Source organism: Clinocottus analis, unplaced genomic scaffold (genome assembly GCF_023055335.1).
Source record: "Clinocottus analis isolate CAN_PGR_092001 unplaced genomic scaffold, fCliAna1.0.p SCAF_18, whole genome shotgun sequence".
Classification (NCBI taxonomy): domain Eukaryota; kingdom Metazoa; phylum Chordata; class Actinopteri; order Perciformes; family Cottidae; genus Clinocottus; species Clinocottus analis.
In genome coordinates, this window is record NW_027175909.1 from 3,557,543 (window position 1) to 3,628,867 (window position 71,325).

The window sequence follows — 71,325 nt, forward strand, 5'->3', positions numbered from 1 at the left end:
TCAATTTGTTGTGTGTGGCATTCTCTTCCTCAACTCCAATGTTTCCAAAGTCCTGCTTTAAGTCTGACATTAATAAATGTCCTTTCCCACCGCACGATGCATAAATAACACCCCGTTCCAGTCTAGCTCACTGCTGTCTGTCAGCTTGCCCAAGCACTCCCAAATACTTCAGAGCTTTGCAACTGTCTGCTCACAAAAAACTAAAAAAAAAAATACCTGGACACTCAACAACCAAAGATAGCACAACCAGAATTATAGAGGCGATGACACTGAAAATAACTGAAACGTTTCAGTGAAGTTTTCACACTGACAAAACGTAAAATATGCCTCTTTGTTATTCTAACATGAGTGAGTAGTTCTGGCTCGGCTTGGGTGCACAAAAAGCACGCTTTGTCCGACTTAATACAACTTGGATCGCCAGTACAAGAAAATCAGAGGGTCCGCTTCACAAGGAAAGCATGTTCTCTGACAGATGTATCCCTCACCTTCACGTCCACTGGATACTGAACTGGCACCGCCTCACTTTCAAGTAGTATGTGCCTAAGCAGTAGCCATTTGTGTATTCTTGGAAAGCCATATTTAGAGAGACAACAGAGGATAGGAGGGTTAGAAGAGTATTGGGTGTTCCAAGTTGCAATTATTCCCCACTGTAATTTCAAGGAGCAATTGCAGCAACTTCTAATGGCACTTGGTTTGGACTCTTGATTGCTTTCAGTAGACGTGGACAGACAGCACACGTTTCAACTGGCTGATTAGTGTCCCAAATGTTTAAAAAAAAAAACTGAAAACAGTAATTGGGTCATTTTAAACAACCTGCACATTTTCTTCTCAGTCACATTTTCCACCAAAGCTGGCAAACTATTGAACAAATATGTCTGTGGCTTTACAAGTAGTCCGCGCGCTACGGTATGTAACTCCAACTTGCTTTACACGCCGAAATTAAGTCCAAGTCTGAAGTGAAAACATCATCTTAAATGAGGGGCAGATTATGGGCGCAGAGAGGTTTTAGAAAATAATTTAGATTGTAATAGCGTAAGGTGTTGACATTGAGCTAATGCTGATTTCTCGTAATGGCCACCTTTCATAGCCAGATCCTTTAATACACATTGAATGATGGAGTACCCCAGGGCAAAAACAGGGTGTTGCCTGCTGGATCCATGATGTATAATGAATGTCTGCTTTTCAATTTTACACTCAATGTCTCAAAAAAGACACACAAGTCTTCCAATTGAGGCCGGTGATCTTCTGCTACCTCCTTACTCCAACATCGTATTTATTCAAAAGCAGAAACATTTGATTTGTTGCGTTAGTGGTGTACTTTCTGTAAAAGGGATCGGAGTGAAATTGGAAGTTTAAGGAGAAAACAAATGTTATGAGTGCAGGGAAATAAAACTTTAACTACAACCGCCCCTCTGGCAGGACAGACCAACCCCTGACACAAATGAACTCCAGTAGTTGTGATATAAAACAATACAAGACTGAGTGGCATCTCTGCTACATAAAACATGTCCAAAGATTAGATGCAAGAACAGAGCTCCATGTTCCCAAAAACACACTGACGTAGAGCTTTTACATGAAATCGTCTTGGATGGAGGAGTTAGGGTTAAAGAGGGTAACATAGCTAATAAAAATCAGTTTATGAATATATATTGGAAATGTGGGCCTTTATTAAAGGGATACTCCACTGATAACACTATTACAATGATTGGAAAACCGCAGTGACAGATTAGAAGAACAAAATCACTTTTTGGTCCGGTCACACCAGCATTTTAAATGGTGAAATTTCGCAGTAAAATCAGTGCATTTCAGTTGAATCAGCAGATTCGTTTTCAGGGGCAACATGAAAAACGCTCAAACAAAATCTTTTGTGCCGTGTTGAACTTTGACACAAATGTTCGCACGGTTGAACAAAAGCAACCCAACTTGATGTGCTGACCTTTAAGAGCATTAGAGTCCATAATCTGCTGTTATGTAACCTCCTGCTGCCAATCAAAGAGGACAGAGGAATGGGCGACGAGTCAGAAGTCGATGGCGCGAACCAAGCTAACAAGCTCGCTGAGTCATGGTTTGCCAGCTGCTAGCTAGCTCAGTGAGCTTGTTTCTCTCCCGTTGGTGACTCTTTATTGATTGAAACGATTGAAACGGCTCTGCAAGGAGACAGTAGAAAGAAGCAGAGGAAGCTGTCGTGAGTGACTAGCGCTGGAAAGTTCCAGGCTTACTGGCATGTGAGCTGTTAGCTTGCCAGTAGTGTGAGGGTGAGGCCTTCATAACCACATCTGTAATGCAGACGCCTGGATGAACGCCGCTGTGACCGGCGTTAAAGTCCTCTTGTTTGGGTCACACGCTAAAAACACTGGGCTCTTCCCTTTCTCTGTCGCCGTTCCATGAGATCTTTCCCATTGCCTGGTAAACAGCACATATTTCATCCTGCACACCCCCCGCTTCATAGTCTTCTCAAGCAAAGGCTGAGATAACCCTGATGACATCACTGTTACAGCATCAAGGTTACATTCTCAGACTTCCTTAAGAGCCACAGACGACATCATAGAAGTGTTTTCGCAGGCTGAATTGTAGGTCCTGTTTGCGTCGCGTGAAGTGATTTTGATGTGTAAAACGTATGGGGGGGGCCCTTAAACCCAGAATCAGACTGTAAATGTCTTGTGTCAACGGGCTACCATGGCGATCTCACCATTTCCTTCTGTGACAGTTATAAGACAGAGTCTACTTTTCAACTGTTACAAGTGCAAATTATACTTTGAGCTCCTGTATCGCTTGATTCAGTACCTGCACTCGCTCTCAGCTGCAACTCCGACCTCAACATATTGGTGGTTTTGTGCCAGGCTTAAAAAAAAAACATGATGGGTCAAACACGAGTGACAAATATCAAAGAACATTAAAAAAAAACAGATGTCGGTGAAGTTCCGTGAAACTCCAGCTTGAGATGAAATGGGGGAACGCCTGCAGAGCTCCGACCACCGAGCCCCACGCAGCGCAGCACACCGTGACTAATGCTGTCGCGCTTCCTACCTGTTGGATCGTTTTGCACGCCCACAACGGCCAACAGGCCGGAGTCTCGATACAGAGAGCCCAAGCAGGGGCTGCTGGGAAAGTGGAACACATGAGATGCCGGTGACACGTTTATATTTCCTCCGTCCCTAGAGCCTCGTTCTCCCCACACAGGTTTAGATAACAGTGACAAGGTCACGGGAGGTAACAGAGGTTCACTTGAGGCCAGACAAAGAAAAAAAACGTACATTGTGTATGACCTGAGCAAATAAACTCTCCCCGACCTTAATTAAAGCGATTGCATGACTGGGCTGTTCATAACATGTTTGCACAAGCCGTTAGTAAAAGTGAACTCCCCCCTGTTAAATGAAAATAAGCACAAATAAACAATAATTACATGGATCCCTAACCCTTCATATGGCCCTTGCTGCTTAGTCACGTCCTTCGAATCACTACCTTGGATAAACCCCAAGGCAGCGCTCAGCTGAGGACCTCAGAGGCTGTGACTCATGAGCCCATAATGTGACATCCTTTATAATGGAAGTCAATGAGAGGGTGCATCAGGAGTAACCAGCAGTGGCATGGCCATATACAGTAAGCATATTCTTTTTTTCTTCTTTTTCTTTCTCTCTCTCTCCCTCTTTTCATTCTGAATGTTACTAAAAACAGCTCGGATTGTGTTCGGTTTGGATCTCATGGAATAATTATTATGCGGGCAAAAGCACCGATGTTGACTTCCGCTTCAGGCAGCTCGAAGAAGAAGATGTTCTGCAAAAAAACAAGAAGCTGGGCAGCTGTATGGAACAGTTACTTGTGAGGCGTTACGAAAAACAGACTCCATGCACAGAGCAGGAACTGTGCATGGAGTCTTTCCTCTGCGGCAGAGGCACAAGTCCTGCAAATGTGGCAAGATGATTTGAATTTGCTCCGGTTTTGTTTCACGTGTTTGTTACATTTCTTAGACAACAGATTAAATAGTTGAGCACGAGGGATTACCTGGATTACAAAGTGGTGCTAATTTTGTACCATAACACGCTGCACCAGCTCCAGCAGGTTCTGCATGATTGCAAAGTAACACAAATTAATTCAACCAAGAACCACTGGACTCGACCTTGAGTCACAATGCAGGTGCATCGTTGATGGCTTGAAACTGATCTACTCACACTTTTGCATGTGTTATAAACTGTTAATGAACCTGCTAGTTAGCCCACTATAACTATTAACTCGTTCAACCCTGATTGGAGCTTCCTCATCAGAGTTCCAGGTCCGGAAACAGCACCTGGTAGTCCCTGCAGCCAGTGTGCCAGATGTCATCTGGATACATTTGTTTTTTAAAGAAAAAGCAACATTATCAGACTCCACCATGGAGTCAGGGATTTCGACAGCCCACTTTTCTTTCTCTTTTTTTGCAGCGTGATGCCTCCCTCCCTCCCTCTCTCTTTCCCTCCGCTGGCCCCAGGCCCCGGAACCGGCGTAGCTCATCCACAGTATGTTCGCAGGCTCGGGCCGTGTGCTAGGAAACACGAGCAGGGTGGGATATTCAGAGTCCCGGGCGGCGCGGCGCAGGCCGCTGGATAAAGCGGAGGAGGAGACGGCGGTCCGTGTGGTTTGAGCTCAGGATCTCAGGACGGGAACATGTGAGCAGGGAATGGGCGACTGGAAACAGGATTATTGTTCTACACGGCACAGAGACGCAGGAGGGGCCCGGCACAGGTAACTCACCGAGATACACTGACACAGGGATGGAGGATTTTTTTTGTTTTTTGATTTTTGAAGGAATGGACCGATAGGCTCAGCGTTGAAATGGTACTCAGGTTAGTGAGGTTTGGAATCACGGATGTAGAGGAGGATACAGGCAGTTTATCCAACTTTGAATGGACAGAACTGAGTTTAAACTGCTCTTTATTCTGATACAAATCTCCACGATTTTTAGTGTTATCATAAGATAGACTATACATTATGAAGCCATGATGTTTTTTTGTGGGTGCCATCACTACATGGTCCTCTCGGCTACACATTTGGCACCGTGGTGCTGATGGCAGCGCATCACGGCGCGTCTCGTTCCCCGTGACAAATTCAATATTCAGCCTCCCCCATGCAGAGCGACTCCAAATTGAAAGTGCAGGGTAAATACAAAATGTCACACTTGTGGAGCGTGCGTGTCTGGCATTGAATAAAGGGAGCGCACCAACCAAAATAAACCAATTTAGGTTTGTTTTTTTTTCTTGGTCGGGACGTGCGACCGCAGCGCAGGAGAGGCAGAAACACGCAAGATGCTTGAACACACACAATAACAAAAAAGAAATGCAAGACAAACAAACTGAAATGCAGTTTTTACAGCCTAAACCACCGAGACTGAAGCCTAGTAAATTATATGTTCATCCTCGTTGTTTGTTGAAAAACACAAGTGAAACTGTGTGAAATATAATTCCGTCACATCTTCTATGAAAAGTCCAGTTTGAAGCTGAGAAGCAGAATAAGTAGTCTCGTGATGAGGGTTTTATTGCAGGTTGTATTGCCATTGCGCTCCAGTAAAACTACTTGTATTCACCAGTAATAGTGGTACTGGACCTGCTGTCCGCGCGCATGCTCTTTACACATTGCATTTGTTTATTTGCTGCATTAGTCTGCACGCAAATCCCTAGATATGGAGTTGGAGTTGCAGATGTTTACAAAGAGCGACCTTATAATGACGCATCACAACAGCGCAGTTACGCACGGTCCACCTCCGCTCAGACAGTCTGCAGGCTGCTCCATTCAGTGCACACGGGGAAGAGAAACACACCTCACACACAGTGGAGGGGTCGAATTATGTTATATATCTATCATTTATCCATACTCAGACTCTTTTTGTAAAATATCCACACTTGTTCCACAGGAGAGACGCCGGGAAGCTGTGACAGATCAGAGGGAGACCCTTTTATTTTTTGATTTTTGATTTTTTTTTCTCACCTTTTTTCATTTTTTAATCGGCGAGGAGTATCTGGCCAAAGATGAACACCATCGTGTTTAACAAGCTGAGCAGCCAGGTCCTGTTTGAGGAGAAGGCGAAAGAGGTGGAGATGAGCAGCAGAAATTATCTAGAAGTCATCGACGGGCAACATCCAGACCTCCTCTCCAGCAACCAGACCATCAGAGACAGAGACAACCAGGCCATCAGACACCGGAGGAGCGGGTACGTGGACTCCTGTTTAACGCCTGTGCGGCTTTTATTAACACGTGGCTTCACTGGAGTCCGGGGTTACCGGGAAGAACAGCTCTGTTTCACGGTTACTTCACTCAGCACAAGTTAGCACCCCGAGAGAGTCGGATAACAACGAGGGCTTTGTGATCGGAGCTCCGCGGTTATCTCTGCACCTTGTGCGCAAAATGAAGACAACATAAGAAATGTCAAGCTCACATAGGACTTGAGTGAAATTATTACAGAATTATATCAGTCATGTGCACGAGTTATAATACACAATTCTATTTCAAATGGATAAAATAGTTTCTGCAGATGTGTGTGAAATGCGCATTTACGCACGCAAAGCTGGAATTTACGCGCGGATAAAACACCCACAAGGAAGGTCTTTTATAGGTCTAAACTTGACTACTCACGGTTCACATGTCAAGGCTGAAACGCGAATTTGGTTACCCAGTCTGACTGTTTTTTCATGTGGTTTCAAGGCGGCAGGGTCTGAAATGAATATTCACCGTTTCTAAATCTGGTCCTCATTTAGGTGTTGATGTTCACAGTTAATCTTTAAAATTAATAAGTGGGTCAGTCGTGTTCGGTAGCGTGTCCTATAGCAGGTCTCCATCTGTTACTAATAAATAAATTCGCCCTTCAACTCTCTGTGTGGCCTAGTCAATCACATCAGGGTGTGTTTTGAAAAATTCATTTGATTTGAGTTTTCCCCTCATGTGACTGGGAGCAGGTGTAAGAAAACACAGTGCCTTTCTGTAATTTGTTATGTATTATTTGCATGTTTATTTGATAGCAGAGAGAGTGAGAGAGAGATATCATATAGCTGTGACCTTCAGAAGCCTCCTCAAGGAGTGACCTTCAGCAATAAAGAATATTGTGAGTCGGTGGACTCGTGTGACTGTGCGGTGTCGCCTCAAGGGAGGCATCAGTGCTAATGAAGAACGTTAAGAGATTAAAGCGAGATGTGTGTCTGTGCGTGTGTGTACACGCACGTGTGTGTGTGTGTGTGTGTGTGTGTGTGTGCACGTGTGTGTGTGTTCAAACAAAGTTCAGAACAGAGTAAAATGTCCTTTCGGATGTTCATACCAATCTAGATTACAAGCAAAATATTTGTAGAACATGAACCTCAGGCAGACTTGAGGTTAGACTGAAATATGTTACATCTGCAGTCGGTGGAGCTTTTTGGTGAGATAAAGGGAGAAGCGGAGCACGGCACCATACTGACATCTACAGGTTCATAAAACCTGGAGCTAAGGTGAGACCAGTCCTCCACAGACACGAGAGGAAAAAGCTTCAGGCTGCTGCAGACGGACTTGAATAAAACCTTTTTAATATTCCTTTAGGAACTCATAGAGTTTGTGTTCCCCAATAAGACGTTTATAGTGAGTTCAAGATATTTGGGGTTGTTTTATTGTATAATAATCACGAGTAGTCCTGGAGCTGAGAGGCACTGAGCTTCTCATTTGTGATTTTAGAATATCTCTATTTCTATTCTCCTCTTTTTTCTTGCTGTGATGTTTCTTCTTCTTCATATCATCCCTTGTACATGTGTCAGAGGCCTTTTCTGTGAAGGGAAACCACAAGTATAATTTCACTTTCTCGTCCGTCCCGTGCGAGGTGGCTTGGCTGTGACCCGGCTGCGTTGTGCTTGATCCGCTTCTCCCGGGTGTGAAATGTTAATCTGGCAAAAATGCGCCTGAGCAAAGTGTTTTTTTGTTTGTTCCATTGCAACGCGCCGGTGGTTTGTGGGACACGCAATGAAAACTAAAGAGCGAGTGGCCGTGTATATCTCTCTCTCGCTCTCATGCTATGTCTCGCTCTCTCTCTTTTAATCCGGCCTCTCTCGGTTTAATTGCAGTGTTCGGGGTGAGAAAATTGCACACTCTATTGAGTGTTCACTTTATGTGTCATGACTAACCATTCAGACGACATGCCGGTCCACTCAGGGCTCGCTCGCAGCTGCACAACATCGTCTGCTTGGCTTTCATAAACAACATAATCCTGTTGCTCTTCCACGGCTTTAAAAACAGATTCGACTTCAATTTGTGAAAATGAGGAATTGAAATGGAGACGGTCTAGCGACATCTCATCCTGATATAATGAATAACATGACGTTACTGATAAATGCAGGATGGGTACATTTCAAACAAATAACAACGACTTAATCCTGCATTTGTCGGCAGATTTGACTTTTTTTTTTAGTTGTAATTTGTAAAAAGGATACGTGTGCTGGACGGAAAGGAAGAAGTACAACAACAAAAAATCCCCAGGAATGTGTCTCATAATCCAGACCCACATGTGCTGTAGGTGTAATGAATACAACCCGGCTGACGTTGTCCCTCCCGTTGCTCCACAGGGGTCGACCCAGCGGCGGTAAAGTGCGACACAAGCGCCAGGCCCTGCAGGACATGGCGCGGCCGCTCAAGCAGTGGCTCTACAAGCACCGGGACAACCCGTACCCCACCAAGACCGAGAAGATCCTGCTGGCCCTCGGCTCGCAAATGACCCTGGTCCAGGTCAGTCTACGTTCTGGTCTTCATCTCTTGCTGGTCCGCGGATGAGCGCAGAGAAAAGGCGAGAGCTTCTCTCGGCGCTCGCGGCTGATCAGCGAGGGGGGAAAGTGAAGTTTGATTTCTGTGGTTGGGTTTTTGTGTAAAAAGTGGATTTGTACTTACATTTGTAATCACGAGGCTGTGAGGAGAAAGTGTTTTTACATCTTGAGCTGTTTATGTTCCACTGGTGGTCGATGTTCTTTTGACTTTCTTTCAAATTGGCAAATCCATTCGTTCCTTTATTGTTTCACTCAAATGTGACAAAATGACTGTAAATGGAACGTGGCGTTGCGTACCGCACGTCAGTCGCTCTCAACCTCTTTGACTTATGAGCCCTTTGATTTGATTTTCCTACGTTGTACATTTTAGAGGCATGAACAGGTGAAGTTTTTCAGAATTTGACCAAAATATCGATACAAATAAATGAAATATCAGCAGCAGACATGTATTATATATATTTTTTACTCCTTTCCATTTGTCTCTTAATCCTCATATTCATCCTCAGACCGCGGGTTGGGAACCACGAGTGTAGTTATGAATACAGGTGGCTTATATGCGGTTGCCCTACTGATAACACCAGTACAGAGGACAACACGAAGCTGACCACTGAGAGGAAAACCCAGCGGTGGCTATAAGTGTGTTTTGTGTCTAGCGCTCCCAGCTGTGTGTGTACAGTATCATCTGGCTGACAAGGTCACCGATACGGCCCGCGCAAACTCTGCGGCGGCTTTTTCGGGCCGCCGGCCACGATGCCTAATCTGGTTCTCATTTTGGGAGCCTGATGGAGCTGTTTGTTTTGGTGAGGGCGAGCAGAGTGCAGAGGAATGCTTTGTATTGGATGCTGTGCTTCGAACGCACACACACCGACACGACCTCACACACACACACACACACACACACACGGACATAAGCTGACACCCAAATACCAGCAGCAGTGTCAAAGGTCAGGGCATGAGGGTGGTGACAGGCAGGTAAATAATTCCCAGCACATTTTTCCAGCGTGAGGGTTCTTCTTCTTCTTCTTCTTCTTCTCTGGTACATTTGGGAGTTTCTTTTTGTTTTCGCTTCGATTTCCTTTCAATTCACTTTGTTACGCTTTGACGATCGGTCGACTCGTTGCAAAGTTGACTGACAGATAATTGCGTGCCAAAAGATGTCCTGATAGATGGACGTGTGAGTTATTTATCCAGTGAAATGTCTGAACATTCTGTTTCTCATGTGAGAAGATGCTAAGAATGATTTATCTTTTGCTTTCGGACAGAGCAAGCAGAAATGTGCCGGGTGTTTTTCCACTATAGAGGTTTGAGCATTTTCTGAATTATTCGCAAAATCAATCAAGAAACGATTCAATATGAAAATAATTGTTAGTCTCGGCCCAATGTGGCCTTCTTTTCTTTGCCTCTGAACTACACAGTTCTTCCACTGTTCGGTCCAAAGCAGCAGCCGCCGCCGCCAGTAATGTAGAACGCATCACTTCCTGTGCGTTTTCCCCTGGAAACACCCACCTGGCACCAGGTGGTCGAAGCGACTAAATCTGTCATGTTTGAGCAAAACAGACCATTCTTTCCCCTCCATCCCAACGCCGTAAATTGTCTCTTCAAAGTTTGTGCTGATGCGCCGGTGCCATCTCTCCGTCACCGTCCAAATCCCTCGGCGTGCCTGCATGCCGTCTCCCTCTCCGGTACACACAGTGCAGACAGGACGCGGCTGAGAGAGTTTGGCTGCCACGTCCTCCCCACCTTTTTTTTTTCTCTAAATCTCTCTGGGTGTCATCTGAGCAGGCGTGCCATCCTCTCTCTCTCTCCTCTCACCCCATTGAAAGCCATCCTTCCTCCAGTTCCTCGTTAGAGCGGGCCGTCCTCCCCGTCTCGCCTCGCCCTCCGGCCGAGCCGCCTGTACTCCGTGCCGCCTTCCCCCCGGAGTGCCACAGCGCCGGGCTCGAGACAAAAGGGATGTGGGATGGTCTTAGTTAACGAGAAACACGATACTGGAAGAGGGGATCAGAAAAATGAGTACTCTAGCATAAGGCCCCCTTCATAAGCTGCTTGAAGTCTATTGAGCATGAAAAGTTATTCTAGTATAACATCTAATAGTCTCCCTTCCCAGTGAAAGGAAGAGCGCCAGCTCAAGTGTCTCTTTCATTGCATCTTGAAGACACTGTTGGAAAAAAAGAAAGCGTATTATCGGAGGAAGGCTGTGCGAGTCCAGAATAAGCACGAGGTGTGTGTGTGTGTGTGTGTGTGTGTGTGTGTGGGGTGTACATGTCGGTCGGAACATTAGTTAATGAAACGTTGCGTTCGCTGGCCGCTCGGCGCTTGCTGGGTGTTGAATGTTTCTCCGTGGCGTTGAGACAGAAAAGATGCATGCTGGGGTGTCTCTCCGGAGCGTCTGGGATGTTTCTCAGAGCGGTTCCAGGGAGCCGCTCTGCAACCCGACCCCGCTTCTGTCTTTTGCCTCGGCCTCGCGTTGGGTTTCCCCCCGAGGGAGACCGATGGCAGGCGGAGAGAGCGAGACGTTTACTTTGGACGTGGAGGTGTGTGGAGTCCAAACAATAACACCTGTTTCTATTTGCTTCCATTTCCTCTCTCTCTCTCTCTCTCTCTCTCTCTCTCTCTCTCTCTCTCTCTCTCTCTCTCTCTCAGGTCTCCAACTGGTTCGCCAATGCCAGGAGGCGACTGAAGAACACGGTGCGGCAGCCCGACCTGAGCTGGGCGCTCAGGATCAAGCTCTACAACAAGTACGTCCAGGGCAACGCGGAGAGGCTGAGCGTCAGCAGCGAGGACAGCTGCTCAGACGGTACGTCCCGACTGCACCTCCCAGTTTCTTTACCAGTCAAAAGAGAGAGAATTGACCCGAGTGGTCCTCTGTGTAACTAAAAACATTTGTTTTTGGGATGTAGGAGTCAAGGCGGGTGACGAATAAAACATGCTCTTGATTCGGTGTTATTTGGGCCAGAGACGAATACTTTAGGCCAGACTTTTTGAGTTTTTTAAATAACTTGCGTCCCGTATCTTTTGATTTAACATACGTGCTGGTTTCTACCCTCTCCATCTGCCGTACGCAGCTGCTCCGCCCCTCAATCTGATTCAGGATCCCTTCAGACTCGGGTCGTGAGTCGGTCTGGCGTGAACTTCACGCTCTCTGTCCAGCGTGACCGGGATATTCTCCTCGCGTCATCCTCCCCGTGCCCCCCTGGGAAACAACACATCTAGCATAACCCCGTGAAACGCAGCCAGAGGCCCCGGGGCCCCGTCTCCTTGAAGCGGGCCGATGCCACGCGGGAGCCGTGTTCTGGATGCGTATAAAAATGGCGAGCGTGTGATCCGGCCGGGAGCCGGCAGGCCGCGACACGCTGTCATTAGGACACCCCGCCGAGCCAACCTCTGACTCCCGGCCTGCAATTGGAAATGAGCAGCTCTCTGTCAGCCGTGTATTTACAGCGGGAGGCCTTTTTTTCTCTCTCCTCACTGACGGCACTGCAAACACGGTCAGGGAATAAAAAAAAAACACACGAGAAATAAAAACATACATACTCACGCAGCGAGGGAAGAGCGCTGTGGTGTCAGCGATCTCTAATTACAGTTTCTGGCCGAGCGTGCGGCCCAAAGAGGAATGTGTGCATTGTGTCCGCCACAGGCCACCGTACCACCAGAGGCTCTGTACATCTCCCCGACTCTTCTCCCTTTCACGTTATGGTTATGAAGCGGTCCGCAGCCTGCTCCCACTCCTGACCCGAGCACCGAAAAGCCCTCTATTATGTATTCAAGCTCACGCTTTTGTCCAGACGGCTGTTAATGGGGCCCAGACCTGACCCCACTGACTCGGCATGCATTCCTCTCACTGTCCAGAAATGGTGCAGCTTGTTTTAGAGTTACACTAGCCGAAGAGACAAAACGATGTTCCTCCCCCTCAGCGTGCGATACGCGGCGTCGTGTAGGTGCTGAAAAGGACGTTTTCTTCAAAAAGAATAGGCGGCGGAGCTCGATGACGGGACGCGATGGCGGGATTCTAACGGTTGGGTTTGTTAGCGCTCGCGTTAGCGCTGAGCTCTGCCTCCGACCCCGCGGGGGGAAGGAGAGCGGTACGCTGCCTCCATGTGTTTCTGATATGTGGGAGCTCTAATTTTAATTTGGCCCAGACTGAATCAAAAATCCAACCTGCCCAAATTACCAAATTACAGTCTTGGCAGGGTCAGTATCTCGAGTGAACTTCTCCTTGATTTCCCCTCCTCCCCCTCACCCCGCCAGAGGATATCTGTTTTTTCACTACGGTGTTTTATTCCCCGTTTTCTTTCATCAGGTAGGGACCTTTGCTTTCATTCAATCTCTCCGGCTGCCGAGCGCCCTGGAAATTATTTATTTCTGCCGGGGAATAGAGGGGCAATGTGGTCTTGATGCAGAGGAAATAGGCTACCATCCGTTATGGTTTGGTAATGCGTCTTAAGTCTCGCTGGGCTTTCTGCTCTTGAGGCGATGCCAGCGGGAGGGCAGGAGCGCCAGGTTGAAATCCCCCTGCCCTGGTCTTTAGATTCAAGATTAGCTGAAAAATAACCAGACTGTGAGTCAGTGGGGAGGAACATGCAGAAGGTAGTTGGATTTATTTAAACTGGAGGAGCATTTTGCTGAAGAATATGCGTGTGATTGCCATCTGCACATGATGATGGCTTGGAGGCTTTTTTGGGACGATGTCATATCGTCTTCTGAAAACGGATGGACCTGTGTTGGCTGTGGGTCATCTAAAGCATTTAAAAAGATGTATTGAGAGTATATGGAGGTGCTGGTTGGAAACACAACGGGGCTCAACGGGCGCCCTTTAGATTGAATGCATTACATAACCAACACACTGCACATGCTTCATAAGGAGCCTATGGACAGTTAATGTGTGCAACAATGAACATTAAAAACAAGAAATGGTGCCGCATACAGGTGCTGAGAAACCAACACGTTGGATGTTTCTAGAGACTGAGCCACTCGTCTACAATTCTTTTTTGTGGTTTTACGAAAAGATCCAATTGAAGTGTGTTTTCAAGATCCTGTGTTCCAGGATTAGCTTGTTTATAAAAACAGGAAACGAGATACAATTATGTACACATTGCTGTAAGAACGGCGCACATGTGTGAGATGTGAAGTGTTTCCGCACCGCATCTAAATGTTTTCCTACTTTCCCCTCTTTGGTGGTGCAGACGGGGACAACCCTCAGAGGACACAGAGCGGCCCCGAGGAGCTCAACAAGCCCATGTACCAGAGCGTGATCAAGAAGGAGGGCTCCTCCATGGTGGGCATGGGCATGGCCATGGGCATGAGTATGGGCATGGGCATGGGCATGAGCATGGGCATGGGAGCGGGGCTGCGCTCGGCCGCCTCGCTCGCCGAGGACTACGTGTCTCCGCCCAAGTACAAGAGCAGCCTGCTGCACCGCTACCTGAACGACTCGCTGCGCCACGTCATGGTGGCCAACGCCGTCATGGACGCCCGCAAGAGGAACCACTCCGGCTCCTTCAGCTCCAACGAGTACGACGACGAGCTGCTGTCGCCGTCCTCCTCCGAGGCGGAGGCCAACTTTGTTTATCGGGCTGGTAAGGAGCCACATTTCTTACATTCTTTCCCTTCAAGAGTCTCACACACACACAGACGCAGACATACGACATCCTTCACTTTTGCTCTTTTTTCGTCCCTCTTCCATCTGCACATGTTGTTTTAATTCCTGCAGCATTCCCAACTATCTGCCTCGCTCTACATTACGCGCCTCTCCTCCAGCTCCCTACCTTTCATACGGTGTTGCCAAACGTGATCCTGAGGACTCCTGAAATGGAGATGCAGTGAAGGAAGGAAGAAGACAAAAAGAAATCCCCGTTCTATTAGATTTAAAACACTAACACGCGTTCGCATACCTACAGCAGAGGAGCTCACGCACTATCACTTCAACACTGGCGCTCTCTCACCCACTCCCGCCGAGCAGAGGAGGAATTCCCCCCAGACGGCTCCTCTGACCGGGCTTCACGCGGGCCAGACACAACAAGGCCATGTGGAACACGCTCACTTTCAGACTACTGTTTGGCACGCCTTTGATCCTGCTCTGAGGTCCCGCAGAGAGAGAGAGAGCACGGGGCAGGGCGAGCGAGCTGTGTGTTTGTGCTTCGGCCGGCTCTGCGTGTGTGCGTGTGTGTGTGTGTGTGTGTGTGTGTGTGTGTGATCCGGGGAATTGAAAACAGAGGAAAGGCTCGCGACGAAGCGACCGTTAAGAAGAGAGCGCTGACAAAAGGAAACCGTCGGTCCTGCGAAGGGAGGGGAGTCTCTATCTCGCTCTCGTCGGGGAAAAAAGTCGTTTTTCATTCATTTTGTTTTCAGCGGAACATTCCAGAGCGAGATTAAGAGATGAAGTGTTCGGCTTTATTGTCCCTTGTTGCCGTTTCTGTTTCTGGGTTTTGACACTTTTGAAATAATCCGTTTAGGGATTATTACTGGCAGCTGATTTTATTTCGGGCATCTTTGTTGTACTGCAGTTCACTCAACCCCGTGAACTTGGAAAAAAATGTAGAAGAAATGTAGAGTGGACGTGGAACTCATAGTCTAACATTCATTTAGTGTAAACATGTTTTATTAATAAAATAATAAATAAAAACATGCTGTAGAATGAGTGTTCACCCACAAAAAGCATCATTAGTGTGTTGCTGGACTTCCCAGCATGCATTTTTCAAGAGAAGAACAAAAAAACATGTCTTTGTTTTAAGCTGCAGGAAAACGTGTGTTCTTTCAAGTCGAACCATCTTAAAATGTTCTTTACGAGATGTTCACGGCGCCTCAGCGAGCTGCGAACAATCGAGCTCGGATCTGTCCAAGTTCTTCTTCAGCTGAGGACACTCGGCCTTTGTTCAGACGCACTTCACTACCAACAGTAATGTTTTCACTTTCTGATGAGCGAGGGCAGCACCGAGAGGAGGAGGAGGAGGAGGAGGAGGAGGAGGAGGAGGAGGCGGGGGCTTGTTTTTGAAGTTGAAGGTGATGTGACGGAGGACTGGGCCTTTGTGCGGGGAAGAGACGATTTTATTGTGTTCTTTTCAAAGCTCCTCTCCTGGACAAATGTGTTTTATATTATCTGAGCGTGTGTGTGTGTGTGTGAGTGTGAGTGAGTGAGTGTGTGTGTGTGTGTGTGTGTGTGTGTGTGTGTGTGTGTGTGTTTGGATCAAAAACGCATGAGCGGCTGTGCCGGGTACAATCCTCCAGATCGAAGAACTTGAAACCCTCTGACCTAAACCAGCGTCAGGCCCTTTCACATCGAAGCACCTGCTGGGACTCACAGACGGAGAAAGGAAGAAAGAGATGGATCGACCAAGCGAGACTTGTAACTCCCTCTTTACCAGATTTTAATAAGAGAAATCTCCAAAAAGGGATTAATTCGCCCGACTGGCCTGCTGTTTTTAATAGAGAGTAACTATTTTATCTCTACGGTTAATATCATTTCTTGGCGCTGACGTCTCCCTCTTGGATTTCCCGCTCTGGCACTTTTACAGTAGTGATACTCTGTTACATGCAAGGGAGGCTTTGGAGTCCACACATGGAAAGTTCTCCGCGGCGGTGTTGACTCATGGGATCGGAACACCTGCCGGGCCCCGCCGGTCCGCTCGCCCGCTCGCACAAACGAAACAAAAGGAAAAGTCGAGAAAATGAAATTTTAATTCCACGTCTGATCTCGCCGACGCAGACGGAGCAAATGAAAGAGGGAGGCGGAGAGGAATCATTTAAAGCTCGGGTTTGCATCATTTCCTCTGGAGCTTTCTCTCTTTTTCTTCCTCCTGTGGCTGCACATTCCAGATATTTTTGTAGTGAACGCATTCCTCTTTTTTTTTACAAATAGTTTAAATGTGTTTATAGAAACAAGAGAAAAACGCTTCCCCGGGGAGCAAATTTCACATAAATATGTTCTGTGAAAACTGAGAAGAAGAAGAAGAAGAAAAAAGAAGAAAAAAGTCAGATTGAAGCATCGTAAATGTTCCTCTCACTTCTGAGCGTGTCAGTAGGGGAAGAAAAGAATTTCAAAAGAGCACATACGGTGTCTCTTGGCACATTCTTTTGACGAACCCCGGCCTGTAAAGCGGTCGGGATTGGCCAAGGTGAGAGTGGCGTGCCTGGCAACCATCATCCCATTGGCTAGAAGTTCATTAATGGGCCAGTTGGCTGCGGCGGCCCACGGCCTGAGCCCACAGTGTTATCTGTGACTACAGAGGGCAGTCAGACGTGGCAGGAGATGGAGAGTGTAGATTTACCCCAGTGGAAAACTACACTTCTGCTGGCTTGAAAGGACTCTCTCTCTCACACACACACACACACACACACACACATCCAGTACAAACACCACACATGCACACACACACCTCCAGTCCAAAGCCTGTGGGGAATTTCATTGAACACAAGGAGCAGTAGAATTCCATCACACATGCCAGGGGTTTCATGCCAAATTACCCTTTAATGGGATATTAAATGGCAGGAATCTGGCTCGGTGTTTTCCTTCGCGCTCCGTTCCAGATTTCGGCCCCCTTGTCCGATATCATATCGATCATTGCGCTGCGATTAACCCTAGCCCGACGTGCCCGCGGACAGAAACTGGCGGGACTCGGCCCGCAATTGTCCACGGGGTGGACGTTGGTGCGTTTCCTGAGGTTGTCTCCTCCGTGCACTGCGGTCGCAGCGCCGCACGGTTCTTTCTGCTGATGCGGAAACGCATCGAGAGCTCAAAGCGAGTCGAGGGCCCCACCGGAGAGTTCCCAACATCTCGGGCCGTCGACCAGCGTGCAAGTCGTAGATTCCCGGTGATGCAACGCGGCAAAGTCTCCGCATTGAAGTGACACATTCAGAAACCACCCAGCGTTCAGCACGTGGCTTTTCTTACAGCTCTGGTGTGGTCCAGGCGACTGGAAGAAAAAGTTATCGTAATGTGGAAAAAAAGGAAAGAAGAACGTTTGTGTTTCTCGTCTCGAGGTAGAAAGGTAGACGGGTGGGATGGTTGTTCCAGATAAGAGATTTCTATCACCACTGTTGACGAACTAGATCTACTTAAGTGGTGTTCCTTCACCGTGAATGTCTCTCTCGTTTCCTCTATGAAGAGAAACCCAACGGGGATGATTTATCCAGCGGCACGGTGGCGGTTTGTGTCTGATTTAAGACGCTCGCTGCCTGACGAGCGAACGGCGGGCTGATTTACTGTCGGCCACGGAGCGAGGGCCACGCTCGGCGACAATGAGCCACGCCCCGGCAGTGATGGATGACGACTCTCCTCGTCTCAGGAATCCAGAGATGTGGATGGACTGGCTACAGTTTGCTCTTTCCACAGCTTCATAGGAAAGGAGAAAGGGAAGACAGAGGGAGGAGGGAGAGGGGGTGAGGGATGTTGTTCCAAGACTGCAGCTCTCGCCAAGACTCACTGGGTTCAGGTTGGGCTTGAGGAATCAGTGTGGAAGAGATGAGAGGAGGGAGAGGGAGAAGGAGAAGGAGAGGGAGAAGGAGAGGGAGAAGGAGAGAGAGAGGGAGGCACTTGTTCCATCCAGATTGAGACTTGAGCTTCTCCAGCAGTGGCCTGTCGGGAGAAGAAAGACAGCGTGGTGGCAGTGACTAAGAGACACAGAGACTGTGGTCGGAAGAAGTGAGCGTGTGTGTGTGTGTGTGTGTGTGTGTGTGTGTGTGTGTGTGTGTTGTGCTGAGATAGGGAGAGGACTTGGACTCGTGGATTGGGTTAGAATAACACTTTTAACCGTGGCAGGGGATACAGTTCTTGTGCATAATTTTCATATTTCATTCATATTTTTGCACTTAGCCACAGAAGTGTCTGGCCGTGCAACTGTTTTTTTGTTTGAAAAATCTGTGTCGGAAACTTCTGTCAGCGCGATGGAGACGATAAGAATTGTGCTCCTCGGAGAATTTCAAAACGTCATTTTGAAATGCGTGAGCCTGTAGCGCTGCATCGTCCTCACTGCCAACTCCTGACGTCTAAATCCTGACGCTTGTGGCTCAATTGTCTTAAAAACAAACACATCATAAAGTCAGCAGTTGTATAATATGTCAATATATGTTGATGAATATTAAACCGTGACTGAAAAATGAGTATCTAATGGTTGTACGTTGTACACCTTCCGTTTGTCGTGAATTGGCGTCAATTAAGTTTTCCGCGAGCAAAACCTGACAGAAGTTTCCGATGCAGATCCTTGCAACACGGCCGTCGTGCCGTGTTGCACTCAGCTCCCTCAGTCGCCTCGAGTATTGCATCAGATAACTCTTCCTTGCAGGCCAGAGCCAACGGGGACGTTCGGTTTTCAAATCTTTCATTAGAACATTTCCACGCTGTGAGCAGTTGAAACTCCATCCACCTCAATAGTATTTGTCGGGGGGAGAAATGTCAGAGCCACGCATTCAGACTATATGAATGACTTCATATGGCCCAGCAGTGTTTAGAAGAACGTGCTGCATCTGTTATATTGCAGATAAGCCTCCGTGGGTTGTGCAAAGGGTAAAGACGAAGTGCACGAAAAGGTAAACCGCCTTGACAAGTGGAGCATGAGTGTGCATGCGTGTTGGTGTGCGAGCACTGTCGGCTCCGCTCCCTCGGGACAGAGCGCTAGCGGGACCTTTTAAATCTAATTTGCAATCATTAAAAATGAAGGATCACATTGACCGGCATACGCGTGCTCACCGGCGCTGGGGCACTCTTGCGTACGCGTCTAAAATAAGAGCCTCGTGTCACATGACGTTCCCTTTAAGTCGCTCCTGCGCTCCGTCTCGACGCGATGCCGAGTCCTGGGACTCGAGGCTGGGAAGCGTCCCGCAGGGCGTGGCCGGTCCGACGGTGGGAACGAGCAGGGAGTTGGCAGGGCCGAGGTATAATCCTGGCATTGAGCTGCGGTGCAGCTTCATGCGAACGGAAAGGTGGACGAAGACACTGAGAGAGGGAGAAAAAGAACGGTGGTGAAGATGGGCTATCGGCTCCCGACCGCTAACCACAGGCTAGGACAACAGAGGGGACGGCGGACTGAGAGCGCGTTCACGGCCGTCCTCCCCGCGGGGAAGTGTTAACAGACAAACATCAGAGCAGACGCTGTTTATACGCAACTCCCCAACATAGAACTGGAAGAGAATAACGAGCCCTCTCGACCTGATCGTTTTTAAATCATCAGCACGCCACGGCTTTGAGGGACACACACACACACACACAGACACACACACACACACACACACACACATCGAGTCATCGGATTCAGAAAACACAGCTGCATGCCCAGTCAGGGAAAGCGAGCCGCACTGCCCCGGCCTGTATAAAACACAAAAAGTTTCCACTTTTAAAAGGCCAGCCGTGTCTAGAACAATAGGCTGCCATTGTGTTCCCACGGGACAGAGGAGAGCGGAGGGAGGTTTAATGAGAGAGCAGAGGTGTGACATAGTGAGGACATGGGACGCACGCACACACACACACACACACACACACACAGAAATCCCCCATGAGTGTGAGAGGGCAATTCAATCCCACCGCTGTGAAGAATTGCAACATAATGATGCAGTGAGTGCAGAGCAAACATATCATTTGGCCTCCAGCTCCTGGGTGAAAAAAAAGAAAAAGAGGGATATTTTTGGGCACATGAAAACACTTAAAAATCGGAATAATGTTTACTCGCGGTTTCTGCTTTTTCCCTCCCTCCCCCCCCCACCTCCTAATGTGTGTCTTTTTGCTCGCCGCGAGCACCAAACATCCCTCCCAGAAGATGCTACTGGCGACACCCCCCTGACGCTGCCGGGCCGCCTTTGAGCAGCCGGCCCGCGCGTTGTTGTCTCTTTCGTACCTGCTGCCAGCACGAGCGGGGTCACCGGGCGCGCTCATCTGTTCGTCGTCAGTGCCCGCCTCCCGTTGTCACGCAGCCGCTATGTGGAGTGCGAGCCCCTCTGATCCTCACACGCCATCGCCGTCTCCATCCCCATCTGCCACGTTCGTCCTTTTCTTTGCGAGCGTCTGATCCTCACGATGAGCCCGTATCTTCCTTCTCAAGTTTGTCTTTCTGGTATTTGTCCGCGACACCCCGGCAGTCTGCGAACACACACACACACCAAAGGAGGAGACACACACACAGACACTCCTGACAACGTATTTACTTCTTCGTCGAGACGCTCTCCTCATTTCGTCTGATTTAACGGGGGCCCTGATTACACTCTGTTTACTGGCACTCGTAAACACAATGACAGCCTGGCAGCGCCGAAACATCTGAAACACCGTCATTATTCCTCCATCGAGCAACAAGACACAAAGTGTAATCCTCACTGCTGGATCCTGGTTATCAGCCCCCGACCGCAGCCCCACACACACACACACACACACACACACACACACACACACACACACACACACACACACTTGTGTCATCTGCCGGGCGGACGTGGAAAAAGCGGATGGGAGAGTCCTTTTCTTGGGCAGCGGCTCGGTATCTGTCTGGCTCTGTCGCCGCGTGTATGTTCTGTTTAATGGTGTAAGAGCTAATTATTCAATATTTCTTAAGTGATGCAAGTGTTGTCGGGCAAAAGGAGAAGGCATTAAATTCCCGCCGCGTATGATGTCTTTGGCGCCCGGAGTGGAATTGACAGTTTGGTTCTTCTGGAGCCTCAGACTCAGACTTCTTCACCGCCCGTACAGAGAGAGAGAGAGAGAGAGAGAGAGAGAGAGAGAGAGAGAGAGAGAGAGAGAGAGAGAGAGAGAGAGACAGAGAGAGAGAGAGAGAGAGAGAGAGAGAGAGAGAGAGAGAGAGAGACGGCTGGGAGGGGTAATATAAAAGTCGGGGTTGGCAGAGCGAGAGGCGGGGGAGTGCCAAGGCATCTCTAACTTCATTTGCAGACTCTCCTTGACGTTACAAAAAAGCACAGATCATTAAAGATATATATATATATATATATATATATATATATATATATATATATATATATATATATATATATATATATATATATATAAAGCTCTTGAAGCCCCTAAAGCAGTAAGCGATCTCTCCGTGTCGCAAGACTCAAGACTCTGGTGTCAAATCAAAGATACCGTCGGGTAATGGCCGCCCCGAAGCGTTCCTCATTTCCTTTTTTTTTTTGGGCTGGAACCACAACACCGGTCACGTGACTTGTTCCGCCCGGCGAGCCTGGTGACGCAGGCGTCGCCGGAGGCGAAAGCGGCCGCTGCGTCTGCCGACCTGCTCTGTGGGCGGACGGGTCGGCGGCGAGCGGCTCGTCGAGTCGGCAACAAGACTCTGGTTCTCATCAGGTGCTTCAGAGGAAAAGGGCTTAGCTCATTTCCGTACTGAGACAATTGAGTTTGGATGTGTGTGTGTGTGTGTGTGTGTGTGTGTGTGTGTGTGTGTGTGTCCAACTCTTTCTGTGGAATCTTTCTCTCACTGAGGTCAGAGTAAATGTCTTTTCACCTCCTGTCCAGCAACGTACATCATTTTATTCCACTTTCTAATCTAGTCTTCTTTCACAGAAGCGTTTATGAGTTCAATCTGAATGCTGTTACATAATTTGCTTTACACATCAGTTATTTCAGCTTTTTTTCTGTCGAGAAGCACGTGAGAGCTGCCAGTTAAAGGGACTCTCTGCTGCTTTTTTTTTTTTGAGATGCTTCATCTGTGAAGTCATCTCAAAACTGCAGCCGCGGTGGATTTTATCAATGACATCGTAGATTGTAGTACACACCATTTCTATTTCTTGTGATGACTCATTAGAAAGTGTGGAACTCATTATTATCATCACTTGAGTGACTATGTTGTGTGCTGTGTTATGACTGGATTATAACTGATCTATGAGGCACAACAGAAGGAGTTATAAAGCTTTACAAACGCTTTACTTTAGGCGAAAGGTTTCAAACTTTTCTCTTTGCACATCTTTCTTTAGAAATTGAGGAAATGCATGAGCTTCTTTGCTTTCTGGCTGACAGACAGATGAGAAGATGGCTCTCAGTCTCCTATCAGAAAGCAAACACACCGTCCTTCCTCTCACCTGCTTCATTCTTAAACACCTCATTCTGCTGTGTTACAGTCATGGGAACACTGTAAACCCACTGAAGACGTATTTTTGGGATTGTTGGCGACCGGAGACTTGACGCTCATTCTCAGTCGCTCTGAAGCAGACCACCAGCTAAACGCCTGAGACGTAAATGTCATATAAAATGTGTGTGTGTGTTTATTTGTCTGCCTAATTCAGCCCAGCCCTTGGTTTGTGCAGCAGGGCCGGCCTTGTTTATTGTTGTGTGTTGCTAACAACAGCACCAGATGGTAATGATGATAGTCGACCGCTCTCCTCGGTCGGCTGTCCGCAGAACAGGTGTAACCTCATTCGCCGTCTAATTTGTCCGCCTCCGCTCGGTTTCTCTAATTTTCACCCGGGCTTTGTTAAAACTCGTCTTGTTTCTTATTTTTATTTTCTTGTTGTTGTTGTTGTTGAATTCTGCGCTCTCATGGCGCTCCCTCCATTACCCCGCGGTGATGTTAAGTGAGCTGGTATTTTTGGACTTCCAGCGAGGCGCCAGAAGCCATCAAACTTCTTAGCTTTCTTTCCCCTTTGGCGGTCCGTGAAACCCCACAGGCCAGCGGAGCCCAAAGGCAACAGCGAGGTGGCCCGCGTGCTCGGTAGCAAGGCAGTAAAGCAAAAATACAAGGAAAAAAAGGAAGATAAAATAATAGAAGGTCCTTCGTGATTTACTGCCGATTTACTGAGTCTTTGGCGCGGCTCTTGTTTTGAAAAATCGCAGTTTTGAATGTTTTAGGCACAGGGCTTTGGAAACAGAGTTTTCGTGTGCAGTGGTGCATCTCCAGATCCCGGGGTCCTGGGTTCCCAAGGCCGAGTCCAATGTGAGTGTGGGAGGAGGAGGGGGGGGGCTCAGAAAACACTGTTTTCATCATCTTGGGCATGCCTCGCACACTCTGGAAACACTTAAAAGACGGCAGCCCACACTGACTTTGCAACACAGCAAGAAGACACTTTCTCTGCATGTTGTGCGTCTGCGATGTGGCTAAAGCTCGAGCTAATACGTTTGGGGAGGGGGGGACAACAATTGAAAACAGTGTAATTGGCCTGTAATTATGCAGAGCTGTGATCATGGAGAATGGAGAGCACATTTCTCCTCAGCACCGATCTGCTCCAGAGCCCTGGCAGCCAGCGAGGGACTCGAATGCAGAGAGGGTGTCTTAATGTCTGCAGACCATCACCGTTGGTTCAAAGTTTGACAAATGGGTAAAAAGTAAGAAAGCACAGGCGATGAAGTCGAGGCGGATAGCACCGAGGGCTCTGAAAAGCAGCAGCGAAACAGCCCTCATTAAAACACGGAGGGGAAACATGGCGTTTGCGTTGGCTGGGCCGCGTGAGCGTCGGTTCCGCCTCCGAGTACCTGGATCAGGGCGGTGCCACGGCGAGTGGAGGACAGAGGACGAGGGACCCGAGACATATCAATAAAGGAAGAGGGACTCGCTGATGAAGCAAGATCACGGCCGAGGCAGCGGGGAGTCGCGTCCAGGCGAGAGTGTGAACGCCTTCGACGCCACTGAAACCTTAAAAATCTCATTGCGTCGTTTGTACTTTCTGGGTTATCGTGTCCTCATCTCGCACGTGCACACACACACACACACACACACACAGACACACATTCCTCTCCCGTCCTGTCGGAGGATCATCAACAGCAGAAACTTGCCGAGAGCGAAGCCTGTCTCTCTCTCTGTGGAATACACCTATTACAGAGCAAACTGGAAAACTACAGGAAATGTCATAATCAGGCCCACATTAGCCCGGGGGCCTCGCAGACCCGGTACTGTCAGCGCGGGTCACGCTACACGGGGAACATTTCTGGAAAACAAGGGAGGAACAGAGCGAGGCGTTGGGAGAAATTAGGCGCTCATGGCAGATCCAGGTCTTTGGAAAGCCCACGAAGGGCTTTGGCGGCGTCAGAGGTGACAAAGCGGAGCGGTACAATCTCAAGTGGGCTTCCTCCGACTCAGGAGGAGTCTGGGAGTTTTGGCTGAACCTCGAACACTGTATCCTTGTGCAACCTTGTTTTTTTCCTTCTTTTTCTTCCAGTCGGACAATCACGGGGAATGAAACGCCCGTGGAAATGAAGAGGTGCAGATTTTCATTAGCTGGAGGGAGCGTTTCGGGCGGGAAACGCCCGCCGACTCTTGTGGCGTTCGTTAAAAACGACCGCTGGAGTTCAGACGCTCGTTGAGTGTGCGAGGGGACCGGGTGCGCCCGACGTCTGGGAGGGTGCAGGAGGTACGAGTTAAGACGACCTCTTCGGGAGCTTTGGACTGAGTGGAAACTCAGGCGGTTTGCCCTCTTGAGAAAGCACCTCCGTCAGCTGTACCTGGTCCCGATTGGACTTCTCTCCAGCTCACGGGGCCTTAGCTGTTTGTTTGCTTTGCTTAGAGAGAGCGCCCGGAGGCAGCGCGGCGAGGATATCCAGATGCTCTTTTAATGCCTCATGAAAACGCCAAGCCCCTGTCATCGGTACTCAGTGCCGGGCAGAACGCACCCCGAGCTGGACCCCGATGACAGAAGACAGGTTTTCGGCGCAAAACACGCGCGGCAAAATGAAGCCGGCCGCTCTCGCCGCCGCATAAACACACTGGCTGCCCCGAAGAGACGTTTGGTTTCATTGTTTAATGACTTCGCTATTCCCCACTAATGCTTCACATGTGAGATGGAGATTGCTCCCATTCGAAGAGAGAGGAGGAGGAGAAAAAAAGAAAGAAAGAGAGCAGACATCCATCTTCTTCTCACTGACTCACTTGCTGCCTTTTCATTCCCACTTCAATCTCTTACGCTCAGTCATTTTCAATCTGATTTCCTCAGACAACTCAATTACGTTGGCCGGGGCCCATTTGTTTTCGGACAAAATATTAGGGAATGGAGTTTATGAGTCATCAGAAACATCTTTCAACTCGATCCTATTAGTCACCTTGTTTCTTGACGGCTTCTTGAGAAACGTCTTTTTTGTCCAGCATCTGAGGGAAGAGAGAAAACAGAGCAACACATGTTTGCACTGGACAGGGTGTACACTTACAGTACAGACCTCCCACAGAACCACACACACACACACACACACACACACACATACACACCTCCTGTATGTTCAGCTAGAGTTCAATAAATCGTTGACCCCAGAGAACTCTACAAAAACCAACCTTTTGTTTTCCTCTTCTTGTACTTTCAGAAACCACAGACCATGGATCAAGTAAATGTGACAAGTGAGTGGACTTTCTGTTACCTCGCAGTGTCCAGATCAAATCCTCCATGTTGGCTCATTACAAGCTGACCTCGACCTCTCTAACTCTCTGTCTCGTTCTCTCCCCCGACCATCAGTGGCAGCGGCGGCGGCGGCGGCGTGCAAAAGGAGCGAGCGAAGGGCAAAGACGAGACGTACTGGAGGGAGATCAACGCCGCCATGGCCTTGACCAACTTGGCGCAGGGGAAGGACAGCAGCTCCGGGACCACCAGCTGCATCATCCAGAAGTCCTCCCATATAGCAGAGATCAAGACTGTCAAAGTGCCGCTGATGCAGAAGTATTAGCCCGACGCCATCCTCGCATCTCTCTATGCAAACCAGCGAACATTCCTGCGCCAGACGGTCCACATAGACTCCCACCGAGGTGGAAGGAGAACTGTTGTGCAGGGACGAGGGAGGGAATGTGGACCAAAAAGAGAAACCGCTCTTTTTGGTTGTTATCGGTGTCTAAAAGAGTGCAAAGGAGGCCTTGACCATCATCTTCTTTGTCGGGTTGACAGACAGATATCGAGGAGTTTGTCTGCAGTATTTCCTACAATAAGACACTTTTGTAACGTTAACTTATTTTTGATGAGTCTGATTTTTTTTTCTTCATATTTTTTTATTTCTCCTTTTTGTTTACGGAAATTTGCGTCTTTGCCAAAAGTGCCTTTGTTGTTTAGACGAATAACTCGCCCGCCGCGGTCAATGCAAAGTACAGATCCCGAGGTGCCTCTTTGGAATATTTGACTAAGTTTAGCGCCACAGTCGTGATTCAGGATTCGTTTTTCTGAATGGAAACTCCCCATACATAGCAGCCTAGTGCCTTAAGGACTGAATGAGCTCACCATCTGAGGCACTGAACTCAAATAGACACACACACACACACACACACACACACACACACAAACTCTCTTAAAAAAATAGCCAGCAGTAAATCCCTGAAGGAATTGTGCTTATTTTGACTGGAGTCTTCATTTTGACTGTACCGAACACTGTTTTGTCTCAGTCGGCCTCTCGTCGCTGGAAAGGCCAACAATAACTGTCGGATACGTAGATACGACGCGAGCGGCAGATCGATAAGCCGACCCGACGCGCTCCACCTCGTCCACACGGCGGCCTTGGAGTTCGTCACCCGGCGAAGGATTTCCGTTCTTATCTGGGCGTTCTCCTCTCGTGCCCGGGCGCTGGGCCCGGGCCCTCCATGAAGGCCCCGCTCCCCCACGCAGGGCGGCGAGCTGCACGCAGGCCCACGGGCACGCTTTAAGGTTCAGCACAGTATCTGTTCTGACAGACCATGACCTAAAAGGGATGTTTTTGCGCCGCATTATCAGTGTTTTACGTGAACAGTGTTGCCTTTTCACGTGTGTGTTGCTCAGAACAAGATAGTCCGGAGTGAAGGGAAAGAAAAAGAAAGAACAAACAAAAGAAAGCAGCCGCCACCAGCTCCACCAGCCGTTTGATCCTCAGCCCCCTCAGCTGTTTAGCATTACATCCAAATTGCTGTTTACAAGAAGCCAGAGGACGGACTTGCAAAGTTTGACTTTCTCCCCCACCGCCTCGCTTTCCTTTTTTTTTTTTTGTCGGTCTTCAAAAATACATTTCAGTATTATCTTTTTGTCGGCCAAGCAAGTGTTCAAAAGTATTTGTTATTGCCAGCCTGTGTCTGCGTGGTCGTTTTGTTTTTGATCAAAACGTCGTATTGGTTTCACGTGACCGCTTCAAGAGCTTCTTTTGTCATCCAATGGAAAGATTCTCTTCTCGAGAAAAGGACGTACGTACGGCGCATATGTTGTAAACGTTTGCGACGAAAGGTGCCAAGTTCACCGGGGAGAGCGGGGAGGGGGGAGGGAGGGACTGAAGTTGGCGCTCTACGCTGACTTTTTAATTTCATGTATATCTTTAAGGTACTGTTTATGTGTGTCAAAATGTACACTCCTTCATAAATTGTGCATACGTTGTTTTTTTTTAATAATTCTTTTTGACAACCCGTACTGTGCTCATGGTCAAGGACGCCGAGGAGTGAAGCTGCACAAAGTGACTTTTTGACGTTTTTTTTTTTTTAATGTCTTGAATGTGCAAACTATTTCCAAAAAAAAAAAGAAGAGAGAGAAAAAAGAAGCTGCACTTACAGTTCTTGGTTTTCGATCAGAAAACACACAGCCTCCATTGAGAGAGTTTTTTACATTAAGGTGACGAGAAGTAAAAGAAATGAAGGACTGCCCTGTATTATTCCCGTTGGCGTGCCTATGGAGGTATAATGAAATCAATCGCACTAGCCAATCCCCAGGCACTATTTGCTCATGCAGTGGGGGTTGTGGGCTCCCACATGTGTTTTTTATACACCTGATCCAGGCCGGGTAGCTGCGGGGTAGAGCCGGCCCGCTCCTTGTGTTTCTAATCGCACCTCTGAACCTCTGGACCACTTGCGACCCTCACACCTCACACGATACCCGCTCGCTGGGAAGAAGAGAGCGAGATGGGGGCTTCAGAGACAACAGAGCGCTCTTTGTTGTTGCTACCTGCCTGCGCTCACTCCTCCAACAAAAGAGGGTCTCCTCGGCCAGGACTTTGGTGCCGTTCATGCCTTTTCTCCAGCTCCCGCTTTCACAACCACGCTGACAAATGGGGAAATGCATCGGTATGTATTGAAGCCTATAAGTTATTGTTGCAGACTTTGTAAAAAAAAATAAAAAAGAAGTGGTGACCATGGTTTGTTTTTTTATTGTTAAGTTATATGAATTGAGATTTTTTTCTTTTTGTTTGTTTTGATAGAGACTGGATTTTCAATCCAATGACCAAATGCATATCTCCTTGTATTGTCCGAGTTGCTCTCATGTAAAATTTCTTTTATAAAAACGTTGTTACTTGGTCAAAGCGAATAATGAATGAATAAACCTCTGAATGAAATGCAAAGCATCCTGTGTTGATTCATTTGTTAAAGCCCATGGAGGCAGTGCGAGAAGCCGTGAACACAACATGGACATATAAATGGCCTTAAAACTTATAAATGACTAAACTATTCTTAACAAATTGCAATTCTATACATCCGGAGCAACATAAGCTTTTAATGTAAGATATATCTTCACTGTTATTTTCATTCTGTTTTAGTCTCCATGAACTACTTAGAAAACACTCTGGCGACGTAGCTGCTAAATGCTTCACAATGTTCACTAGCTAACGTTGGCTGAACTTTGGTGCTGAGCAGACAGTTCATTTTTTTAAATTGATTTTTTTAGAGCTTCTTCCAAATACAGCTGGAAAAGAGAAGGATGAGAGCGGTGAGACTCGACAGTAGCGGTTAAAGTGTAGATTGTACGTCAAAGCAATTAGCACAAGATGCTAAAACACGTTGTGGCGCTGAGAGGAACTGCCATGTTGGGAGACATGAACCATCCCTTTCCCATTATATTTCACTGTATATATTTTATTTTATCATCAGTGCAGCTATGAAGGCACATTTCCCTTCATCTTCGCTACAGAGCCGCACATCATTTGCAGGGTGTCAGTGTGTTTATCATTCGAGAGGAGAGGAAAGAACAAAGAGGAAGTTGCGGTCTGTCGGGGACATCTTTGTTTTCTTTTGTTGATGTCACCAGGCTAAAGTCTTAATTCTACCCTTGGGCCACCGCTCAACACTGATCGCAATGGAGGAGATGTTTGTTTACGACACACAAGGCGGGGTGGTTTTCAAGAGCTAAACAAACTAATCACGACAAACCATTGGAGGAGCTGAATGTATACAGCAGTGAGCTGCGTCAACCACACGCCACACATTAGTGGTTTGGGCCTCATCGTTGGCCATCTCCTGTGTATTTTTGCTACCTTGAGAAGGATGTTTGGCGTTTTGCTTTATTTGTTTGACCCGGGTTCAGATTGAAATCTGTGTCTCGGGAGTTCAAGAGGGCAGCAGCAGAAAGAGACAAATGGCTTTAAATAAAGATTTCATAAAGTTTGGGGTTTTCTATATCCGCTGTCGCGAAGGGGCTACCTAGAGAAGTCTGTACATATAATTTGAACCCTTGTGGTCTCGTGGATCCAGGATGATAGCGGGAACGGACAACCGAGCCTTTGTGCAGTGTCTGAGTCTGGAGGCATCTCAAGGAGGCCAGGGGAAGCGTGAATTTATGTCTCACGCTTCCTAGGTGTGTCCCTCTCCTCAGGGCTCGGTCTCCCTTCTCCTTCCTGTATATTAATGGCTCTACCATGCCACCGCTTGTCCCGAACATGAGCTCTGCCACGGAGCCGAGACCGAGGCCGAGTCTCACGGTGCGTCAGGAGGGACGGGGCCGGGGGAAAAGATCCCGAAAAGGGGAAAAGAAGATCGCAGGAACTGATTTTAAGAGACAAGAATAAAAGATGTTGACAACGAGCCGTTGCAGCGAACGCCACAAGCTGTAAATGCCGCTGAGTGTTGGACGGCGCCGCGCAATGTGGTTCCATTTGTGAGTCAGAACCAATCGGGACTCGGCCCGTGGATCCGCTGCCTCCAGACCTCGGCGTGGCCCTGTGAGATCGCTCACCCGGACACTTCCTGAAATACTCCTATCAGCTTTGTTGACCCCTCGTCCCTCGCTGCTCTCTCCAAACCCCACCTTTCGCTGAGCCACACTTTCCATTGAGAAGCTAAGTGATATTCCATGCTGCCTATAGCTTCTCCTTTCATTTTCTTTCTTTTTTTCGTTGTTTTTTTTCTTCACCCATGCTTTCTCTCCGCGCCGCTGACAAAATCGAAAAAGGAGTCGCGGGACTGCACGGTTATCTCGGCGCAGGAGACGGACAAGTAGAGATTCTCGCTTGGCGCGGCCCGCGCCTTGACAGACTCCAGACTTCACCTTGGCCGTTAACTCGGCCAGAAACTGTACTTCACCGACGGCGGGCAAAACCACACGGAATGAAACCGGAGAGCGCAGACGTCCTGAAAATCATTTCCCCATTTGATGAGGAAATATGACTCCCGTGGCATGCTGAAGTAATTAGTTACCTTGCTGTGAAGGATGCTCCAAGGAGCCCCTGTTCATTAGAGCCAGGACTTTGTCTTCTGCTGCCTCCTGCCCTTGGACTCAAATATGAGAAAAATCTCCGGGCCTAATTGTTAGATTCCTGAAAGAATTGACTGATTAAAAACTTGGTCCGGTCTTGCAATCATTTTGGGACCGTGGGCTGTTTTGGATCAGCTGGAGCTTCATGGATGTTTGAGGAGGTGATGCATGCAGGCCACGGCTCAGATCATGCACACTGTGTGGACCAGAGCTAATCACTCAGGAGGCCAAGGGTCAGAGAAGCGTTATTACTTTGCAGACAAATTATACCCTTGAAATTAGCATATTTTCCCAAAGCACACGTCTGCAGAAGACTGCAGTCTGAGTTTGAGAAGACTGAAGCGGGATTACGCTGCACGCTGCTAACACCGATTACTGACTAAATGAATTACTTTAATGAAGGAGATACGCGCTGGGAATAAGGTGTTTTTCTCAGTATGAGTTCAGCTTTTTGGAACTCCTTCAAACATTCGATATTCTTTGAAGTATTTACTCAAAATGTCAGTGTAGAAAGGAGAAAACCAGTTGATCCAGGACGTTCACGCCCAAGTGAGAATCAGATCCCCACACCTTTTTTAGCATAGGACTTATATCCACTGATCATTTCCTCAAATCATTCATCATTCAAGTGAGCAATACGTTCCATGTTTGTCTTCTTGATTCCATTATTGTATTAAAGACATTTTTCAGCTCCGTTGCGATGCGGTTTCTGACTCTTCTCCGTGTTGAGCTAACCTAAGGCAGTTGAAAAATATTTCCTGTCTTCATTTCTCATAATAAACGTCTTCAGAAACCACCGGGAACAAGAGGGAGAGAGCTGTGCTTACACGGAACCGCAAGTAAACGCTGCGTTTGGCCAAATGGGGACAAGCCGGCTGTTATTCCAGGTGGACGGCATCTCTATTTTGTTTTGGGAGAGAGTCTGGGTCTGAAACGGGCGGAAAAATGTGACACATGCCAGTTTTAAACAAAAAGGGTCAATTGCGCTCGTAGGAACCGGCTGTGGAGGCATGCACATTGTTCTGACCTGAGAGCATTGGGAAATGGATAATGTAGATGGTTTAGAAACACTCCGCTCCGTTGCCAGAGTAAACTGCTCCAACAGAAAGGCAGCAGGAATTGGCCTTTGGAGGCAGGAAGTCTCTGCTTTGATACCTGGTGTCAAGTTTTCATGATTACTCAGGCCGCGGTTGCTCGTACATGCGCCACGCCGTGTTGTCGGCGAGACGGCGTTTACGCAGGCTCCAACCACGCGAGACCTTTCTTCCTCCACCGCTGTAAACTGACATAATCCCAGTCCCGGTCTCGCCGCGGAGCCCTGCAACACAACAGGGCTCGTGTTCAGCGCCGTTGTTTGGGAGGTGAGTCGGATCCTTTTCCATTGGCCTCCGACGGCCCGGCAGGCCCACCGTGCACAGCCTCGCGCAGCGGATCTCCCTGTGTTTGTTTATCGGAGGATAATGTCTGTGAATTCCCTTGTCTCAGATCATGCGAGAGTCACTGCAGCAACGTCCTCAGCTGTTTCCCAACAGCTGAGCGCTCGCTCTCTGAGCTCCTGAGACAGAACAGATGCTACAAACGACGAGAGGTGACGTGGGTCTGCGCCAACGTGGGACCAAGACGCAGCAGGAGGAGCCGATGGAGAGCAGAAGGAGGCGCACGCCGTGGAGTGAGAGGCGGTACTTTCTGATCTGTTGGTGCAAACAAACGTTAAGGTGACGTCTCGTCCTCGTACACGTGAAATCCCCCGATGATACGTCTGTGTTTCAGGGTTCGGAAATGACCCTGCGAACGTTTTGAACTCCCCTTCTTTTGTTTCAGTGAGATATGAGCTCCTTCTCAGGCATTATTTAGAACTCACAAAACACATTGTTGGCTTTGAGGGATGTTTCCCCACCGCAGAGCAAGCATCTCGTTTTAGGTCCAGAGTTGGGCCAGTGAGAAAGTCACTGCCTCAGATTTGAAACGCTTCCTCAGATCTGGCCGCGCTCGGCTCTTTGTTTTCCACTCACAATGGCCAATTACAAGTAAACAATGTTTTAACTCTAGCCTGCTTTGGTTGGCCACAGCTTTATGTTCGCCAAAGCCTGACACAATGTCTGAGCCCGGTGTGAGGGCCGGGGGCTCTGGTCTCGGCGGTCAGGACCCCACAACGGGTCAAATCTGACAGGTTGAAGACAAAGGATGAAAAAAGATGAAGGAGACAAAGATAAGTCACACATTTTATATTTGGAGTGTGGAAGTATGTTTTTGACCAAATTAGATCATTAATGGAGACGACGTTTGCTCAGTTGTCGTGTGACCACACGTGAGATGAGTTCAGATAAAAAACGAAAAACGAAATAAAAAACGTCTGAACGCTGCGGAAAAGCTGAAAGAGGAGTTTGTGTTAAGAATATTTAATCAAGATATTACTTCAGGCTGAGTGGTTACAACATATGCTTGCAAGTACTTTTTCTCTTTATTCATCTCCATATTTCCTGACTACTTTTAATAAAGGGTGAGATAAAAAAAAATATATATATCAACATAAAATCTTCAAAAAACATGTTTATTTTCTGTTTTGTAACATCCTGGATTTGTAATCTCTTGCAGACCTCCAAAGATCCTCCCAACGAAACACACCTGACGGTGTTGGGTGGCTTCCTGTTTTATTTTGTAGTTTGTGTCTCGTTTCCTGTCTCTGCACTTCCTGCCCCTGTGTGCCTCGATTGTGCGTTTGTCTCCTGATTGTTTCATTCCCTCCACCTGCTCTCAGCCACGCCCACATGTCCCCTGATTGCTAATGGCCTACACCTGTGTCTCATCCACATGAGAGGGGACGACAGACCTACAGTCGTCCACTCTGACGCTCTCAAGCCGCCACGAGAAGACGCCGCTTTCAGTCAGACGTCTCTGCTCAGAGAAACGAGGCTCTTCGGTTCAAGAAGACTTTGTGTTCAGACGGTTCACGCTCGTGATGCTTCTCATGCATCTGAAAGGCCTCATTTCTGCATTGGACGAGCCCTTTCATTGCAGTCTTATTTCAGCTCCTGTGAATGAACTTTGGGTGTTGCCAGTAGCTGAGGCAGCATAATTCCAAAATAACACTCACGGCACCACCGTATACCATGATTGCATGATTGTTGTTTTCGCATTCTGTGGTGTCACCAGCAGCGCCACTTTGCCCTCCAGAGTTCATCCTCCGCAGAAGATTGGACTGCCCGCTCCGTGTTGGGTTTTGCCCTCAACCAGGCAACTGAAACGTTGCTTTTATCCTGATGGACCGTGAGGGAAAGTGGAATCTGTAATTGCAATTTGTGCAGACAGTGTCTCATTGAGGTGGCGGAGCCGTCCCTCCACATTTACAGGGCAGTTAAAAAGAAACCGTGGACTTTTATTTTAGAAAGCACTATCTGTTTAACCACCTCAAGTTTAAACCTGTTGTATCAAACCTGTGTCAAAGGGCAATAGTTGCTTTCAAACATTACATGCTCGAGCATGAACATTTGTTCTGCATCTGTGACAAATTATTCTACCTTCCTCTCCGGATTACGCACGTACTTGTTCACCAACCCAGACGCCAGAAGAACATGTTGGCCTTGTACGTCTCCAATACTTTGTAATTTTATGTTTTATATCAACATTTCTATTTGTATCTCAGGGCTAGTAGTAGTAGTAGTAGTAGTAGTATTATTTTATTCTTAATGACATAAAGGTTTAGGAACCAAAACTGAGTGGGTAGGTTTTGTTTACCAGTGGAAAAGAAATATAAAAGTTTATATAAAACAAAGTGGTGAGCACAGTTTTAACTGATGTTTTACATTGTTGGGTTTATGTTAATTCTATTTTGTTCTGTTTAATTATTTCTTCTACCTTTTACCTTCCTACTGGTTTGATATTAATTTGTTTTATTCAAATAATAAAAAGATATTTCACAACATTGTATTATTAACCACTAGATATGTAAATCTTACTTAATGGATTATTTTGTTGGGGTTTAAAGTTTTATTTCTGGGTTCTCTCTGATAAATCTGCGTTTACACGACATCGTCTGCAGACAACGTGCACATCGTGACTCGGTTGCAAGTGATCCGGGGGGCAGAGCGTGCTCCCACCCGCCGTCCTGACAGCGCCCAGCGAAACAGAAGCCACGGCCGCTCGCAACATAACGACAGCCGGGGGATCACAAAGAAGACGTAGGCGAGAGCGGGGCCTGGTGTCTCTGTGTAATATTTCATCAGAGAAAAGCTAAATACATTCCTCACTACAGTCAAGTGTAACCACGTCAATGCAGCAGATGTAAGAAATGGCAGCTGCCGGAGGAATGCGGTTTGGCAGCGAGCGGCGGCCTGGAGAGAGACTGGAAGGTCCTCTCACGTTAACACTTTGTGTTTGGGAACACAAAGATACATTGTTGACGGCCTGAGCGCACGTCTGCCTGTGTGTGTGTGTGTGTGTGTGTGTGTGTGAAACGACATGGTGGTGGGTTCAATCACCGTCATTTGCAGTCACGTCGAAAAATCCCACACAAAGCGGGCCTCCGTGTGTCCGGCCCGACTGAAACTCGCAGGACCTATTTAACGGTGAAAGGATGGTATTACGGAGCGGTCCGAGTGGCATTTTAAAAAGGTATTAAACACAGATGCACACAGAGACTTTTTCTAACCATTTTATAAGAGCGCATTATGATATTTAAACACACGCGGGGAGAGGAACATGTCGAAGGCAGAGTGAGCGGCTGCAGACCTGGCAGGCAGCGTGGCATGATTGTGGCAGCCAGTTTTGAAGGCCAGCAAATAAATCGGCCTCACATTTGCTGAAGCGTGCAGCCGGAGCCAAAACTGTAATGTTACCATAAATCTGGAATCGAATGGGCACACTCGGCCAACGCAGGAGCCCATTCCTCCAGATGTTAGTTATGGAACTCTTATTTTGATTTTATTTTGTCCTCCTCCCCCTCACTTCTCTCCTCTCCTCTCTTCGTCAAATAAATACATACATATGTTCGGCGTAAAACCGCCGAGCGCTGCGGTCTGGATTCGCAATCTCGTCACGGGTGCTTCGCAGTTTGATGAATTCAGGTTACGACTTTGCTCGCTGCAGCCATTCCGCTTTAGTGGACTGACACTTATCGTACATCTAATCCCGTCCAGGGAGCGTGGGCACGGGGCTGCTGGGTAGAGACGAGTCACGAGGGTTGGTTTGACTCACCGCTGCATCAAACACTTCATCCTTCTTCACATGCGGCCCATTAAAGTTGGGAGGAGCGGCCGTTTGTCTCGATTCATGCCTCCACTGGAATAACATTGGGAATATTATCCCACTGTCTAAATCTAAATTTATGCCGCGGCCATAGAACTAATTCATCTCACCCACCGGCTGTAATTTGAGAAATTACCAAATTTTGGACCCCTTTTTAATTCTGTTGGAGTGAACTGTCACATTTTGAAGGCCGTCTGTAATCATTATGGTTTTGTGTTTTCAGTGTGTAAATCGTAACACAAAGCAGCTGTTATAGATTATCAGCTGAGTCAGCAGTTAATACTGATGGTGTGTTTACTGCCCGGCTTTTTTTCAGTGACATTTCTGATTTGGTGATAAATATAGAAAGTGGGCTCATAGGTTTAAGGTTGTGCAGTATACTCAGATTATTGAAATTGAAAATAATGTTGAGGTTCCTGTACTTAAGTTAAGTATTTACATGATGTGCTACTTTATACTCCTACTCCATAACATTTAAGAAGGAAATAGTGTACTTTTTAACTCATCCTTCCACATGTATCTGTGAATTCAAAGTTACTTTGAGAATTACACATAACATATGATGCAATGCTATTCAACTACTCAACAGCACATAAAGTAGGTAAGATAATCTCTGCTTGGACTTGTCACAAGATAAAATGCAACTCATATTGTCAGTTAACACTAAATACTTTTGCTATAATTTGCTATGATGGATCTCGGCAATGCTGATCGTGCTTCTAAAGCAACAATACCTGGATGTAAAGAGTAAAGACATTATAGTATAAACGTGATCAAATGATGCAATCTCACTCCCTCATGGGAAGGAGAACCACAACGGGCTGAAGTCCCTATCATGTCTGTGTGATCGGGGTCACAAGTCCCCGATCACACAGACATGACAGGGACTTCGGCCCGTTGAGGTATCTGGACTTATGGAACTGCTGAAATTGATCAAAAATATCATCACTTCCTCCCAAATCCTGGCCACACACTTCAAGACCAAGTCCAGTTCCTGGAGGGGACCTCTGCATGGCATCCTCTCGTCGAAGACCCGGCAGCCTCATCTTCATCAGCCGGGCTTCATGAGCCTCGGAGGAGGCCTCAGCGATGTGTACAGTAGCGCTTTATGGCCCACCGCGTGACTCCAGCACCGTTTGGCAAGGACCGCACAAGACCTCCCGAGGCCTTCGGAAAATATGGTCCTTTCACTGCCTACAGAGCACACAGTGTGCAACCCTCTGAATTCTTCCTCTAAGTTTAATCATCCCGCTTTATACCATTTTTGGGTGCAGATGGCTGTGGGACCACCTCAAGAGGACATATATGGTCACATACAGTATCCTTTTCATTCAGAGTCGCCTGGCTGTGACCATTGTGGGCTTCATTTCAGGGATGTTGGAAGGACGGAGAGGAGTTCTGCGACTCAGCACGACGAACAAGAGGCGTGCAGAGATGGTTGGGTTGTAGTCACACGACCGCAGAGCGTGTCCACGGGTCCTCTTCTCCCTCACATGGGACACTAAATGATTTTAAAGAAGTCCAAAAAAAAACTGCCAGGTTTTTTTTTTTTTTCCCCAGTTGTAGTAGAAAATTGTGTCTGACACAAGACGGAGTACAGAAAGCACAGGAAGACTAACGCGTGTGTTGTCGCCTGTAATTAGCGCTCTGTTTAGGTTCACATTGGTACACTGCAGCTTTTGACAGGAGGATTTGATCCGATGGAATAATACAGACACTTTGGGGAACACGCTGCTTTGGTTCTTGCCAAGAGTTGGATGAAAAGAATCATGCAAATCTCCTGACTGTCTGTTAGTTAGAAGGACACAGCTATTAGCTGGTTAGCTTTGTGCAGATGGAAACTAGGACACGGCTAGCTGCACACTATTTTAACAGTCATGTCATAGTGTACCATGTCAAAACTCAGTGACAATATTGTATGCCATGGATATATCACAAAACATCATATTATAGTTTGATATTTGAGTAAAGAATACCACAAACAAAGCTTGATCTGCATACAGTGGAGGTGGTAATGGATGGCAGCTATATATATATATACATATATATATATATATATATATATATATATATATATATATATATATATATATATATATATATATATGTGTGTGTGTGTGTGTGTGTGTGTGTGCTGCTTGATTGGATGAATGTAAATATTTGAGCGCAGCCCTGCTGCCTGCTGGGAGGCCGAGCCCATCCAGCACCGTAAGTGAATTTGGGAGCTGCTCACGGGACCTGGTAGCGATGAAGCCAAGGGGGGGGAAGCAGAACCACGCTACACCCGCCACCCCGCCGTTACACTATATGTCCACAGCCCCAGGAGGTGTCGAGGAGAGGGGCGGAGGAGGGGGATTCAGCATTTTATCACAAGCCCACCGTGTGTTGGGAGAAAGGAGCTCTCCAGTCTGCCACTGGACGTTCAAGCGGGAGCTCAGCGGGGTAACAGCACACTGCAACGGGAGGTGGTGAGGTGTAGACAAAACAGCCGCCCCGGCACTGGAGCTGCCACACACCCCGCTGCTCACACACACACACAGTCACACACAGTTACAGAGACATTGCATGCAGGCGGGCATGAAGGCATGTGCATGCCCATCTGTCGAGCAAGTCTGAGGTATTTGAAGGTGTCAGACGTCTCCATCTGAAGCAAACAATGAAAAACTGTTGGGGGTTAAATGGCCCCCGCAAACCCAAACACTGCATGTTTTAGTCACACGTGAGGTTCTGTGAAAATCTGACTTTTTGGCATTTGTTCAAAAGTGTAACTTTACTCCCCAGCTAGCCTTAACTGAAACTAAAAGGAGCTGCTTCGTCGTACCTGTTTGCTGAGATTAACAATCTATTCTGATGATCTGACATCCGTACATTAGATTGGTGCCCACATGAATGAGGCAGGAGCTAACGCAGGGTTCATACACTCTTTGACCGATGGATTTTCATGACTTTAAACCAAATTTCCACGACAAAACATTTTGTGAAATCTTAGTGTAAACATGAAAAAGTGAGACAATGTAGTATTAAACTAACAATGAGGATTCAACGCATACAGTAAACCTTAAATGACACGAATGAATGAGAGACAACAGTTTGATTAAAAGCATAAACATTTATATAGATGTCTGTAAGTATGGCTGCATGTGAGCCTCTTTCTTTTAAAAGCATATTCATTATGTCAAACTCAGTGTAAATGAACGACATGAACACATAAACATATCACGTTTACGGGACTTTTCCAACACTTTTATTTTCTTCAAGGACTTTTCCAGGTTTTCCATGGCTGAACTCCATCATGTTGGAGGATCAAAGTAATATCAGCTGAACAAGTTCTGTAATATTTGACCTTGATTCCTTGTTCATCTGTTAGGCCAAATTTATAGTTTCTTTGTGATATTTTTGACATTTTTTTTCTCCCTTCAGCACACAAGCACAAAGCCGACATGGCCGACCCCGATAAGCTCCACTTAAGGATCTGCTTCCTCGTTCTCCTGATCTTCTCGTCGCTTTGAGGAACCGGAGATCGAGCCACGTCCTCTCTCGGGCCATTAGGCCGACAGCCGCACCCGAGCTTGAACCCTGCTGAACGGCTTTTACAGGCTCCGTGATTACAAAACAGTTGTCACGCCTCTGTTATTCCACATGATCTGATTGAAAGTGGATCCCGCGACAAAGTGGATCGCGGAGACGCAGCGGCCGCGTTACGTTAGAACCCACGCTCATGTGAAGTGGTTTGTGTTTGCGTGACCTGGCTATGATTTCCTTGGAGAGAGCTTTATTTGACTTTGGCCTGCTGGTGGGAGGCTGGGAGTGGTAGAGGTTGGCTTTGTGTTCTCAAATTCAATTGTCCACGATACAGTCAAAGAGCATGAGCTGCCTGTGGTTTGCAGTAATAAACCTGAACTCGGGTTACATCCAAGGCGCAAAGGACTGCGAATGGTCAGGGGGAAAAAAACAACAGAGCGATGTGGACCTGTAATAAGGTTAAGGCCTCGAGCTACAAGACCGTGAGTAAAGCATGTGGGCGAGACTGAGAGAAAGCGCTAAAAGCTTCATCCTCTGAAACCTGTCCCGAAACGTTTGGTGGAAAAACAGCTTCTCAGAAGAAAACAACGGATCTCGCAAGACCTTCCAGACCCCCTTGTCTCTTCAAAGTCAGTCAAATTGGGGTCTTTAGACTCGGCGGTTTACAACAAATTCTCTGGTCCGACCCCAAAATCGAGATCGGCAAGGCAAAGAAAAATAAGCAGCGCAATTACAACGCAGGGGCCAGATTATTTATACAAAATAATGAATTTGTTTCTATACATGGCAATCATCTCACCCAAACGCAGGGGTTCATTAATGTGGAGGGTGTTTTTTTTCTGTTCCCCTCGATGCGAGCAAAGCACTGCAGTCCGTGGAAGTGTGCGAGGCATGTGGAAAGCTTACACCCATCCCTTGTTGATACAAAGTGATTAGTTTATTATAGAAGCCGGTGGGCCGGGTACGCGGGGGATTGGCTTCCATGCTGCAGCGGTAGCTGGAGTGCGATCGGGCTGACGCGTTGACACGCCGGATGACGCCGGCGGCGGAGGCCTCGGGGTGAGGAGGGGGGTCGCGGGGTGGCGGGGACGATGACCGAAGAGACTCAACCACCTCCTGTCGGGTTTCCACAGAGCGGCGGCGCCCCCGCCCTCGCCCTCGCCTACCGGTCTGTTTTTTTTTTTCTGGCACTTATTGCCGCAGTAACCCGAGGCCAGGAAGAAAACAACCCCCGCTGCGAGGCCAGTGTTCTCTTCCAGGCCGAGGAGGCGCTGCCTCCTGCTTCCTTCAGGGCCTGTACACAGGGCGCCGTGTTTTTGAAAATAACAAGAGTGGGTTACAACCAAATCATTTAGGTTTAAATTAGATTGACAGAGTATCAACGATGAGGAAACTCAATTACTAGCTGAATTGACTTACAAGGATCCGAGGCCAGAGGTTCACACCAAACAAGGATGGAGGTTTCCTGCTTACCCGAGGCCTGTTCTTATTAAGTTATGGGGCTCTGGTGTGATTGATGGGTACACAGACAGGCCCGCTGCTTCAGAGCAAGTAGGTATGCCTGTGTGTTGACAGAATCCATCGCCATTCATGATAAGGACCGAACCCCCCCGGAGATGTTTTTACTCTGTACATGAAACACTATGACCATTCAGGTAGTCTCCTCAGCTGAAATATTATTTCATTTAAAAATACCGTCGTGCCCACACAAGAAGGTTTGAGGATTGTCGTAGTGAGTCAAGTGGAGGAAGGTTGGGAGGAGGGGGGGGGGGGGGGGGCGTGGCTGACTTCTCTGTAACCCAAAAGGCCTACAGCAGGTCACGCAGCTCAAAACAGATCAGAGTCCTGAAACGGGACGCTCCCGCTGCCTGATGAAATGTCAAAGGGTCTAAATGTAAACGGGTGCAACAATGTAAACACGAGGTTCCGGATAATCAACGTGTTTCCACCTGCAGTGACAGAGCCATCAGTTCTGGGCCTGCCGGTCATTACCTCACAGCCTCCTGGTGCTCAGAGGGAAACCCAAGAGAGGCCAGGGCTCGGCTCGGGCTTGACTTTAGGGGAAGGAACGAGCGGGAGCGAAGAGGGGGCATTTTTCCTCTACCTCACCTCAGGGCGTAAACAGAGAAACAGTCCGCAGACCTGCAGGTGCCTTCAGAGTCTTTGGGCCCAGAACGAGGAAGGCCGTTGGGGTGAGGGAGGGAAGAAAGGTCTGATCAGGTTCGCAAAGGTTCAAGCCCAAGAACTCTTGGAAACCCTGCGCGAAAATCTCCCTGCGCCTATTATCGGACAAAAAACATTTCCTTATTATCTCTGGAACCACATCGTTGTTTAACTTCATTTAACTTGCAACAATACCGCAAAACCCGTGAGAAGACGTGCGGTGTAAAAAATATTTAAAGTAACCGTTAAGTTTATGTACTTACGTCATCTCCGTCGACTCCGTCAACCTCTACGGCGGACCGTAAGGATTCACTAAATCCTTAATAAGTAACCCTTATGAAGTCGGATTACACTAATAAACACATCTCCGGAACCCTGCGGGCTTGTGCGAGTCTAAATATAAAATATGAGCTTTCAAGATCCCCGATTAGTACCTGATGAATCACAAAACAGCCTGAGTTTATTTTTTCCTGTTCCGCTCACGTTTCTACGTCATAGAGCAAGTGAAGCAGATGAACATTTAAAGTCCCAGAATGCACCATTCAGACAAAGTTTTCGCATCAAATGATTTTCCATTTTTGAAATGAACAACAGTTTTTGGACTGAAACTTCTTCGTAACACCCTAATGTTTTATTTTATTGTAATTCTTTTGTGATTTTGCATATTCCAACTTTTAAGGTCCTAATCTTTCCAAAAAGGTGTCTTATTGGCATGTGGGATGTTGTGAAGGCCCTGGACCGTACAGTTTGAAAACTCGGTGACCGCTCTAGGAGGCACTTTTGGGAAATCTTGTTTACATCATGCTGAATGTTCATAGTTATGACCACAAAATGTGATATAACATAGCACAGGTAGTGGAACTCATACGGGGTTCATGGTGCTTATAGCGTAACGTGAACTCTGAGCAGGCCCGCTGCACCCGAGCAGCATCCGGACCCCTCAGATCGTCATCATCACGGGGCAGACCTCACGGGGAACGCATTAGTTCCTCACCACGACGTCCAACTCAGGTGGTTGTGGCAGAGGACGATCTCTTCCTCGCCCCTGTGAGCCGGCATGGCGACGCAATCACTCGATAGCGAGACCGGCGGCGAGCACGACGGAGCGAGTGACGTCCTGGAACCCGACACCTTATGAAACGATGCCCGACGTCTCGTAACGTTTTTACGCATGACGGCATGACTGCTCCCCCGAGGGGCTCGTCTGAGCGTTAAGCCATACGGCCCCGCTGCAGCAGGCCAGGAGGAGCAGCAGGGAGACAGGACGGTGCTAATGAGAGCCAGAGCTGCTGTGTTAGCTTAGCGGCCGGCTGCAGGCTCAGACGCAGGCGGCCAGACAGAGAGCGGCCCGTCGAGCAACGAGGTGGAGCAGGACTGGTTTGGCATGTTACTAGTCAGCGAAAGAGGGTTTAGTTCTCCCTTTTCATCTCCACAACAGCTGATCTTTCCTTGGAGTTTTGTTGTTGTTGCTGTGCCGCCACAGTAGACACTTCTACCTGGACCCCACAGTCAGTGATGTCATAGGTCTGTGGATGACCACGTCAAACAAAGGGAGGACGTTTCTCCTCATGAGGTACTGTTTGAGGGACAGCCGTGTCCACCACTTTGGTCCAGATTGAAATATCTCATCATGATTGAAATATCTCATCATGGATTGTCATTAAATAGATACAGACGTTCATGCCTCCCATGATGACGAATGTAGCCTCATGTAGCGCCATCGTCAAGTCAAAAGTACTCTGGTTTATGAGCAAATTCCTGCAAAACTATTGACATTCCCATCAGCCTCTAGTGAAATGTTAGCATGTCATGAAACTTAGATGGTGAACAATGCTGTAACGTGTGTAACTACTAAACGTCAGCATGTCATTGTTGTCACGTCACAGTAGTTTGAGGTAGTTACACACACGTCTTTTACCAGCAGTGTGTTGCTTTTTACAACTTGTTTCATTGACTTCTGAGGTGAGGTAAGTTCAAATGTTAAAGCGAGACTTTAATATGCTTTCAGTTACTTTTGCCATTGCGACGCAAATTTTTTATATTAAAATATATACTTGTTTTAAAGTACTGTTTGTTATTTGACATATTCATCCATTATTACATTTGTTGCATGTTCATTGTTTTTATTACTGTTTCATTGTGTGTGTTTGTCATGTACTTCATCGTACATGCAACATAAATAATAATAATAAATTATTATGATTCTAAAATGACAAAAAAAGAAAGATCCGCAATAATTTTGAAAACTGGTTCAACACTGAAATGATGTATCAAACAAAAACATCCAGCTTCTCAAATGTGAGGATTTCCTTTTTTTCTGTGGGGTACAATTAAATGAAGAGAAGAATTTAGTTGCTGCCCCATTTAGATAATTATTCATTAAATCAATTCTGCACTTAATGACATTTCCAGGACAGCAGAAGAAGCTTCCACAGGGCAGCGACGAGCCGTCAGGAAGGCCACTACGCACACTGCTCCACTCCTCGTGATGTGGCAGTAGAAGGAATGCGAATCGACTTTGTAAATTATTCCCAGAAAATATAGAATCCGTCAGCTCAGCCCCTTGAGTTGCTGATGTTTTTCCAGTGTAAGCACGAGGAAACAGCAGCGCTACAGATCAGCACATGGTTGGACCACATGAAGGCATTATTACACCGTGTGCCTCCGTTGTTGTTTGACTGAGACATATTTCCAGGCTGCGGCAGGAGATGAGGGATATGCTAAAAGGGAAGAGTCCTCGCTCTCGCTGCCAGCCCCGACCCTTTCATAATCGCCCAGGAATTATGCACATCCCAGTTAAAGCACTGGTCGAGTGAGTTATGGCTGTGGCCGTGTTTCCCGAGCGGTCTGCCAAAAAGATGATTTAGACGGATCACACGTCTCGGGCCCGAGTGTTCCTCGGACACTGTTTAAACACGTCTTCATTCTGGGGACCGAGGAATGCGAAGGGCGCGGGGTGAAAAAGCATCACCTAGCAGCGACATTTCCAACATGGCAACCATGACGGCAGAGTTATTAGTCATCTCGAGGGAATACTCGGACATCAGAGAGGTTTTTTTCTACAAAAGAAGTATTCTTCACCATTATACAACCCGGCTCTATGAGTCACAGACGCTGCCGCTCGGACTCACTTGAAATTGCTTAAAAAAAAGATTTTTATTTAGTTTAATACATAGGGCGGTTTGTTTACATTCAGCTTTACAATTCATACAGGAATTCACCCACCAAATCCCTAAAATACACACAATTTACAAGGTACACATGTTTATACATATTTCTGAAGATTAAAAATAAGAAAGCTATACCAGTTAAAGTAAAAGCCTACCTCCTTTTTGTTTAATTATACCATTAAGCTCAAACGGTATGCACTGTTTTATTCTCAGCTAAGTATAAGTTAACGTGTTAAAGTGAACTGCCTCTGAAGGCCATTCCCGGACAAACAAACACAAATAAATGGCACGCAGAGTTTCCCATGCAATTAAAGAGAGATACAAAATTAAAATGTGTGATAAGACATGCTTGAGTCCATGTCCTTTTCACCGTCCCTGTCACGAGAGCAAACTCTCCGAACTACATTTCCTGGGACACACACACCAGCACTCGAATACAACAAACACGGTCAGAGGTCGGGGGTGCAGTACATGTACAACTGCTTCTGGGATACAAATACAGAGATAGGAGTACTGTGAAATCCATTAGCAGAGCGGAGCGCACGGCTTCAGCTTTGATTTTCCAAAACTCAGTGGAAACACCCTCGTGACTCACTGCACCGTCTAATATTGAACACTTTTCCTTTGTCTCTGTCCAGTCAAAGGGATCTTTATGAAAAACCATAGTAGTGCGAGTGTTATTACTGATATTATCTGTCTGAGTGAGGGCGTGCCAGTAGGTCGCACTCCATTAAAGCGACTCGTTACTACAAAAGGCGTGCAATTTTAAGAGGTTCCCTCTTCTTCGGCACCCAGTGGAAAGCCTGCGAGTGCCAATCTCTTTGATTTATGCACTCTTCAAAAACACACCGAAAAGTTTGGCGTCCAAGTCAATAAAAGTAGTGAAACGTCATTCCAGACAGTTGGTAACTCTATCAGACTCTGAAGAAATGAGGCAGTTGTGTGGACAACAGAGACACATGATCCGAGCCTTTGACGGGGAGTGGGATGAACACAAGACGGCTCGCTTGATAAGCTTCTCCATAAGCACCATAATGTTCATAGAGTCTGGTGGGGGGGGGGGGGGGGGGGGCAAGCACAAGACAGATGGAGGAAAGTCGACCCTGCGTTGATACAGATGTGCTCACTAAGGCAAGGTGCTCCGAGGACAATAAGCATGCTGGAGACGAGGGAGGACCCCTTGGTCAAAACAGTTTTTTCTCGGTATCATACTTCGCCATGTGCCCGACGCGCTTTGGTTTGTACTTTTGGACTCCCTTTATCTGTATGCAAGTGAGAAAGTTAAACATTTTGACCGAGGGGTTCCTGAAACTGCAAAAAATAAAAACTCAAAACAAAACAGAGGAGAGGAAAACTCACTCAAATTCCATTTAGAGGAAGGCGGAGCTGCAGTCGCTTTTAAGCGCAGCGTTATTAGAAAGTGTGCAAAGAGAGTCGTGTGTGTGTGAACACAGGTAGTGTGTGTGTATGTATGTGTGTGGACGGTCATCCCTCCACTGCCTACATGTCTGAGGAGGGAGCTCAGTTAAGGACAGCACACAGTGGGAAGGGGGAGGGTCTGTCTTCTTAAGTGTGTAATGCTTGTGTGGCACTGTGTGTGAATACATGTATGTTTTGAACATGTGTGTATGGGTGTATTTGTGTGTTGTCTAGAACAGGGAGCAGTAGCCACCGCAGCTTCCGCCCCCTGCGTCCTCGTCGGTCAGCTGGACGCCTCGGCCGTGGGTCTCGGTCTGCCAGAGGCCGGGAGTCTGGATGATCTTCTCCACCAGCTCCTCAAACGCACACTGAACACCGTCCCTGGTCTTTGCACTCGCCTCTGGGAGGGAGAAAGAAAGGAGAAAGAAAGGATAAAGGAGGGAGAAAGAAAGGATAAAGGAGGGAGAAAGAAAGGATAAAGGAGGGAGAAAGAAGGAGACAGATACGGCGGAGAGAGGGAAAAAAAAAGGCAAAAAGAAAGAAAAAGAAAAAGTGGAGTGGATTAGAAGCGAATGCGGAAAAGAAGATGAGAGACAGATTGGTTGTCTGCATCTTGATGTCATCATGTCTCGGGCTCCCAGAGCGGAGGGGGTGGAAAATGTCTCGACAATAACTGTCAACCTCAGACACTAATGGTGAACCCTCGGAGGTTATTAGGGGATATAGTCAACACCTGCTCCACAACATGACGATATCCAGAAACATTATCATGGAGAAATCAATCTTATTTAAGAAAGCCAAATCTGAATTAATATATTGTGAAATGACTCTGAGAACTTTGTAAAGAGGTCAGGGTGAAATATTTCCATTTCCATAACATTTCTGAAATAACATTTTTGAAGATTAAAACTAGGTGTTTAAACTTGGAAGTGAAAGTCACTACAACTCTTAAAAGTAGTCCATTACTGACAAAAACACACAAAAAATTGCAGGAAAAAAAAATTAAGCGTGCGTGGAAGCTGATATACGGGGCATGTTTTATTAATAGAACTATGGGCGCATTCCTCAACAAGTATGATAGTTATTTCAAAGGCTGTTTCCCCTGAGTAACAGTCTGCGCTGTAACTCATGCCCAGCAGGTCTTTGTAGAGGAGGGAATCCTCCCGACTTACCTATAAAAAGCGTGGAATGTTTTCTTGCAAACTTCAGCCCTTCGGCCCTGTCTAGCTCGTGGTTTTCCTAAAACAAAAAGAGAGGTAATGGCTTACTTGAGGTCTGCCGGGCGGAGCTGTCAGCTACTGTGGTCGTCACAGGGCAGAGAGGAAAAGCGATTTTCACGGACAAAGAACAGGACACAATAAATTCATAATGCTCTACTTAGTGGCCGTTTGTATCCCACTGGCTGACTCTGGTGTCCTGGTAAAGGACCGGCTGCCAAAAATATGAAAGTGGGTCTGCCATGGTTATTTAGTTCTGTAATTTGTCAACTGGCGGTGAGCTGGTTTTACTTTTTTTTTTACTGTGCCGTGGAATATGTATATATAAAGTAACTATATTTCTGTTCTTTGCATATCTAGATACAGAAAAAAAAGTCAAAACAGTGAGTATTAAGTTTCAAAACAAAGCTAACGGTACATGTTGATTAAAACTATTCCAATGCGCTGCTCCTCCGTAATCCAACCACCAACTCGGCCTGAGTAGTAACACACGTACTCGTTTGATGCAGAACCACATCCACACTCACCTTATCGATTTTATTTCCCACAAGCATTTTGACGAGGTCGTTCCGCGTGCAGTACGTCTCCAGCTCATTGAGCCAGTTGTCGAGCTTGGTAAAGGTCTCCCGGCGCGTCACGTCGTACACTGAACAGCCGAGAGAACAACACACGGTCAGAGTGAAGGCAGACACGAGCAGGACGGAGGGGAAAGGCACCGGTTCTGAAACATCATATCAGCGTAATCACGCATGTTCGAATAAACAATAATATGAATAAACAACATTTTAATGTACACACGAGACTTTGTGAGATTAACTTGAACTTTTCGCCGGTGAGTCAGGCCTTGAAATTAAAAACATATTGTTCTATATTGTATTGCAGCTATTTTTGTAACTTTTTTTTAACGCTCAAGTATTACACCAATTATTCCATTGATTGAGTAATCACATAATACCTTTTCCTTTTATCAAAGCGCTATAGTAAATACACAAAAGAGAAAATAAAGGTCTATGAAATCTTTTTTTTTTGGTGAAAAATCAACACTTGCTTAATTTGCATGCAATCATATTATATCAAAACTGAGCACAATTTGTGCCATATTACACTGTTAAAAAAAGAAAAGAAAAATCTAATATGCAAACATATTTTTAATTACTTTTAAAAAGCTTGTAGCTAACCCTATAGATGCATAACTTTAACTCATTGAACTCAGAAGATATCCACGAATTCTAAATATCTGGTTAATATTCAGGGATCTGGTCCCAGCTGCAGACTGAATGAATCACCACGAGGGCAGAAGGAACAGAGGTACTCGTTGAATCGCTCCAGTCCTACATATTTGATTGTTTTTTTATTATGAAAAGCACATTGCTAATAACACTTTACTTTAAATAATCCTGAGTTATTTAAACTTAAAAAAATAAATCATAGAATTTATTAAGATCAAATACGTAACTAACAATATCAATGAAAAACACATGAAACTGTGATTATGAGCGCACATGATGATGTAGCAGGGCGCCTCGTGTTTCTATACATCATTAGAGCAGTCAAAAACCAAAGGCTGAGGAGGAAGTCTGTTTAAGAGGTTTAACATGGTTAGTGTGTGTGTGTGTGTGTGTGTGTGTGTTCATATACATGGTGTACATCCATGTCCATATGAGGAGTCTGACTTAAGGGTATAAACTAACTTCCGGAGAAAGAGGCAAGGGAGAGAGAGTGTGTGTGTGTGTCACAGGATGAAAAGCCATCACTCATTTTTGTATAAGCAGAGGTCTGACTGTGTGTGTGTGTGTGCGCGTACGTGCCATTTTTGCTTCACACACAAACACACACAGGTGCCTGAGCAGTGGGGGTGTCAACAGCGTGGCTTACCCAGGATGACTCCCTGGGCACCGCGGTAGTAACTAGGCGTCAGGGTTCGGAAGCGCTCCTGGCCTGCAGTGTCCTGCAAAAGACAACCAGCTCAGCGCTACGGGACACAGTCGCAGGAGGAATAACTGCTGGTCAAACAGAAGCGGAAACCCGGGGGCAGACGGACACACACACACATACACACACACAACAAGGACGACTCCTCGGTGTCCAGCCACGGGCATGTAGGCAGAAACGGTGCTGCATAAGCGCCATCTCCTGGGCATTTGCGGGAACAGGCGGACTTAGAGACGTGGAGCTCTGACTTGACAGACGAGAGCGGCACTTCTGTGAGGGACTGAAGTTGTGCCACTTACCCATATCGCCAGCTTCGCCTTGTTCCCGTCCACGGCGATGGTCTTCACTTTGAAGTCGACACCTAGACAACGAGAGGCAGGTGGATCACTCACGCGGCCACGGTGACCTCATCCTGCTTCAGTCCCGCGATGGGGACTCCTACAGCTTGGGCCAATTACTGCCAAAGAATATTATATCCCTGCAACAGACTGTAATTATCAATGATGAACTGTCATATGTGTACCACACATTGTCTCTGAACTTCTGCTCACCCCAGCAGTGTCAGACTGGCATCACGCCCATCCCATGTCCTGTATTTAAATTATGGCGTGACCGTGTATTCATATCCACCACAAAGGGGACGGTGTGTTTTAATGTACGCTGAAACTAATACAGGTCAGTATGCAAAAAACAATAATACGAAAATGAAAAAAAAAAAAATCCACCACCTGTGAAATGGCTCAGAGAGCCATGATTCACCCCTAAAAATCCCGCCGGGTCCCAAAGGAACGGCCATTTACATGAAAATGATAATGTTGTCCCCCCCGTCCCCTCAACAAGTAAATCTCCTCTATTGCCTTTGTGCAGTGTCTCGGCGAACAGAGCGTGCAGTGTCTGGATGACATATCTGCCCGAGTTTTAGCATCCACTGACAGATTTACCAGGGAAATGTACACTTGTGTTGGGCTTGTTTTTACATCTGGGACTAGAGAGGGGAGTTCAGCTCGGAGCCAAAACAGAGGAGGAGAAAAAGGGGACATGGAGACAGGCCGAGGATATACGATGTGATGTGTGCCGCACACACACACACACACCCACTAGCACACACACAGACATACAGCCTGTTCACACAGTCAATCACATTGCTCGTCCTTCCGAGTCCGGCACGGTTGCTTTCATTCTTCATAAATTCGGACAGGACTTCGACCAGACAACATACAGCACAACATCTGTTTGTAATATCACAACACAACAAGATGCCGCTGGCAGTTAAAAGACGGCGCCTGATCTCTGCCGGGCCAACGCGTTCATGGTGGACCAGAACAGGCCCTTCATTGTGTGATACGCTGGAGAGCGTCACCTTATATTGTGTCTTCATCACTTTTTGTAAACCCAGAAGTAACGAGGTGATACGTGTATCAACGCACAGCGTCACAGCAGCGGGCTTGCTCGACAATCACCTGTCACCTCATCGGGACCGAAAGAGGACTATCCCCTATTTATTTATTACCTTTTGGGTCAATACGCTGTGTGATAATGTGACAATGCACTGAGAAAGCCATTGTCACAGGGCGAGATACAACCCCAGTTGAACTGCTTTCGGTGGCGATGACGCAAAATACATTAATTGAGATGGAGTGACGCAGGATTTAATGTGATTTCTGTTCAAACGGGGGAACTTGAATCAATGAGCGGAGGCTTAACTCCAATAAAGACATCTGTCTGGCAAAGATTCCCAGCTGGCCAAGTAAAAAAGCAGAGATCCAGGCCTTGACCTTGAAAGGAGGGAGGAGGGGGAAAAGTGTTTTAACCGTTTCAACCTTTTCTGGAATCTGCGCTTTTCGTGGCTTGAACAAAGACAGCATTGTGAGCTACAAGCTCTTCACAGAAAACACATTAGAGTAAAGAAATTCAACATTCAAAGTCATCAGGACAATCATAAATCTCCAGTTGTTGAACGCGTTAACGGACATAAACCCGTTGAGGTAGTTACAGCCTCAAGGCCACTTGAAGACATAGCAGGTGTCTCCTCGGTCCATCGGATGATGACTTACACTGTTGAAAAAATGATATAATTTGCAGATCCACCAGAGATTTCACTGGATAAGATGGATCAACTCGTCTGCTGCAGGAATGTTTTCTAAACACCTCATTGACTTTTAAATTAATGAAATAGCGTTGTAGCTGTGAGGGAGTGTGCTTCTTCCAACTCACAAAGTGCTCAAACTGTCTTACAGCAGATCTCTCCACATTTGGAAACTTGGTCAGCTCGACTTCGATTCCAGTATAAAAATGATTTTTAATTATTTGCAATAAGTACTGGGTGTGTAATAGACGTAAAACGCAAGCGTGGTGGGATAGTTGTGGTCCTGGAGCAGACAAAAGGGTTCTGTCATGTTGTGGATTGTTCAGTAAGATGTAAAGTATCTGCCAGCAGCCTCAGGCGGCCTACTGCATGTACAATGTTAAATATATATCTTGTATTAATGTACACTCCCTGGTCACTTTATTGGGTACACCTATGCAATACCTGAGCCACATATTCTACCTTTATGAAGCTGATAGTCACCAGGTGTTATTTGTTTATATTTTTTACTTTCAGAGGTGGAAATGTAACGTGTTATTAATGAGGTAATAATTAGTGGTGGTGCTGTGCTGGACTGAATTACATTAAAATATGTTTCTCATAGCCTATATTAGATTACTTCATGAGTAATCTAATTTTGAAATCATTCTTTGTACTTTGTGTGTACCATGAAGTGTGTTGCTCATATTGCTACCACGAAGCTTACTTTTATTTGACTATTCCATAGACTGAGCTCATGGGTTACCCACCTATTGTTGCCGATTGCTCTGGGTCAAATGTGTCATCTGTGAATCTCAAGAGGAGGCTGTTGACAGGAAAGAGAAGAATAATTCAATTAAGACTCATTATGAATCACTGACAAACACGGCAGACAGGCTCATTTTTCCGTACTTCTTTTCCACAGATTGCGTGAGCTTTTGGTCCGGAATCAGGTTTCCATTTGCTTTGTTCACATAACCCGTCTTTCGGCACCAGGCATATCAAATTCTGTATCTGCATCTCTTTCTATTGATCTCTTTGTGCTTAACTTGCATTACGCATGCATGCCCCAGATGATATCACCGTTAGATTGCACTCAGGTGGACAGAGTTCACGTAACTATGACTAATCCAGTGCAAAGGCCTTAATCACTGTGCTGATGATGGGGATAAGTAGACTCCTTTCACTTGAACCAAGCATAATTCTCGTATTTTTCCTTAAGGGCTGTTAGGAGGGATGCAGCCGATGAGCTATGCTTGGAGACAGCCAAGATAGAAATGTGTCCTGCGTAGGTCAGTTGTTCAGGTGAAATGAAACGTGTGTATACCTTGCCAAGCAAGCGTCTCCCTGGTGATTTAAGGGCTTCTACAGATTGCAGAGAGACAAATTAAATACCTGTATGCCGTTCAAAACTTAGTCCAGTCAGTGTACCTGCTTGACAATAGCTTAAGGCTCTGCATAATTTAAATGGCATTTGAAACTATTCATAGTCTGCATTTGTTTATTGTATTAAGCAAGAGCCAATTTAATAATAATACAAAATTACATTCTGGAAACAAACCCTCTTGGCTTCAATTATGCACCAGCAGGCAGCGTACAGTACAGCTGCCCACAAAACTCTTCTGTTTTCTGGAAACATAAGCAAACCCAGGTCTATGTTATGGTGCTGGCATAAGCGTAGTCCCTCCTCTGTGCTCAGTCACCACAAAGCTGTAAGCTCTATTGGAGAGAACGAAAAAATAATTTCTACCATTAAATAAAACAGGCACAGACCCAAGATTAAAATTACAATCAAGTGTCACAGTAAAATAAAATATCCTAGTAGAATAATGCCAAAAAAAGTGATTAAAGCAGGCAAATATTTAAGATTATTTACAACCTCCTGGGCTAAAACTTGGTTGATCCAAAAGAAGGGTATTCTCAAATCACTATACACACAATCCATGTCTGATCACACACACACAGACAAAAGCACTACAATCTTTTGTGGTTCACGTAACGGTGTGTTTTTAAGAACCCGAGGCGTGATCATCAGCCTGACCTGAGAGATGAGGTCAAAGAGGATTTCAACACAGCTTCGGGCAGCTCGTTGCCTATGCACCGTGGTACAACAGCAGAAGGCACGCTGTACTCAACGCCATAGTTTTGCAATGTGATGGTTGATGGCTCGGGCTGGCTATCAGGATTCTTCCATGCAGTCTGCACCACAGTCCTGGAGAGCAGCAAACATGACCACGCTCTCTGCTGGCATACCACACAACATACACTGCCAGGATAATGTTGGGAAGAAAAAAAACACTAGTCTGCTTTGAATATTAGGCTAATTTGTGGTTGCTAACAAGGACCTCTTGATTACCACCTGGCACAAATCAACTGTGTGGTATATAAAGTACACAGCATAGCTAGTCCTGAGGCCAAGTTTCCCCCAAACACGACCTCTTGAATCAGTCAACTATTCAAGGTAGACATTGGCCGGTGAACCACCTCATCCTGGAGGAGCTCGCGCTGCAGACACAGTCAAGATTAGATACAGAGGTGCTCACGTGGCATCACCATCACAATAACCCACGACACACATGAGCGGTGTCTTCGTGGGTCGCCACGACACACATGCACGTCGTCACGACACGTCACAGCAGGCTGAGGTAACCGTACCGCCACGACGACGAGGCTGAGAGGTGGTCCTGGATTGCGACATCTTCACACAAGGGACGTGAACAACGATGATGTCACACACGGCTAACTACTGTCAGCTAGCTGGGTTAGCTGGGCAGCTAGCACACCACAAGCCTTATAGCTCGAGTTGTTATTGTTACGATTCTTATTATTAATAATAAAAAGGACGACCACAGCCGAGTCTACGCAGTGTTACTATTAAAATGACGCATTGTCCTCCCACCTCACGTTATTTAGCTGGCTGCTGATCTGACGCTAGCTGTCCAACGTTAGCAGAGAGCCACGACCTCCATTCTTTGGAGATAACTAGCTAGTTAACGTTTCGGCTTACCTGGACTTCCCAACACCGCTTTCTCCTATTATCAGTATTTTCAGCGTCGTGAGTGTGTCGTCTTCCATCGTCCTTGAACAGTGAGTGGTGCTACTGTCGATAAACGGCTCCGACAAGCCTGTCTTTAGAAAACACGTCCCTGAGTAACTTGCGTCCCTGTTGACAGCTCGCTGCAGATAGTTTGTGTCTTGGTGAGAAGCCTCTGCCACTTCCGGTACGAGTTTTTTTGGCACTTCCGCTCGGTGTGCGATATGTGTATGTGTTATGAATATCATATGACCTTCTCATTATGACTACACAACAAATTGGAACCTATTAAATATTGAAATCTATTTTAATAAACGATTTCTGAACCACATACTAGAGTATAAAGTGGTATTCAGCATGTTTCTGCCAGTGTTGCATAACATCAGTAAAATGTCTATTGATTCTCATTTTAGTTTTCTCTTTTTATATAATTTTCCATCTTGTTTTTACTGGTTTTCCCGTCTGCCTTAAGACAACACTTTTCCCTTTTACCAGACCAAATTTCCCAAATTCCTGGGTAATCAGTAACTCACCATTTTTTTTTTTTTTTTTAAATATATGAGCTTCCCATTTTATTGAGGCAAAAACAAAGAAGCTAGTTGTTGTGACTTTCAATTGATCTTGGGGTTTTGCTAAGAGGGCTGAGAAAAACACATCCATCTTCCATTAAGAAATCTCGTAAAAAATAAAAACAATGACTAAAAGGGCCTGCGATTGACCGCTACCCATTTTCCATAGTTATTACAGTGCTGAAAATATCCACTATTGGGCGGAATGACCCAATCAATCCTCCTCTGTATTGTTTATAAACCCTGTCAAACTTTTAGTAGGAACTGTCCCTAAGTCTTACCATGGCAATATATGTAATTTACGTCATGCTGCTGAATTGTATAACAACAATTTTTTCATTTGAACAATGTGTTTTAGTAGGTATGGTCTTTGAGTCATTGGAGTAAATCTTCAGCTTTAATGTGTCACTAAAACGCCTGCTTCTGGTCCACTATTTGAAAAACAGAGAAAAAAAAGATTCCCCATCTGAAATTATTCTTTTCAGAGAAAATGGGTTATCTCATAGTGATAATTGTGCAGGGAGGAAGACACAGACAGGTTTTTAATTTTATTTAATAAATAAGTCAAACCGTATTGAGAGACAACAAGGTATTGAAATAAAAGGCACTTTGAAAACAATACTGTAAAGGCGTGCGTGTGTGGTACTTCAGAGGCATTTGGGGGTGTGAAAGTGTTTCAGAGGTGATTCGTGTGACGTGTGAACAAATACTACTGTTTCGGTCCTACAATCTTCAAAGAAAGAAAAAAATGCCACTAACAAGTTTACCAGTTTACGGAACAAGCTAACATCACACATCTTTTTTTGGCGTACTTGACGAGAACACAGGAAAGGACCTGAGAAGGTTACTGCGTTAACAAGTACAACAATACTTCATTAGTCATTGGCAACTTGTTTCATAAATATACAAATGCTTTTTGATTGTTCAACATCTCCACGATTTCAGAATTTCAACAAGTGGTGTACAGTCCCTTTGTGATAGTATATCAACTCCTCGAATGATGACAGTTGATATTGATCTCCTTCTTATGTATTTACTCCTTTAGATAAGAGTGCAGATCAAAACTACATTTACAACAACTGCACAATATTCTGTGATTACACATAACCGTCCACTCTAAGTTAAATGTGAAATATCACTCAATACTTCCTATTGCAGTTGTTACATATACACACACACACACATGCACGCACACACACACACACACACACACGCACGCACGCACGCACATACATACACACACACGCACATACACACACACACAAACACACACACACAGGCATTATGTGCTACTATGGCTGACAATTTACACATTAAACCTTAATCCTCTGTCGGGAACACAGGAAGTCAGTGCACAGAGAAGGACGAGAGGACAGAGAAGTGTCTGAGACGGAGCCAGAAGCTGAGGAATACTTGCACATATATTGTATATTATCCATAGTGTCCACATTGTGTTGTTAAAAAAAATAATACCTGCCAATACCAGTCCTGTGGCAGAAAAAAACCTTCATGTCATATTTTTTTTGTTGCATATATGCAATTTAAAAGTATATACACATACTGTATACTGTACATCTAAAATATCACAACGGCATACAAATCATTAGTGTTCGTAAAAATACAGATGCAGTGGCCACGTGGTGCGTTATAATGGCAAAGCAACAAGAAGAAATTACATAAACTCTAGCACAGCCCCGCAGACTCAAAACGCGTGGTAAATACTGCAGTCGTCCGATCCATGATCGCAGAGTTCATTGAACACCATGACGCCATCATTTTCCTTCATATTTGGGATTGATCACAGTCGTGACAGCACTCTTGTAGATGGGATTTTCCCCCTGGAGAGCAGAAAATGAAGTAACAATCAGGTTATTACTCAGTCACAGGAATGAACATGCAACACTTGCTGTTAGATTTATGGACACGTTTACCAAACCACACGGGAGGAAAACGTCATCCTTTTGCTGTAATGTTATTTATTTAGATCACACTTTAGCACACAGACATGCTGTTGTGACGACGTCCCGAAATATAAGCAGGTTCAAATTTGGCATTGTATTTAAACATATTTTATATACTCACCAGACACAGTTTGGGAATTTCTGCCGTGAACAGCGAACATCCTCAAACACTGACCTGGTTTTTGAGATTTTTCAGCTGTATCGATAGTCACAGCACGCTCATGCACTAATTCAACTATGACTGTTGCTCTCCCTACTAGCCACTTGTGTTCATGATAGTTTTTAAGAGACAGGTGAAGAAATGTAGAAAAAGTAGAAACACAGAGTGAGATCCACACATAAACAGCCCATGCAGGAAAATGACGTGGAAAGGAAAGGAAATACAAACTTAAAGGGCATCAGCTTTACGTCCATATTGTGGGTTCTGGAACTGATTGACAGGACTCTTGTATATTGGGTTTTCTTGCTACAGGTAGAGAATGAGGTCAGAATAGAGTTCAGCAGGGAAAAACACAGCGGGAAAGGAATACAAAAATGACAGCGTAAGGAGAGAAAAGAAGGAATAAAGTCCTGTGAAGTGATGAAAGGAGGGCATGTTTGTGATTAGATTTTTTTTTTTTACTCGTGCACACTTTACAACTAAAGACTTCTTTTATTGGAAGGCCCTCATTGAGGCAATAACTGTATCACAGGCTCTCCTTTTGTGTCCTTTTCTAGGTTATTTTGATGGTTATCCTGGGGACCAATAATACTTATATGCTAATAGATATTCTGCTTTAAGTAGCCATATTGAATTGAACATTGTGTAACTGAAGCCGACGCAGGCTCTCTACAGCAAAATTATGGAGGGAACATGAACAATAGAGACCTGTTAGGAGATACGACATATTAAAGAATCACAAGTAAATAAATCTACATTGGGGCCCTGTGGCTTTTGAACAAGACATGCTAACGCTAACAGTCCTTTTCAAACCGAGACTCTGGTTTTGGGGGTTTGCTCATTCATGTAGGCCTGACTGTTGAAAACACTTCAAGCTATTTTTTGTACTATCATTATACTCTCAGTCGGGTCCCTGTGATGAACTGTAGATGTGCAGACCTTCGCCCTTTTCTAAGAGGAAAGAATTATCGCTACATTTACTCCAAGACAAACAAACGCGCTCCCACATTGTGTGACCCCCTCATCAAATTGTGATCTATATAAAGTTACTAAAAAACACGTTGTGGTTGCAATCATAAGAGAGCCCAGGAAGGAGCTCATGCAGTATCTTTCACATTCCTCTTGGTTGCTTTGCTCTGTTATCTCGAGTTTCTCATTCCTCTCAAAATTAAAGGGATGTGGAGCCCTCGGTTGCCCTGCCCATGGTAATAACTGAGACCCCAGCATACAGATCAGGAACATCTGTATCACCGAACCCACACACACACACACATCTGTGGGTGTGACACTGTTCCACCACGAGGTGGAGGCATTTCACTGCACATTGATGTGCTGAAGTCCACGCTTTCCTGTCATATTGACGTTGGCTGATGATGATGTCGGCTTGGAGGAAACAGGGAGGGGAGGAGTTGTGGCCACTCCCCGGAAAAAAAAGTCTGCTCAGAGTGCATAACATTCCCAAAAAAGTCCTCACAGTCCCTGACATTTTTCCCTTTTTTTTGGGGTTGTATTTTGAGTGCCATTCAAAAGCAATTCATTCGGTCTATTTCCGCAGCTGTGAGACTGAAGAGAAAGTAAGCGAGACGCTTTGTAATGATGTCAACAAGTCTGCAGATCCCGTCGGCTCCCAAGAACAACAAATGATCTTTGCGAGTTAATTCCCTGACAGCAGCAGAGCAGTCTGACAACACCTGTTATCCACATCTAAGAGACTCCACCAAGCGTCTGCCAAAAGAAACCTCACAAGTATTTATCTTTGTCTCGTCTCTTCCAGGGAGCCCGGCTCCGACTCCAAACACTCACCGTGTCCCATTTGGCGTTCATCTTCTCCTTCTCAAACTTGGCGAACTCTCGCCTGTCGTGGATGATCATCAGCAGCTTCCAGATGAGCAGCAGGGCTAAGCCAATCAGGACGATGCCGGCGACCACGCCCGCCACAATGGGGATGATGTCAGGGCCGGCGGGGCAATCTGAAATAGTGTTTAGGCCGCTTTAAATAAGAGTGCAAAAATAACAAGACCACGGGAATAACATACCATCACACGGCAGAAAGTAAATCAACAAATGCTCTATTTTTTGCAAACCCAACCGCCCCGGGACGAGCCCTGTCATTAGCTTTTCCTGTCACAGAAAGCCTTCCACACCCTGGCTCCCGTTCGCCCTCTGCTCACCCAGCGTTTCCACCACGTGGACCTCCTTCTCCGTGTTGTTGTTGATGGCGTAGGTGTAGTAGAACCAGCAGTCGTTGGCGTCCCTCTCCTTGCAGTGCATCACCGGGTAGGAGGCGTCGTTGGGCTGCGGCAGCTTGTCCCTCTCCTTCACTTTGATCAGGTTGAAGTCGCTGCAGTCTCGCTCGCACGTTTCCTTCTTCTCCCCGGTGCCGAACGCCCGGCATTGCACGCACTCTCTGGTAGGAGCGGGATGGTTGTCGTTACTAATGAGCGCTGAGAGTTGCTCATTTAAAACAGAAACATGCGATTGCACCGCAACTTGTTGATGGATGATAGTCCAGAATTTGAGCTTTAATAACCAGGTGGTGAGATATCTGTCTCAGATGGTTTTGCCTCCACTCAAGGACAACACAGGAGAACATTTACCTTCTGCACAGCTGAACAGGGACGATTAAACAAAGTCAATATCTCTTCCCAGAAATTGGCCATGTAACTCTTCTCAATGCTGTGGACTACTGTACTGTCTTTGACCCTTTATTAGCTCGCTTGTTGGCAAATTGGCAATACAAGTATGACCAATTAGACATCAAGTGTATATACAAGTCATTGCAATCGGGCGATACAGGAGTTTTAAGTACCTCCATTGTGTATATTTGAAGCAAGACAGAAAATAAGAGAACTGACCCTTTAAAAATACTTTTTTTTTTTTAAAGTTTTTTTTAAAGGATTTTTATTTTTAAAAGGATAATTTGGGCTTTTCCTCAATGCACTGAAGTGCCTCACGCACACTGAAAGAGTGACGATCTGCTGTAACCCCTCCACCTGTGTAGACCCCAGCAGATGGGGGATAGTTGCATGTTGACACATCTCCCTTTGAGACTTACTTGTGTTCAGTGCAGACTCCTGGACATGTAGGACAAGTCTCACAGGTGGGACCCTGGAATTTGAGGTCAGTGCACTTGCAGGTGCCGCATTCGCACAACCCTCTGCCGTTACAGCTCTGCTTGTTGCTCGCCATGCACGTGCTGTTGTCCAGAGAACAATCGCAGGCGCTTCCGGTCCACATGGGGTCACAGACACACTCTTTGCACTCACAGACGCCGTTTCCTGAGGAAGAAAACAGGCAAACAAAAAGAGAATGAACGCCCTAACGAGCCCCGCCTTTCTCTCTCTCTCTCTCTCTCTCTCTCTCTCTCTCTCTCTCTCTAAACAGCGCCTGAGGAAAAACCTGCGTGCTGAGCGCTTAAGCCCAGAGGGACGAGAGCGGCGGTACACACCTCCGCACAGTTTGTTCCCGGAGCGGTCGCAGTTGAAGTTGTCGCACTCGCAGTACAGGCCGTTGTACCGCTCGTCGGGCTTGTCTCTCTTCTTGCACTCGCATGTGCCGCACACGCAGTCTCCGTTGTTGCTGCAGATGTCGGTGCCGTTGTCCTTGCGGCAGGTCCTGTCCATGTCCTCCGTGGCCACGTCGTTGCTGCTGCATTCGCACTGTCTGCCCACGCGGCCATCATTACACCTGAGGCGGAGGGAGAGGTTGTGACTCGCTGACGCGCGGGGTGCCGTAAAGACAGCAGGAACCGCTCTCAGACTTACTTGCAGGCTCCGCACTCGTAGGTCCCGTTACCGAAGTGGCAGTCAGGACTGTTCTTGATGCCGTCTTTGTGGCATTCACACTCGCAGATGAAGTTGAGGATAATCTCCACCTCCTCCGTGAATCCCAGGGGCTTTATCTTGATGGTCTGCGACTTGTTTTGTTTCGGACAGCCGTTGGACGTCACGCTGATGCTGAACGTGACCTGGGAATGGAGGAGGCGGAGGGGGAAGAGACTCAGAGAGCGAAAAACAAAGACTGCAACGCCATCTCATATTTTAGATCTGGCAGAAGTGGGAGACTGATGGCTTTGGATAAAATGCATCATGTTACCCCTCACCCCTCATTTGTCTCGACTAGAATCTGGTATATTATACAATACAAATGTAAAATGCATAAACAGAAACAAAACACTTGCACTCAGGTAATGTGTCTCTGTATTTATTATGGGCGAGTGCGTTTTAGCTGGAAGCCATCAGCTCGGTACTAATATTTAAGATTAGGAGAATTAAACAAGATATTTATGTTTTAACTTGAAGTTCACATACTGTGAATGGCCAGAATAAAATGTGTTTGTATTGTTTTTTTATTGTTACCAGACACTATGATCCCTGTGGTGCATCGTCATTGACATAAATGAAGGTGACTGTTTGATCTAAAGTTCATTTGACATGTTCTGTCCCCTAAAGTCTTGAATGGCTTCATCACCCGAAAGCAGCACTCACCTCATCTCCGATGGAGATGTTGGAGCACCTCCGTCCGCTTTCGCCCTCGCTCACCACTCCGTTCTTACAGCGGGACGTGTACGCGATGGTCACCCCGTCTGGAAGCTTGCTGTTCTCCAGAATCACCTCGGACGAGAGAGACTGCCACAAAACCAGCATGCGTCAAAGGGATAGTTTGGATCTTCTGAAGCGGAGCAGTGGGAGGTACGAGTCCATAGTCAGTGTATTTCCTAGTGACAGTCCGGGAGCAAAGCAATCTACTGCTGTGGAAGGGCCAGCAGCAAAACATATTCTAGCCACCTACAAAATAAATCTATATCAGTATGAGCGTATGCTATATTTAAAAGATATTCAGTGCTTCAACTTGCCGTCAGACTGCTCTTTCTGGCAGGGGAAACTGAAACCATTACATCATCTATGCTCTCTTCTGGCGGCATAGAGAGCATGGGTGTTGAACTGTTGTGTCTTAAATGCGTTCTGCTACATTGAACACAGTACATCGCGTCGCTCTCATCCTGGTTCTCCGGACTGCGTTTCCAAACTGGTGGAGTTCTGACCGCCGTCTACTCGTAGTACACCGACAATGTATAAGTACCTCATGCAACCGTAAGTGTGGTTCATGTGAGCGGTTCAGTCAGTGTACTTACATTGTAAGCGTCTATAATGAGGTTGATTACGTTGCTTGAGTTGGCAGACAGAGTGCCCACTGCAGACTTTGGTATCAGATTTTTCAGCTCCTGAGGAGAGAAAAAAAAGTTTAGATTAAAGCTTTTTATCAAAGCACTGTTAATCATCATCAACAAGAAAAACACTTTTACACACTGTTGTTCCGGCTGCGATACGTGACTGCATTTCATTACAGCCTAGAAGTATACTGGTTCAATGGTTTAATTCCAGATTTAGACGAATAGATTGCTTTCAACTGTAAAATGATGGACTTGTTACGGGTTTGAAGCCACGTGGGGAAACAACTTTTATCAAACTCAGATGCAACTGGCCTGAACTGGCCTCAAAAAAAAGCAACAGGATGGCACAAGGAAATAATTAGAGCTTTTATGGGGATGCTACCATCCCTCGCAGCAGAGATATCAGTCCGGATGGATATTTCTACGCATACGTGGAAAGAGAAGGAATGACGAACAGCTTGCTCAAAACTAACGGGATGAAAGTGGAGCTGAGTGCCAGATGGAGGAACGGAGAGACACTCACTTGGTAAACAGGCTGAAACTCCTCCGTCACTGCAAAAATGGTCTGAATGTTGTTGTCGCTCAGCTTCTGAACCAGGTGAGCGATGGAGGGATAGTCCTTTAAAACAGGGGGACATTGTCAATGTGACAGGCAGTCAACACGAGTGCCTGCTCGCATGGATGTAGGCCAGATATATTTATATAAATATACATATCTACTTACATAGTAGTGGCTCATGGTGTACGCATTGTTCTCCAAGTGACATTTCCCATCATTGGGCAGAACGATGCCACCCAGCTTGCCATCGCCAGCAAAGTGGAAGCCGGCGTCAGTGGAGAACACCAGCAGACGAGTCACATTCCTCCAACCAATGTGCTCCTGAGGAACGAGAAAAGAAGCACTCAAACCCTTCAGTAAGAATTGTTTGCCAACAGCGATATAGCCTCTCTATGAAAGCGAAGAAGGAATACGAGCAGCTCATAATGAGGCACACGGACTTCTGATTATCACTGCGTCCAAGAAGCCCCTTGTAAACACCACGGGGCTCGTGAAGTACCCGTTCACACATCGCCACATGAACACATTTACTGGCGCTGTGTCCCTCCGAGCGAGGGCCGCAATTGTGGGAAAATTGCCTTGACTTGAGAAACCCGAGAGTGATTATTTCCAATTACTCAGGGCAAGGGTAACAGCTTTGTCTTTTTCTACTCTCGTCTTCTTCTCTCTGCTCACCCCACACACAGCCACTTGCATGATGGCATCGAACCCCCCCTCAGGAGAGTCCAGGTTGCCAGAGATGTGCTGCTGGCCCACAAGGGTGTTGAACTTCTTGCCGTCGCTGGTCAGCTTCAGGACGTTCTTGTAGCTGAACGGGCTGGTGCAGTTCTGGTCGCCCGTGCAAGGGTTCAGCAGCTTGGCCGGGGTGGTGCTGATGTACGGCATCACGGTCTTTTCCACAAAGGAACCGAAACCTTTTAGAAAAAGAGAGTTGGGTTCAGAATTTCTTTTTAAAACAATGTAAGGCCGTGTTGTTTCAAGGTAAGTTGACACTAAATTCATTCAGACGAGGTCCGTGCACTGTTTGTTTCTTTAGTTTGCTCATGCAGGTCACAAACAGGGCATTTGAGCCTGGGTGGCACTGGATGCCCACAAGGGGACACCTGAAAACACAAGACAGTCCTTCTACTTCAGATCTTTTAAAATTATGATCCTGTGGACCCCCTCAGACAAAGTGCAGACAACTACTAACTAACTGCAGCCTTGCCACCATTAAAAGCATGCCGAATTAGCTATTAGCAGTTCCTGTTTGCAATGTGCACATGGGTGTGCAGGGAAATATCATCCTGTTACTTTGATGCTGAAGGAAACTTAAAAACGTGGAAGATTCTCAAGCAAGTTCTGTAGTTGCAGCTTTATGGTCGTTTATTGGCAATAGACAGAGATAATGGAATATTTAGAAAGTGTCACACTGGATCTAAAAAATGAGAACAGAATATTTGGGTGGTGGACAGTCATGAGAGGGATTTCAAGCCAAATCGTACACGGCCTAAAATGCAGAGTTATACGAAGCTACGAAAGACACACACCGCTAATCGCTAAAGATTACAGATTGAATTATTATTATTATTGGTTTACACGAGCTTATGTAAGGACACATCATAATGTGTTTTACAAATAGAAACAATCAAAATTACTGAATGTATTTTTGGTGAATTTTATTTTATAATTCATCTTGAAGAGTATATTTTATTGTAATAAATATATATATATATATATATATATATTATATATAAATACATTATATATACATATACATATATATATATATATATATATATATATTTATATATATATATATATATATATATATATATATATATATATATATGTGTCTGTGCGTGTGTATTTTATTTTACAATTCATCTTGAAGAGTATATTTTATTGTAATATATATATATATATATATATATTTTATATATATATATTATATATAAATACATTATATATATATATGTGTCTGTGCGTGTGTGTGTGTATTTTATTTTACAATTCATCTTGAAGAGTATATTTTATTGTAATAAATATATATATATATTATTTATAAATACAATTTTAGAAATATATTATATATATATACATTTTATATATATATATGGGTATATATGTGGGTGTGTGTCTGTGTGTGTGTGTATTCTTGCAGTAGTTCCAATAACTATGAACCAAAGACAAAAGGTTTAAATTGAACTCTTCGTCATAAACATGCTCACCTATCTTGAAGTCAGACGTGATCTTCGACATCTCCAGCATTAAGCTGGTTCCCAGGTTCTTGACGTTTTCCAGATCGTCCTTCATGGAGTAGGACAGGTCCATCAAGTAGTACAGGTCGATGGGGTAATCTTCTGCTCGCTTGAACGTCAGGTCGAAGGACTGGGGCTCACCTACATGAAGTTACTATTAATAAAAACAACTGCTCGAATCGCTTCAGGAAAGCTTCATTTAAACGTCTCCTCACCGGATCGGAGGGTGAGGCTGAGTTTCTGGGGCTGGATCTGAGTGATTTCCTCGGGCTTCAGTTTCTCCGCTCCCTTTTTGCGATGCGTCACCTTTTTGTTCTTGAGGGTCGTCTGCTCGCCGCGCGGGTTCACGATCATGGCGTTGTCGCAGCCCCGGCTTATGAGGGACTGCAGCTCGTCACAGCGGGTCGACACGGTCTCGCCCTGCTTCAGGAAGTCCTACGAGCAGAAGCAGGGCCAGAGTTAAGAGGACGGGTCGTCACTTTCATCACGAGGCGCACTGCTGTCCCATCCATGAATATATCGGGCCACATTGGTCACGTTGTGAAATTATATGTCAATGACAATTCTGAAAATCAACTAATTGAGCAAACAAACCTGGCTGGTCTCAGCTCCTACAATGTGTAGATAATTATCCTCGTGATCGATTTTAAACTCTTTTTTTTAAACATACATTTCTTACTGATAAACTTCTGTAGACATTTTCCTTTTTTTAATGTTAGCTAATGCTATATGTTATACACAAAATACATCTTATCAACATCTTAAATCCTATGCAGAGGTGCTGCACACACACACACACACACACACACACACACACACACACGCACACACACGGCAATTCTTTAAATTCTGCTCAATTGCTCAAAATGTACCTCTCGAAATTGATGTCTTTAAGTTGCTTGTTTTGACTGACCAACTGTCCCAAAGCGCAACAATATTCAATTTCCAAAACTATAAATCAAAGAAAAGCATCACATCTTTGCATTGTGAATATGAAATGGTTGAAAATGACATATCAAAATTGTGGCCGATTGATTTTCTGTTGAACTAATCGATTAGTCAACGTATCATATCAGTTTACGTTCTGCTAGCTGTTAATTAAATAGCTTTCAGGCTGTTTGTCCGGCAAAACTAGGAACTTATGTGAGACCTCACCGTGGGCTCTGTGAAACTGTGACGGCGGCATTGTTTTTATTTCACACACGAGTAATCGATCACAAACAATCGTTCGCTGCAGCCCGACATCGGGCACTGAGAGCCTTAACGGCATCGTAATGGCATCAAAATGGCGTCTCTCAGCAGCGATCACAGCTGAGGGCTTTCGATCCACGTACCGGGTCTTTACACCAGCCGCATTTGGCTCCGGCCTGGATGCACTCCCCGCAGTACTTGGCGTTGGCATTGATGCACTCGTTCCCCTCTGGACGGAAAACAAAGGGAGAGGAGAGGAGGAGGCAGAGTCAGGGAGAGCAGGGTTCACAGCACAGGCCCTGCAAAGTAAGCAGCCTGTTAAGCCCCCCCCCCCCCTCCTTCCCACACACACACACACACACACACACACACTCGTGTTTACACATCAGTTCGTCTGGAAAACTGTGCGGCTCGGCGGTAATTGGAGACATTCCGTCTTTTCCATTATTCTCTAGAAAGTGGCGCTCTGGCCGGTGACTCCGTTGAGATAAAGTAACAGTAGAACTGCACGTTTGCCGTGCATGCTGTCATCAACCAAATGACATCATGTGACCGAAGGATGATGTTACAGTATGAAAGCCAATCTTACCTGTCTGAGCATTACTGCGACAGAAGACTCCGAGCACTGTGGCGATCAGGAGCAGCTTCAGGTCCATCTGAAAGCACACACAGGGGAAGACACAATTACATCTTTCATGTGGTTTGCGAGAAGCAATTTGTCATCTGTGACTTTGCCCTTGTCTGGCAATAGTAGCTGTCGTGCCTCGAAAGCCTGAAAGCTTGAGCTCGTAATTTCCCGGACACAAAAAAAGGGCCCGGGGGAGCGAGAGAGCGTCTCACGGAGAGATGACTGATTGGATGTGTAAATGGCCACCGGAGATAGTAAAGTACCCGGAAGCGGGGGGAGAGTTGCTATTCTCGGCCGGTCAAAGGGGTAACAGGCGGCTAATTGAATTCAGACCGCTTTCACATACAAACAAGTCCGGCCCATTCGCGTACAGACACGGTCACGCTGACTTGGACTGCAGCCTTCTCTTTCCCTTTCACTGGAAATAGCATCGGTTCCCTTGAGTCCGCCCCTCTCTGGCGTATTGATCGCAGGCCCTTTGGTTAGCCATGATCGATGCATCTTATCCTCCTCTTAATGCGAGACGTATGACTCACTGAGGATAAGTGAGCTGAAGGACCCTTCTCCGCACTAATCAGCTGACTTGTGAGCAGCCGACCGCCGTCGCGAGCAGCTCTGTGAGACGGTGCTCAAGGACGGCGGCGCTTTGAGCCAAAAGGCTTGTCCACATGCTATCAATGCTAACACGCTGGTATAAATGTTGATGTTGACTGAGGATTTTTTGATGGCAGACAATTTGGTTGACAAGTTGCAAATTTCATCAGAAAGAGTCCGGGGCTGAGCAGGACACACGGGATCCGACCTCTGGGAACGACGACGGTGCAGATTTGGTGGCAATGGACTCACTCGATGTGAAGACGCATTTCGCTGGATTACTAAAAACGTTTGACTTTCTTGTGCGGCGAAATGAGAGCAGAAACCTCCGAAGCGTACGGTGGCGCTAGAGGAAAGCTACGGAGACCGCAAGAGGCCTTGGGATACATCCTCTGGGGACCACGAATGTCTGCAGATAATTTCAATGAAATAGTCGTAAAGACCGACCGACCGACCACCAAGTGCAGAAAGTTAAAGGAGCAATGTTTGATTCATCTTACACTGGTATTGGATCAGTGCTTGGTCTCAGAAGCCCACGTGTCAGTGTCTCTTATTGGCGCTCCTAATAAGCGACAGCTGGGACGGCCTCCACGGAGACACCGAATCAATGGCCTGGTGTTGTTTGAAGGTGCACTGGCAAGAGATCAGCATGTGCCGAATCTAATTAACATTCGGAATGTAAAACCAATATCCCGCCCGGATAAAGATCACAAACTCGTTGGAGCCGTTATTAAGACGATCTTCCCAGTCGGTAACGTCTGCCACGCTGGATACTGAAGCATCGGGTTCAAATTAGAGCGAGACAGACGGCGATAAAGCGACACTTCTTTTTCCTTTTTGGTTTCTTTTATTAGAGCGGTGTCTGTTGCTGGCTATTCATAGAGGCTGCATTCCCTTACACTGTGGTAAAGGACGCTCAGTGCGCTCAGTGTTGAGTGATGCATTCCTGAGCGCCTGTGTGTGTGTGTGTGTGTGTGTGCGTGTGTGTGTGTGTGTCCGTTTATATAGACACAGAGAGGCAGACGGCCTGTCTACAGCCCCCTAGATTAGATCAGCTGGCTTGAATCTCCACTGCTGTACGTGGGCTGTGTGTGTGTGTAGGTGTGTGTGTGTTTGAGTGTATGTGTGTATGTGAGTAGCACATCCAACCTGGTTCTGCCACTGTTACAGCATCAACACCACGGCGTACTGAAGCCAATCGATCCCGACAGGGTTTGATCCGTGCCCAAGCGGTTTAGGATGGAACAAACTGGTTTCAGTGACAGCGAAGCTTGAACTGAGGTTCACAAAACCACACACTCAGATATGTTCCTTTCTGTCCTGCTCGTGTTGTGACTTCAGCTCAAAGGAATTATGAAAATGTGAACTAAGTCCCAAAGAAACGACAGCGGGGTGTCAAGTTGGGAAAATAACCGCGTTGTCCTCGATTCCTCTGAAGCTTTGCAGCCGCAAAGGAAGAATGTTCAGTTTTTAAAAAAAACACAGTAAAACAGAGCAGAGGACAGAGAGAGCGGTCCAAGAAGGGGCTAGGAACGGGATGCTATGCTGCCTTCAGGGTTCAGATGTCAGATGTCATAAAATTCAAGGTGGTTTTGGTTAACATGACCACTCAAACAAATGTACGTTTTGGCTTCACCTTTTTAGACGCAAAGAAGCCGAATAAAGATGGAAAAACACATCGTACATAAAAAATATATAATAATAATAATAATAATAATAATAATAATAATATAGTTTGACCCCTCTAAAACCTTCATCTTCACTGACGAAGACTTTGAGTTGTGGTTTTAAACAAATATATCAAGTTTTGATTGATTTTGATGAAGTGTGTTTTTTGGGTCAAACATGCTTTCCGTAGTCACGCCAGCTGTGCAAACGCACATCTGCATACAAAGCAGGGTTTGCATCCTGCTTTTCTTTAGTAGATAAGCAGGGACACGGTTAACTGTCCCGTTAGCTTCCTGCTCAGTTAAAGGATAGTTTTTTCTGGGTTTCTTTTGCTCCACTGGAATGTTTTCCACCGATGAGGAGCAGCAGCGGCTCTCGGGCCTTAAATATCTCCGACCGGATCGGTCGCTGTGAGCTTTCTTTACCTCCAGAGGATGAATCCTGCTTTGACTTCTGACCGACTTTTTCCTCTCGGGCCACCGGCCGGTTGACATTTTTGTCGTAAGCATTTTGCAATTGTTATGGTGCGCATATTAACATGCTGACATTAGCATTTAGCTCAAAGCAATGTGCTGTGCCTCGGTCCGGCCCTACAAAGACACTAGTGTTGCTACAGACTCCACGTCTGTGAATGTATTCTTTGTGGCCTGAATGCAATTTGAGAATTGAACCATTACATGAAACAAATCACTTGAATAGTGCAGCGATCCACAATAGGCAACAGGAAAATGAAACACCATAGAAACAAGAGCACTGACAATAATTCCTGACTACAATTAAATATATAAACGTGGACTTTCCCGGTCAGATTAACCATGTTTTTCAGTTTTTTATAGATACATAGTTGGGATGACAATATTAATCGCAAGCTCCAGGAGGCCCGATGCTCAGAAATCATATAAACACTATTTTGAACAAGCAAGATAATTGCGTGACATCACAAGCCAAGTTTGATTCATGAGGTTTGAAACAAGCACATGCTCGCACAGCGCCAATATTTCGGTTGTGGCACAGATCTGAGTAGCCGATGTTCAGGAGGGAAGGGTTGAGAGGACTAATATTAGATGTTTGGATGTCTGCCACGATGCTCAGATGCATTTGTCGCTGCGAAAGCATGAAAATAAATTCCACACAGTTTCCCTTACTACCGTCAGCGCTATTCTTACAGCTCATGCAGCTCCCACGCTCTTCCCGCCTCTCTGACAAACTCCAGCATGCATGCGCACACACATTTCTTTCCTTCTCAACGCCTGTCCACTTGTCTCACACACACCTGAGAGTGTGACTAATGGCATCTGGGTGTTTTATGGGCTTCCCAAAGCTCTATCAGTTGGCAGGAGACCCTGATACATGGCAGACACTGCGGTGCGTGACTGAAAAGGGGCTGGAGCGTCTCAGACATTCCTGAGGGACATGAACGCAGCCTGACCAGGATCGTAACCTGCAACACTGCTACTGCACTTTGGGGAGATGTGACCCGTGAGACCCTGAGAAGGGATGCTTTGTTTGTCCCCGCCTGATTCCCACAAACCCCTTTCAGTTTGTTGCAGAAATGCAACAAACTGGAGGTCCCTGAAAACCTCTTTGTGAAAACGTCCTCTTAATTGAGCCACACCAGCCTCAGCTACTGGATTGACCTTCCTTCAAATGAAGCTGTATTTGCAAGTGCTTAGAGGTACTCACTTCAGCGAGCGCTGCCATGAATTACGACCGGCGGAGTCGGGGAGCTGCACACAGTAAAGCACACACAGGCCGAGGCAGTAAAAGAAG

The 71,325-nt window shown here is 46.2% G+C and overlaps 3 protein-coding genes across 5 annotated transcripts in view; 1 reads left to right on the forward strand and 2 right to left on the reverse strand.

Annotated features, from left to right (window-relative positions):
* Nucleotides 1-5,925: 5,925 nt before the first annotated feature.
* On the forward strand, nt 5,926-27,772 carry mkxa (mohawk homeobox a). The gene is made up of 6 exons (XM_068581946.1): nt 5,926-6,181; nt 8,550-8,709; nt 11,388-11,541; nt 13,928-14,320; nt 25,954-25,987; nt 26,103-27,772. Exons 1-6 carry the CDS (start codon nt 6,000-6,002, stop codon nt 26,308-26,310), a joined length of 1,131 nt encoding a protein of 376 aa, XP_068438047.1. The 5' UTR covers nt 5,926-5,999; the 3' UTR covers nt 26,311-27,772.
* Nucleotides 27,773-45,118: 17,346 nt separating this feature from the next.
* rab18a (RAB18A, member RAS oncogene family) lies at nt 45,119-54,978 on the reverse strand. Its single transcript, XM_068582314.1, has 7 exons — nt 54,786-54,978; nt 52,549-52,604; nt 50,013-50,074; nt 49,657-49,729; nt 48,309-48,427; nt 47,737-47,803; nt 45,119-46,964 (listed from the first exon to the last, which is right to left on the reverse strand). Exons 1-7 carry the CDS (start codon nt 54,851-54,853, stop codon nt 46,795-46,797), a joined length of 615 nt encoding a protein of 204 aa, XP_068438415.1. The 5' UTR covers nt 54,854-54,978; the 3' UTR covers nt 45,119-46,794.
* Nucleotides 54,979-55,922: 944 nt separating this feature from the next.
* itgb1a (integrin, beta 1a) overlaps nt 55,923-71,325 on the reverse strand; it is a 22,969-nt gene continuing 7,566 nt past the window's right edge. For 2 of the 3 annotated variants that reach the window (XM_068581528.1, XM_068581529.1), the window contains exons 2-17: nt 67,255-67,321; nt 66,809-66,894; nt 65,690-65,909; nt 65,445-65,615; nt 63,910-64,148; nt 63,400-63,555; nt 63,199-63,294; nt 62,637-62,726; nt 61,990-62,130; nt 61,267-61,469; nt 60,951-61,189; nt 60,558-60,780; nt 59,674-59,909; nt 59,306-59,472; nt 57,731-57,808; nt 57,138-57,219 (exon numbers count right to left, since the gene is read on the reverse strand). In XM_068581528.1, the coding sequence (XP_068437629.1) occupies nt 57,731-57,808; nt 59,306-59,472; nt 59,674-59,909; nt 60,558-60,780; nt 60,951-61,189; nt 61,267-61,469; nt 61,990-62,130; nt 62,637-62,726; nt 63,199-63,294; nt 63,400-63,555; nt 63,910-64,148; nt 65,445-65,615; nt 65,690-65,909; nt 66,809-66,894; nt 67,255-67,321 (2,412 nt within the window). In that variant the 3' untranslated portion in view covers nt 57,138-57,219. Of the gene's footprint in view, nt 57,220-57,730; nt 57,809-59,305; nt 59,473-59,673; nt 59,910-60,557; nt 60,781-60,950; nt 61,190-61,266; nt 61,470-61,989; nt 62,131-62,636; nt 62,727-63,198; nt 63,295-63,399; nt 63,556-63,909; nt 64,149-65,444; nt 65,616-65,689; nt 65,910-66,808; nt 66,895-67,254; nt 67,322-71,325 lie in introns of all 3 variants that reach the window. The other variant, XM_068581530.1, reaches the window with a different exon arrangement.

Bases quoted from the DNA above. Each gene is read 5' to 3' on its own strand.
- mkxa (XM_068581946.1), top strand. From the start codon at position 6,000: ATGAACACCATCGTGTTTAACAAGCTGAGCAGCCAGGTCCTGTTTGAG. The intron at 6,182-8,549 runs GTACGTGGACTC...GTTGCTCCACAG, and splicing joins ATCAGACACCGGAGGAGCGG to GGGTCGACCCAGCGGCGGTA. The intron at 11,542-13,927 runs GTACGTCCCGAC...TTGGTGGTGCAG, and splicing joins CGAGGACAGCTGCTCAGACG to ACGGGGACAACCCTCAGAGG.
- rab18a (XM_068582314.1), bottom strand. From the start codon at position 54,853: ATGGAAGACGACACACTCACGACGCTGAAAATACTGATAATAGGAGAA. The intron at 50,075-52,548 runs GTGGGTAACCCA...CTCGTTGTCTAG, and splicing joins AGAGCAATCGGCAACAATAG to GTGTCGACTTCAAAGTGAAG. The intron at 48,428-49,656 runs GTAAGCCACGCT...TCGGCTGTTCAG, and splicing joins TGCCCAGGGAGTCATCCTGG to TGTACGACGTGACGCGCCGG.